Source organism: Pecten maximus, chromosome 11 (assembly GCF_902652985.1).
Source record: "Pecten maximus chromosome 11, xPecMax1.1, whole genome shotgun sequence".
NCBI classification, from domain to species: Eukaryota; Metazoa; Mollusca; class Bivalvia; order Pectinida; family Pectinidae; genus Pecten; species Pecten maximus.
This window is the reverse complement of record NC_047025.1, coordinates 29096588-29161324: the sequence shown is the minus strand read 5'-3', so window position 1 is coordinate 29161324 and position 64737 is coordinate 29096588. Positions and strand designations below refer to the sequence as shown.

The following is a 64737-nucleotide window of genomic DNA, read 5'->3' as shown; positions in this document are numbered from 1 at the left end:
CGAAAGACGATCGAGTGAATCCTGGAAAGGATGAGAGGAGATGGTGATCCATTAGATATCAAACCCACTAACAATTCAAGAGGTCGCAGGCTCAGAGACAAAGATTACAAATAACATTGGTTCAATAAGAAATTGGGAGCTAATTTTCTACACCAGATGATAAAGAAACTCGCATTTTCCAACTCATTTAAACAGGAATCGGCCCGCGGGACGTAACCATCTTCCTTCTCCTTGAAAGGTCGTTACGGGATTCACCCAGGCGACTAAATATCAATTTCTTTATCAACCTCCGTACATACAGACAATTTGATAATAGAAAACAATTTATACAAGCTTCTCGTCGACTTGTGGTTTTGTTCCACAGGACAAAGTCTACATTCAATAATATCCTGTAAATTACCGTTCTAATCAGAAGGTCTCCTCCCTGGGGACATTTAGGGGCTAGGGCGGTGATCGAAGTAATTGCCAGTGTTACCGGGGAGGGCCGTATGGAGAGGCCGGCGGGTGTACCAGGCAGGACAAATACTAATTCTTTTGTTAAAATAATCATAGTGACAGTGGTGTGGATCTTGACCGTGGCATCTTTACGACTTTCTTTTACGACGACAGAAAGTGCAAAAAAATCTGAATACCAAGTGGTAATGACCTTTATTTGGCTGGAATGACAAAACACACCCTGTGTTGTTATAACGTAATAGGGTACACTGGCCGTCGCTGGTGACTACTTAGCCACGTGTAACGCAGAGATACGGACGTCTGCAAGACTTGTATCATACAAAGGGTGCGAAAAAATGATGGCATCTAGTACGTTATTTGACCCTTGATTTATCCTGGATGACGACAAATTACAAACAATGATGAATGCAGCGGCACGAGGACCACAACATTATGAACACCATCACCGTTCCTATTTGTTTTCAAAGCTGAAGAAATATTTTTAAAGAACAACAAGAAAAGAAGTTGGGGAAATGTACTAAATAGCGCAAGCAGCATCAAATAACACATCATTTACTGACATCATACCCCTTTACACCATGGCATACAATCCCCTTAATGACGATAACGCAAAGTAGTGCCTAAAGATGCTACATCTCCGACAAACAATAACTATGTTGATTCGAAACAAGAATTGGCTGTAGTACAGTAAATATTTTTAGACAATACAAAATATTACATATTATACGTATTTACCATCCTCCAAAAATTTCAGCTTCTGATTTTATCTTTTAGAATTAAAGTGGATGAATAATAAATCGCATCCCGTTCTATCACGCAACTATAGATTTTATGTAACTTTCGGTCATATCAGCGGTCATCATCATAACGTTGGTATTATTTCGTCCATTTGTTGGTGTTCGATACGGTGGATGTTATTTTATACACTGCCTGGGATGTAGTATCTTTAATACAGTTCTGATCGCTTAACCCAATATGGAAATTGATGTTGAACGTTACGCTTAAGACATCTAAATATCAGTAAGAAAACATAATTTGTTTTTAAAGCGATGCATAAACGATACACATTGTGATCATGTAGTCTAGATGTTCTGTGTTCGACAGTAACATGACGAGTGTTAATATTTTTATAATTACAATTTGTTTTCAAATATTGAGTCCATAAGTGTCAAACAAAAGAATAAAACTGGCATCTCTGTCAGAATAGGATTAAAATGCAGAGAGTCGTAATCAATTAATGGTACTTCATGTCAAGTGAGAAAGAGTCAGCTAATTAACTAACCGGACCTCATACAGAGTCAATAACTGTACTCGTCAAGCTGAAACCAGTGTCATTAGGGGCTGGTTAATCGGTCGACAAAGGCCCGAGTAGTCGGTAAGGTCTGCCAATGTCAAACCAGAGTTGTTAAGAGGTTAACAATGGTAGAGTGAATGTGTACTTAGGCTATCGTTTACATCAGTTATTCTGTTCCACAATACAAATAAACGCTTCATTACATCCATGGCAGACACCTTTACAAACCTAATGTCCATTCTCCGGACACTGGTCAGTACAGTCCTGATAATCAATGGTCACCCTTGACCCAACCACGCGCGTGTTTGTCACTGGCAGACGATGCGTACATGACACACGCGCTATGCATGTTGCAACACTCCTAGAAAAGGTACATATTTCATTACTCTTTTCAGACCGAGTTGTTCCCAAGTGTAGTTAAAGGTCGTACACTTGGAATCAATACCTGTAGGACAATGGCTACGTTGGTTACGACCATCTACCCGGAACGTAAATCAGTTTCTGAAACAACGGATACCCCGTCCCGACAGTTATGACGCGTCTAATTAAAACTAGGGGTCTGCATGGAGGGCGGACTGGGACATATATCATCTACCACCATCGTCACTAATTGGACAGGTAAATGGAATCCAATTCAATCACAGGTCATTTCTAACAGTGAGATTTTTAAATTGAATGTTAAATTATATAATTACTTTCACTCGTGTCAGGGATATAAATTATATTCCCGTTGTCAATGTGAAAGTTTATAGGTTTGGTGTTCATGAAAAAAAGGAAAAGTATAAGGCCTATGACAAGTGATTATCAGACACTACTAATTAAGTAATAAAAATACACAAAATATAAATCAAACTTCTCAAAATGACATACGGCGATAAAAAAAGAGAGCTAGATATCGAGTCATGTGGTTGTCCTGAATAGAAATGATTGTATATATATATCTGATATGGCATTCCTATTTTAAAGTAGTTCTTTGAGGTCAAGACACAAGTGAAAATGTTGATTAGCTGCTACAATATTGTATAAAAATATTAACACTTCCTGAGATAATGTCGCAACCAATTGATAAAAACAAATGTTTTTTGTTAATTCGAAACACAATTGCATTGTTACGAATCCTAAATTAGCATTTAGTTATGATGCCAGGTAAATATACAAGGGCAATGAATACATTAGTAATTCCTATATAGAGTGTATAGATACATCATACAAAGGGATGTAGGGAAAGGAAAATCACGATCACAACACCAGACACGCCGTAACTTCCTGTGCATGTTCAAACAGACAATGATGTCTCACGTTTCCTGCTATCACTACCTCAGTAAAACACAAATCGCCTGAAGATTGCATCCAATCGAAAACTAATATGGCATCATGATAATAGACCAGGATTGTCAGAATCATTGCTTCAGAATAACACTGTTTTATGGCGGAGAATCCCTACAACCATGAAAGGTCTGGGGGGAAAGACAACAGGAAAAATTACTATGATAAATTGACGAAACCTAATTACTAAGGAAGTAATAAGGTCCATGACTGATTCCACATTTTCCTGCCGACTTTAGCAGGTCTTCTTTTGATTAATACGGTTAGTAACGAGAGAGAAGAAAACTTTCTCGTGCTTTCGTAAATCAGAAACGGGCGCTGATTATGCCACAGTAAAGACGGTGATTTAAAGGCATCAAGTGGAGGAATCGATTATCATCTCTTCTTAAAGAGTAAAAATGAAAACAAAGGAGTATTTATCAGGAATAATCAACAGAATACCTTAAATTATGACAATTCACAATGGTTTTTAAATTAATCTGCATTACTATTTTTTAAGTCAATTCATGCATTTACAAATGTATTATGATAGTTTATGCGATCAAACGTAAACAATTTTTTAAGTACACAATGAGATGTGATAGTGCTGTGGAATTAACTTAGTATACATTTCGTTATCAGTCCTAACAACTCACACACTAGCGACATGTATTACTGTGTTACTAAATATAACATGTTCATCTAAAAACGCAATTGATGCAGTGATGTTCTATTTATATTGATAAAATGCAGTATATTTGTAAAGGTAGCTGTAGTGTCTAGTTCAATTAAAAATTAATAGTATGTATTTGTAGGGTAACAACCAATAACCGTATGTAATACCGTACCAAGGTCAGTTAAATGTCTGTCGTTATCTTGCATTGCCGATGTTAATATATGCCGGCATCAAAACAATATTACCAAACCCATAATTTTGTAATTTGAATTAATGCAAATCACTTAAAATGTATGATGATTCCTTTCTGTTAGATCTGATTTTTTCTTATGTTAAAATCAATTGAAAATATAGAAGAAATTTAAGTTCGCGATACCCGTATTGTACATGCACTGTCGCTGGTAGGGATGTCTACTACTCACCTTGTGGAGTTGGACTTGTCTGTGGAGCCCAAGTCGACTTGCCAAATCCGTGATCTGTAAAAAATATTGATTATTAGCTAAGAGTTACTTTGGTGATAATGATTACCAGCAGTAATACTGTAGTTACAAAAATATGACTTCTACAATAAAGTTTACAAAACATGTTTGCCATTATAAGTGGGTATCTGTATGTGAACCTAAATTGCGTATCAGTTGAAGGCATCAGTCGATGATACCCAAAACTTCATCATCCTCAGATCTGGTAATATTGTTTATACATATGTAGGTCAATGATGCAATAACATCCATAATGGTTTGATATTTGTTTTGGAATTAAACTTTGTTTTATCAAATTAAGAAGTTTTACAGTTTGTATTATCGGCTTATCTAGGACGATTGCTTTTTTAGGTACAACACATACAATGATATGTTTTAACTGACAAAAATAGGTTTATTTCAGTTTTTCACTTACATTTTCCTCTAGACTAGGTATTTCCATGATTCACATACAACCCTTATCAAAATACCAAAAAAAATATACCGGACAGCATAACTGAAATTGTTGCGGTTAAAAAAGCTGCATCGGGACGAGCGCCATATCTATGTACATCTTTGAGTCATATCCAACTCTATGTATATATAATGTTCATTTAAACCTGATAGTTCTATTTGACCATAACTTTCCTTGATTGAAGCCTGTTACTCTCTACCGGAGGAGAGGGGATAATGGATGTACCAATTAAGTGTACGATGTCCTAAGTGATTAAGATTGAGTGTACGATGTATACTATTACTGTCCCCCTTACTGACATGTGCAGACCGACTCATGAATCGTTACACACTTTCGGTACATAAATCTTACTTCCTTATCAAAATATTTATAAACTACACATAAATAAAAATGACGGATTAATGTGACCTTAATTTTCATTGTTCTTTTCGATTAAAATCAGATCTGTCTGTAAAATTTACCTCGACTTCCTTTTCTTAAAATATGAAATACTTGCTGATGCTAATAAACAATTGATTTACTGTATCGTGTAAACTCTGAACAATCATAGAACAGTACATATTAATTATATTCCGTAAAAAACAAAGCATTTAAGCGTCGGAGCAGTGCCTTACAATACGGTATTTACTGGTGTTTCGAGCACATAATATTCATTTTGTTTTGTTGTTCATTAGAGGGTCAGTAACCAATCTGACAGGTAAAGGTGGGTTGTTAAACATTTTTTTGATACGAAAAGTTCTATGCTTATACATTTTAATAAGTGTTATTTTCAACATCAAAATAACTTTATCGTCGATGATATAAAGTTATTTTAAAATGCATGGATCAAAGGCCACTTAAAATGTATATGATATTTGAAATATATTTGACTGGGTTCCTTTTCTTTACAACAGTGTTCGATTAAAGTATATGCAATATGATGATTTTTATACAAATTCATTCTATAATAAATTGGTATACCATATCATATTTATGTATAATAGAATTTCTAACAAACTAAAAATTTTCAGCTTATAATTCAAAAAGTACATTAACGTTTTAATGCATAATGAAAAATACAGCGCGGATATAAATATATTGGTGACCAAACAGAAGTATAATATTTTCGCGTGTGTATTGACCGATTGTTAAAAGAGGAAATAGATAGGCACTTGTTTGAAATATCAAGTATAAGGATGTCGCCAAAAACAATTTTATAAGAAATACCGTGAGTTTTGTAATGGATATTGAGTGATCCACAAGTTCACACGTGATTGATGACGTGGATTGTTGGTACACAGGTGTTGACTGTGACAGATGACTCAAAATTTGTCGTAGCATTTACCTGAGAACATGAAACTAGAAAACCCCGCAAATGAACATTGTCTGAGGTAATCGGCTTGTTTCAACGCTTGCATGTGCATCTTGATGAGTGTCTGGTTACTAGGCTTGGATTGTTACAGTCTTGTCATCAACAGTAAATGTTTTCATCCGTCAACACAGCAGGTGATCTGTCACGCAATACTTTCTCCATGTAAAACCCCAATAATCCGCTTCACAAGTAATGACATAGATTTGTTCGCTTTGTGATTTTCAAAAAGAAATTAATTTCTTTCTCAAATCTTTCATTAAAACTACTGTTAACTCTTTTTCTTTAAATCACTGTAATGTGCAGTCAATCACATCCATAACGAATTAAATACTGATTGTTTTGGCACTAGGTTTAAGTTCGAATTAGCAATAAAACTTTCTCCTCCAGTTGACATGGCTAAGGCGTCATTCCTGTATAATGTTTTTAGCATAAAAAAACAAAAACTTGTCCGCTGATTTAAACAGCAAAATACTGATATTCCAGTTATTATATTATTTAAAGTTACAGGCATTAGACACAAAATCACAAATATCCTGGATAACTCCAAATACAATTTCACTAACTGCCGGTAGAATAATTATAATAATATCAATGTATTAAGTTTATCGTCAACAAAATCACTTGGAAAAGGCAGATGTCGACCTCTGTGACTGATAGGCTGCGAGACGACCAACATTCATGGTAAACGATGACATACAATGATAATGATGATTATAATTTGCGTTCCTGCTGTTTGCCATTTTAAGTTTTATATATTGCCTTACACTATAGCGCTGAGCTGTGATTTACGTGTACGAACCAATCAAATCGTTTAGCGGATATCAGCGATAGCCAATGTGTTCCTGTGTCACAAACTGCCTCTTTTCTTAGCGGCTGATCAATACCGGCTAAGTGCCGTAACATAATTCCGGGCTCGGCGCGCGAGTCTGTTGTTTACTTTGTCATACGTTAATACAGCGACTCGGAAACGCGGGGGGCTTCACACCCGTCGACAAAGCCGGGTGTAACGGAACATTGTAATGCCTTATTATGTACGTAATTGGTTATTTTGAAATCTACTCCCAGCTCACCTACATTTGTATAGACAGAGATGTAATACCTGCGTCTTACATCACACTTTTGCTGCCGATAATGGACAATTTGACACTTAAATGAAACCAATAGCATATTATCATGATGTAATCGTTTGTCTATTTACTATCTTACTCTCCCAATTTACTGATGGAAAACATATTGGCTTTTTTTTCTTGCTTTTTATTTAAATTTTATATTCAAATCGCCGTTTATTTGTTTCGTTCCATTACCTCTTTTAAATTCCGTTACACGTAGATTTCCCTTAGTTCCTAAGTGGTTTCATTATAAAACATTTTTGAAAATATATAACATGAGCTGTGTCAGAGATGTATCAAAAGGACATATAGACTTAATTCAGTCTATGGTAATATATATGCATTTTCTTTAATTTCTGTGAACCAGAAAGTAAAGTCTTCAGTCTATTTACCATAAGCATCAAACTAATTAATTTGATACCGAGCCCCTTAGCAGTTCGTTACCATTGTAAGTACCATATCGTTAGGTGCGTGGGATATAGGATAGTTATTTCGGAAATCAACATTAAATTACAATTCCTATTCCTTTATGATATATAAATCTGTGGACAATGACGTTTTATTGTTATAAAATAAAGGATAATACATTTCTGTATTTATATCTTATAACTGAACTTGTAAAAATGGTATTGTTACGTTTATCGATTACACGCATGTTAAAGTATACATATATGTTATATATAAAATATAGAAATGCACCATACCTATATTTATACGTATATAAGAATAAATTATCTTTAATTCAATGTAATTATTATAACAAAATATATACTACTAATGTAATGCTTTTTTTTATCTCTCTCTCTCTCTCTATATATATATATATATATCTGCCTCGTACATGATAATATATTTACTACAATGTAATGTATTTATCTATATATATATTTGTGATTTTTTTGTGTTTTGATAAAGGGGCGGATTGCCTCGAAAATTTAACAAACCTTATTGTTTACACTGTTTGAATTACTTCTTTGCCCCATATATCTATATATATATATATATACATATATATCTACCTCGTACATGATAATATATTTACTACAATGTAATGTATTTATCTATATATATTCATATCGCACATAAGAAAATATAGACTGAAATATAATATGTTTATGTACAGATACCTATATAATACATAATAATACATTTACTACAATTTAATAGGTGTATGTTCATATATCTATACCGTACATTAGAATAAATTTACCGCAATTAAGTGTATTTCTGTATAGGTATCTATATCGTACATGATAAAATATTTAATACAGTATAATTTGTTTATGGATAATTATCTATAGCGACATAAGAACACATTTATTGCAATACGATTTGTTTATTTACAGATATCTATATTGTACATTATAAAATATTTACTACAATATAATATGTTTATCTACAGATATTTCTATATCGTACATGATGATATATTTACTACAATGTAGTGTGTTTACTTGTATCTTTATCATACATAATTATATATAAAAATATATTTACTACAATATAATTTGTTTCTGGATAGATGTCTATATCATACATAAGGATATATTTACTACAATATAATATATTTATTTACAGATATCTATATCATACATTAGAAAATATTTACTACAATATACTATGTTTATGGATAGATACGAAATTTAGATATCAAAGAGAAGTATGATGTTAGTCCTACTGCAGCATTTGAAGAGGAATTCAGAAATCGGAGACACTCTTCCTTAGTATCACATATCCTATTGTATGTCATTTGATACATCTGCTATAAGATATATAAATTTGTAGGTAAACAATTTGTACCATAGCTTTTGAGTCTTCTCTAAGTTAACATTCATTTGGATTTTTTTAATTAACGTGTGGAAGTAGGAGCACTAGGCAGCAACTTCCAATGTGTGCAAATTAATAATCAGTCAATCTTAATAGTGTTCCCTTTTTACAATCCGGCTACACCCTACCAATAGACGACAACTATACTTTATTTCTGACCAATATCGCAATGAATCATCTTAAATCAATGAATTTGAAGGACTTAAAGACTTGGTAATTAATATAATACTACATTAAATATACAACTGTTTAGTTTGTTTAGTCCTTCTAAGACGCCTTAGTAATTATTGAAATGAAGTGCGGAATTTCAGAATGGAGGTCAGGAAAATAAAAATGGAACTAAACAAATGATTAAACGTAGAAGAGGAAAACACTAAACAGTTATTTCCTCAGTTGATCAATGTCATATATATAACAAAAGTTTACTAAGTGTCACTACAACATTTTATCACGTAGCACCCGCTGACATAGGACGATTGATAATATATAATTTAGCCTGGTAAATAGATAGTACGCATCATGTACAACCAAAAAACTGGCGTTATCACACTTCTTGACAATCAAACTGTGTTGTTGTTATCAATGTGCAAAAAAAAATTCGCCGAAGAAAATCTTTGTTTTGAGGGCCAAAGCCAAGTAACCTGACAAAAATGAACGGACAAAAGTATCAAACAGACACATCTCTAACATGCATTGAAGATCTAATTACTACAAATCGGAGACCCAATTACTACAGATTATCTGTTCTATCAATATCGTCCTTGGTGATTCAACCTGTACAAACTAAGCGTTCCAAGGACGATGATTGCTCCATTGATATTGAAAAAGATGAAACTGTGCGATCTTGTTATACAAACAGATTCCGATAAAATTATACTCCAACAGTGAAAAATCATCTCATTTATCGAAGTGTTGGATGTTTAATTAAAATCAAGCGACTGAAAGTTGAGGCGTAAATTAGGAACCGCATCAGATTATACAATGAACTGATTGTCTGTATGAGATTTAGATATAAAAGGTGTGGGAATCAGTGATCAGGATTTGATTATTACTTCACATCAAATAACCTACAAATCAGTAAAACGCTCACTCGACGTAGAATGAGAGGCAGTCTCTTTTGTCATCATCTGATTGATTTCTTCGTCAGGGAAAAATATGGAAGCTTTAAAGGACCTTAAACTACGTTCATGACATTGGTGACAATTGCCATAGCATTTCGCCATACTGGTAATTGCTAAATTAAGGGGCGTCTAATTTTCGCGGTTAATTATGTTCATTGTATACATGTACATGCTATCTTAGCGTAATGTCAATATAGTCATCATAATCTTTTGTAATTTCGGAGTTTGTATTTATTTAATTCAATTAAACGCTTGTTAGACTGCATTAATTGACAATATAAATATTATCTGTGTTACATATAAATAGAATGGCGCATCTGAAATAAATAAAATCTATAACAAGCGATCAACGGTTAGACTTACATTTATTTATGTTTAACTGTCTTTCATCAATAAATTCTTTATTTTTTCCCATTTCCCTGTATGTTCATATGAAATAATGGCGTCTTTAAATCAAATTCAATTATGGGATTGTTTCGCAAGCAAAATGACATTATAGTAACGCAATTGTTCTCAGTCGGAACCCTCGCTACGGTTGATTCATTTGCAGAGCATTGCAAAGCATTTCCGTGACATTGATGAAAATGGTGTAAAATATCGTCATTTGATCTACACTGCATCCCAACAATGGGGTAATGGTAAACTACAGTGTCAAACGCAAATATGCATTGATACAACTGACAATAAAAAAGTGTAGACAAAATCTATCTCAAACTCTATGGAATTATGTGAAAATATTATGAAAAGGAAATACGTTAACACACATCAATGACAAAGTTCAAAGACAACAACAGGTGTAACAGAATGCTAACGCTGTGCTAGGCTTGTTTTTACATGATATGATGGACTGGTGATGGTTGTAGAAAAGGAATCGTATGGAAATCTCCGCGATGTACTGATTTTTCCTACCAGAAACTGGCTATTTTACCATTGTTTCTTTATGGTATTTCTACTTCCTATTCCCATCAATCCCCAAGTGAATGGACAAACCAAATCTTACTCAAACATCGTCGTATTCAAGCTAATTTGAGAGCGCCAGTTACAGGAATACGTTGACACTGACAAGGCTCACGTGATCGTCTTAGTGTCGTGGTGACTAATTGGGTGATTACCAAGCTGCATCAATAACACAAGGTATCAAAGCGCGTAGAGCAAGGCAACAATGAATTAGTGTTAAAATTATATTTATCATCAACTAACGACAGTTAAAGGCTTACACTGTGGACTAATCTATATACTGTGTTGGTACTGCACCAAAACGTCGTAGAAAAGGTTAAACCGTACGGACACATTTCTTGTATGTACGACTTTAGGTCTGAAAGGCGGGGTGGTACTTGTGGGGAACCGTAGACAACGTGAATAGATAAAAGAACATTTGGTAGATAGGCAGAACTCATTGATTGTTTTACAATACGGTATTGTCTCCCTTTATTGGCGGCAGTAAACAGAAACCCGAGTACCTGTCCAAGGTTACGGTAAGCCAAACCGACTACATTAATGGGCGACTTTACTGTTTTATTATAATTAGCTATTTCACGCAACATTAAATTTCTAAAGCCGAAATTTGTCAATGAAAGGAAATAGAAAAGGCAAATATTTACTAATGTTTCCTGACTTGTATAATTTTGACGATATCTGGGTTGTGAAGGATAATGGCGGATGGCTTCATTAGCGTTGACTTGTTCATGGCTCACATCTGATTTTTGAACCCGTGAAATAGGCAGTATATATATACAATACGAATTAGGCGGTGTCAATCAGCCAGGTACTGCTCAATAACATCAGTGTCCTGTTAAAATCACATTATCTGAAAATCATTTTATTCAATTTACCTTCCAATACAAGTCAATTCAGTTGTAAAAGTCAATAATTAAACAAATGAAAAAAGTACGACAATATTGAATCTATATTATGTTTCTATTGTTACATTCCCTATCAATCGCTTTTTATCTATATTTGTATTATAAATTATGATATGATGATAAACATATTTAAGTGAGCAGAAATCAAAATTACTCTTGTCACAGTACAGCGTTTTAACGAATCAAATACATATCATTCTAGAATACGATGTTCCTTGGTGTATAAGTGCTCATATTTAAAGTCTTATCGATAAATCTATATTAAAAAAAAATAAATAAATAAATAAAAATAAAATTTATTGGTCATATGGAAAAACTACATGTGTCATTTCAAGCTCATTTTCGTTTTATGATTAAAACATGTACACACATATATCCACACTGACTTTCTTTTCTTTAATTTATTCTATCTCTTGTTCTTTCTTTCATAAATACAGTACATACCATTTTTTTAAAGCTACATTGTAGATCAGTTATATATCATCTTCAATATACTGTTGAATGGAAGGATTGTATGTATGATGTATGGAAAAATTGAAATGTAAATGTATTATGTACTGGTGAAAAATCTTTAAAAAAAAAAAAAAAAAAAAAGCATGTAAAAGTATTACAAAAGAATATTCAGAAATAAACGCCTGTATATCGATGTGATAGTCTCTTTCCCTTGCGTCTTAAGAGTGTGTTGATAACTATTTCATCGATCATTACCTATGTTTACAGAAACATGATCAGATTGTCAATTTACTACATATATATTTTACAGTAATTATCTACAAATATATTGTATATTTGTTTTATTTCATTCTTCAATGTATAACAGATAAAATTTATAATGCAATATAGAGATACTATTTAGAGATGGACGTTGAATGCCACTAAATATTTACCTAACACATGTTTTTTGTTTTTTGTTGTTTTTTTTTTACTAAAAACCAGTTTCCAGTTGAAAAAAACAACGTCCTAACGGGAAAGCAACACATGGCGCCGTGATTTCACTTAGTTCGTCTACAATCGAACTAAATTACAAATTAAAGAATGCTGATAAAAATTGCACCGTGCATCATTATACAAATTCTTCCCCGTATTAACAAGACAAAGTTGACCTCCATGGCGGACAGTTTAGATTTCAGATAAATCTTACATTGAGCTATACAAGCTCGATGACCTGTAGACTTTTAGGTAAAATTTTATTAAGATGCGGAAGGAAGGTGACCAGAAAATAGTTAGAAAACACGTATTTTACATTTGGTCGAAACAAAGGTAAAAACAATACTAACAATTGGAGATCAATTCTGTTATTGATAAGATTTGATGGTATACAACAGTCAGCAGTAAACACCGACACGAGATCGTACTGTAAACACTTAAATAATATCCTCATCTCCTACACACTGTTATTAAAACTACCATTATAACAATCACATTTCTTTTTATTCCGCGTCTCATTCGAGTGTCAGTCCCGTGCACGCTACTTTAACTACTAAATCTGCCACTCTGACTGTCCTTGATTCTGAAGAATTCAGATTGACTATTCGAGAAAATCAGTAAAGCAGAAAACTATCTCCAATTCGGCGAAATGACCATCGGTGTATCAAACCAAGTGCATGCATATGTAACTGGACACACACGTGTGGGTCAGTCTCGGTGCAGTGGCCACCTGCTTGACCGATCCTTTCGCATGGCTTTGAATCAACTTGGTTCACTTTTTTTGCTTTTCTTTTTCTAAGTGACTTATTTCCTCATAAAGGATACGGATCTGATTAAAAACTGTAAAGAAGGGATGATACAGTGACATGTGAATGGCGCGGACGACTTTCGTTTTCTCTTGACATCTAAACCAGCTTCCATTGTAGAAAAAGATATTGTTTTCTTTTAATGTAATTTCTATTAGTGTTCACACTCGAGACATCCATCCGGATAGCGGTTCCTTTATCAGTCGAGAATAAAACCAGCTGATATTATAGACGCATTCAATTGTGGCAATTCGTATTTCGCTTTGGATACACTTTCATATCAATTTATTTTTACAATTATATTTCTTTTTTAATATAAAGTCAATGTCGTAAATCATTTCTTATTTACATATCAAAACGGCCGTAATCGCTATTTCATTCTGCGATAACAGTTTGATAACCAGTTGTTTGGATTTCACAAACAATGCATTGTCTAAGTAAAGGCATTGAAACTAAAATGGTTGAAATGTTTTCCGTGGATTTGGTCTAGATTACTGGTATTGTATGGTGAACAAATCCAATCTGTGGAGGGTTAAACGTACTCTGGTGGATATATACAATGTATGATGAGTTACTAAATATATTAAATATGTTACTGATGAGTTGTAAACTTTTAATGAAATCTAGAAGTCTGACCTAATTTACTGTCACGTGATCCATTAATCTCCAAGTGAAGATTGGTCACTTGGTCAAGCTCAGGATTGCGACCACTAAGTACAACATATTCTGACCGTGTTTACATAAACCTGAATATGTAACGAATATATCCGCTCTCACAGAGTCACCCCGTAGTTAGTCAACAAATTCAGCTCCCCGAACGTCCGGATAATTCTTCAAAGACTGCGATGTAATTTCCTCATTTTGTCCGATAAACCAATAAATATTTGCAGAAATCTTTTCACACGAAACCCAGTCAATGTAATGTAGCAACCATGTGTTCCACTAACGTTTAATGTCCGTGTTTTCTAAGGTAATATATTATCAAACAATTTCCTGGTTTTTAAGATTTTTTGTTGATTTTTCTCATTGAGCTATTCGAAATAGTCTCGGCTAATATAGCAGTTTTAAGTAAATAATAGATTATAGAAATGTCAACAAAAGCAGAAAACACAAAAGATGTGTCGGAATGCTTATTTAAAGTTGACGGAGGGGGACCTCTGGCTGTTTACCTCAGCAAATACGACCACCAACGTGTACCAATACAACTACAATGCATTTCTTATCGAAGTGTCTGAAGGACAACGATGTCGGCTACTTGTGATGGCGGAAAACACTCATTACAGAAATGATCCCCTTTAACGGAGAATGTGTGAGAGAGATAATCGGCTCACCGGTGCTTAACGTAAATTTACAGCACTTCTGAGACTGAGTACATAAACAAAGGTCTCTGGTCAGTAAGTACACTTGTAAGGTATCATCGCTTACTGTCCAAACAGATCACAGACACTTGAGTATCTAAATGTTATAACGAGATGGATGACGTCAACTTCGCGTTTTAGTTGCCATTTGTGAAATTCATATAAAATTGTAGTAAAACTTGATACTGATTCTATTTATTTCCTTTATTCATGTATTAGAATTAAAAACAAAAGAGTAAAAAACCACACACACACACACAAAAAATTGGAAGTTATATTTCTCTTTATGACTTTGTTTTGACCAAAGTCTCATTTGAATGTGTTGTCATGAATGTATAAAAAAATATATTTTCTTCACTTTGCTATTGTTTTCAAAAGGTGCGCAATAGCTTGGTTTTATGCGCCCACCAAACTCTCTTGTAATGTACATGCACAGGCAAATATAGTAAGTGACTAAATGAAATTTAAAATCATTACAGTATCAAGCTGGGTTATAGTTCTAGTACTATCAAGCCGGGTTACCTATAGTTCTAGTACTATCAAGCCGGGTTATAATTCTAGTACTGACAAGCCGGGTTATAGTTCTAGTACTATCAGGCCGGGTTATAGTTCTAGTACTATCAAGCCGGGTTATAGTTCTAGTACTATCAGGCTGGGTTATAGTTCTAGTACTATCAAGCTGGGTTATAGTTCTAGTACTATCAAGCCGGGTTATAGTTCTAGTACTATCAAGCCGGGTTATAGTTCTAGTACTATCAGGCTGGGTTATAGTTCTAGTACTATCAAGCTGGGTTATAGTTCTAGTACTATCAAGCTGGGTTATAGTTCTAGTACTATCAGGCCGGGTTACCTATAGTTCTAGTACTATCAAGCCGGGTTATAATTCTAGTACTATCAGGTTGGGTTATAGTTCTAGTACTATCAAGCTGGGTTATAGTTCTAGTACTATCAAGCCGGGTTATAGTTCTAGTACTATCAAGCCGGGTTATAGTTCTAGTACTATCAAGCCGGGTTATAGTTCTAGTACTATCAGGCCGGGTTATAGTTCTAGTACTATCAGGCCGGGTTATAGTTCTAGTACTATCAGGCCGGGTTATAGTTCTAGTACTATCAAGCCAGGTTATAGTTCTAGTACTATCAGGCTGGGTTATAGTTCTAGTACTATCAAGCTGGGTTATAGTTCTAGTACTATCAGGCCGGGTTACCTATAGTTCTAGTACTATCAGGCCGGGTTACCTATAGTTCTAGTACTATCAAGCTGGGTTATAGTTCTAGTACTATCAGGCCGGGTTATAGTTCTAGTACTATCAGGCCGGGTTATAGTTCTAGTACTATCAGGCCGGGTTATAGTTCTAGTACTATCAAGCCGGGTTATAGTTCTAGTACTATCAGGTTGGGTTATAGTTCTAGTACTATCAGGCCGGGTTATAGTTCTAGTACTATCAAGCCAGGTTATAGTTCTAGTACTATCAGGTTGGGTTATAGTTCTAGTACTATCAGGTTGGGTTATAGTTCTAGTACTATCAGGCCGGGTTATAGTTCTAGTACTATCAAGCCGGGTTATAGTTCTAGTACTATCAAGCCGGGTTATAGTTCTAGTACTATCAGGCCGGGTTATAGTTCTAGTACTATCAGGCCGGGTTATAGTTCTAGTACTATCAAGCCGGGTTATAGTTCTAGTACTATCAGGTTGGGTTATAGTTCTAGTACTATCAGGTTGGGTTATAGTTCTAGTACTATCAAGCCGGGTTATAATTCTAGTACTATCAGGTTGGGTTATAGTTCTAGTACTATCAAGCTGGGTTATAGTTCTAGTACTATCAAGCTTGGTTATAGTTCTAGTACTATCAGGCTGGGTTATAGTTCTAGTACTATCAAGCTGGGTTATAGTTCTAGTACTATCAGGCCGGGTTACCTATAGTTCTAGTACTATCAGGTCGGGTTATAGTTCTAGTACTATCAGGTCGGGTTATAGTTCTAGTAACATCAAGCCATGTTTTGGTTCTAGTACAGTGTAAACATTTGTACATTTTGTATAAGTATTTAAGGGTTCGAGGAGTACTTATACTTTTGATATAAATATCATTAATCAACACATAGCTTATTTCACATGGATTACAAAAATATTACTTCTCATATTGTTCATCTGCTTCTTTATCATTGACCCCACGGCTGTAGGTTAAAAAATGTATATTGACCCCACGGCTGTAGGTTAAAAATGTATATTGACCCCACGGCTGTAGGTTAAAAAATGTATATTGACCCCACGGCTGTAGGTTAAAAAATGTATATTGACCCCACGGCTGTAGGTTAAAAAATGTATATTGACCCCACGGCTGTATGTTAAAAAATGTATATTGACCCCACGGCTGTAGGTTAAAAAATGTATACTGACCCCACGGCTGTAGGTTAAAAAATGTATATTGACCCCACGGCTGTAGGTTAAACAATTTATATTGACCCTATGGCTGTGGGTTAACATTTAAGGGTCATCTTTATAGCAGAATAATGTTGAATTTCAAACACGAATAAATAGTTTAAAATTTGCACAAAAATAGTCATGTAATATACCAAAATGTTTGTTTGGACAGTAGTGTCTTAAAATTACAATTAATTTGATGTAGATGCTAACAATTTCTTCTATAGAGTTACTTTGTGGTCAGTTGTAGCATGGAATAATTGTAAGCCACAAAAATAACCAAGCCTGAAAAATAGCCCAGCTGTCATGCTCACAGGTGTCTATAGCACAGGGTAGGAGCATTTGTTTGACCGGATTTGACTTTATGTACGTATAAACACATATTTAGTTTTGACCTTGAAATGCAAATGGCGGCTGTGGATGATATTACACAAATATGGCATAAAGGGAGGCATTTCAGCCATTAAAAATGCTCCTATATCATACATTTAAGACATCTGATTATAGTAAGAATGACCATTTTAAGACAAATTGTCAAACTGGTGAGTTTTGGGCCTTTTTCAGAAATATATATCTTTTACCCCAAACTCAACGGATGAACATTTTTTGCCTAAAAACAGTCTTCCTGCCATGTCTTGAGTTCTCTATAGTATCTAATATGAGCATTTTTGACGTTTGAAATACCTTCTTATATGCCATTATTGTCTGATCTTATTCACAACCGCCATTTGCATTTCAAGGTCTAAATAAAATCAGTGTTAATACATATCATAAAGTCCAATCTAGTCAAACCAATGCTCCTAGTTTGTGCTTTAGACCCTTGTGAGCAAAACGACATGACTGTTTTGCACAATAAATGAGATACGAATGAGTTAATTATGTCCCCCTGAAACATGCATTTTTCCCCATGTTTTGTTGAAATTTACGAACTACTGAACAAATTGAATGTCAACAGCAAGGCCCAAAGTTTGACATGATACATATCAAAATTTTATCAAGTTACTTCTATTAAATTGCACCCTAGTAGGGATGTATAGCCTTGTAAAATATCAACTGTTTTGGCTGGATTTGCTGTTTAGATGCCCCTTAACAGGAAAACTTACCCGAGTGAGATACGGCCACACAACTGCCCTCACTGCTATGGGCTAACATTTTACATTAACCCAACTGCTATCGGCTAAAATTTTATCATTGGCCCTAGCTGCTATCAGTGAACATTTTCCCGACTGTCATGGGCTGATATTTTTTTGTGTTGAACCCAATGCTTTGGGCTTACTTCACGTTAACTGCGCTACTTTGGACTAACTTTTTAACGTTTTACCCCACTGCTATCGGCTAATATTTTTATGTTGCCCCACTGTTATGGGGTAACATTTGTACGATAACCCTACTGCTTTGGTCTAACATTTGTACGATAACCCTACTGCTATGGCCTTACATTTTAACGTTGACCCCACAGCTATGAGTGAACCTTTTTTTTCATTGAGAGGATAACCTACCTGTGGGAGATCGGGCTACACAGCTGCCGCCACTGTTATGGGTGTAGGACACTGTGGATGCGGGGGTGTTACTGGTCACGGTGTCGTTGCTATATCCTGCACTGACTGCAACACCTAAGAAAAACATCAATCGTGTTAATTTCTTGGTTTATTGTGAGAGAGTTTCAAAAACGACAAGCGAGATAACTCTTGCAAAAGTCCAAGAAATCATTGAATTTCTCTCTTCAACGATCGTATTGTTTTAACTTGATATCTAATTCATTTATTTATGTTCGACATAAACTCAATTCGTGTAAAATTCTGTTGTTGGAGATTGGGCGTAATAGCTCTGGAAAGGGACGCTTACTGTCGTGGGTGTGAGGACCGGAGATACTTAATATAAAGCATGGTCACCTTAGTATAAGAACACTTACCAAGTTATTATCCCGGAAGTAGTTGAGGAATGATAGTCCCGGGGGAAAGTTACCGTCCCGGCAGTAATTAACATGTATAATAACCCCGGGGGATGGGATCTTACCGTCCTAGGGAGAAGGGACATTTACACCGTCCCGGATGTAGGGGCACTTACTGTCCGGATGTACATATATAATTGAGGTATGGTTATCCGGGGGAGGGGACACTAACTGTCCCGGGGGTAGTTGAGGTATGGTTATCACTGAGTAGGAGACACTTTCCGTTCCGGAGGTATTTATGAAGTTGAGGTATGGTTAACCGGGGGGAGGGGACACTTACATTCCCGGGGGTAGTGGATGTATGGTCACCCCCGGGGACACTTACCGTCCCGGAGGTAGTTGAGATGAGTAAGGAGACAGTCTGCCACACTCGTGTTCCATCCACAGATCTGTACAAATTGGGTGTGGTCATTTGTGAGGTTACACAGCTCCCTCCCGTCTATATGGGGGAACTTGCTGACGTCTAGGTCACGTAATTTGTATTCCCTAACAGCCCATTCCAGCCACTCGCGCACGTGAGATGTCGTCCAGTGGGTAGGATCTGCACGAATAGAGATGGAATAGATAAAATAAAGACTATACCGTATTTGTAAAAGTATCAGGCAAACTATGCATCAAGTTCCTATCAGTAGTGTGTATGTACATATACATATCACCATCCAATTTACATGTTAATACCCAGTGAGAATATGACCAGTAACACACCACATTTAATATTCCGAAAACAGAGAAAACGAAACTTTGCCATCAAAGTGAATAAATATCATTATGTAATTTTCGGAATGAACTTTGTAAACCGACATGTTTGAAATGTTCTTCGTTGTCCTCGCACATGTCGTGTAGGACAGCCATGTCATGTACAACCATGCATTGCCTATTATCTATCGTGAAACAAAAGGATTTTAAAACCTTGAATTTTCTATTTCTTTGGGCGACGAATTGGCTTAGTCCTAAGACAAATTGAACACCAATAGATATTTATCAGCTCTTTAAAGATAAAGATAACATATAAAGAATCGTTGTTGTACTACAGATGGCTAATGATCACATTACCTATATTCATAACGACACCATATTAATTACCATTTCCGGATACTAACAATCCTTTGACAGAAAGTAAGAAGAACATACATTGTAATTTGATAATAATTTGTGAAACATTTTTTGTTCTCTTTGTAACTAAATTTAACAATAATTTGTTGAAGAATGGCGACCGATCAATTTAATGTTGTGATTTTTGCTTGTTTGTTTAATGTTTTTTTTTCTCTCTCTCTCTATCTCTCTCTTCTGCTTTATCGGCGTAAACCGCTTGAGAAACCTCACTGTTGGCATGGGGGGAATTTGAAAACAACCTTAGTTGGAATATAAAAATGACAATCTTTGAAAACTCCTCATTGACTAAAAAAATATCGGTTTAATTTCAATAGCCGGTCTGACAGAGACAACATAGTCCACTCCCAGCGGGATACAGAACGAAAACAGCGATAAATACTCGACTCTATCACCAACCAACGGCCGAAACGAAATTCGGGACTCTGCTTTAGCTGGGAGGCGTATAATTACATCGTAGCAACCTTTTTTTATTTGAGCTGACACGTGACTGCTTGGTTTTTTGTTGACAAGCAATTAACATCTGCTGACCAAGTCAGTGGTCAAGAAAATTAACTCATTGTCCAGTTGACGGTCATCTCGGGAAAGCATGTGTCATAATTCACATGTCGAGTCCAGAGTAGCCAACAATAGGTGATGTCAGAGTTAGCAAACAGTCCTTGTGTTAACTAGAAAAACAGTGGCCGGAGACTTCTTGTCCGGTTACTTTAATTGATTGTCCGAGTATTTTACATACAAAGGTGACAGACTGGTGTGATACGTAACACATGGTCAGCGAGCTTAACAATAATCATTAGTCAACAACAGTCTCGCAAAAGAAAAAAATACCTTTTTACATCCTTGTAATTGGAAATAAAGATGGTCATGCCTCAAGTGGATTTTTTTTTACTATATTGTATATTGCGACACTTCGAAAAAAATACAACATATTACTCCTACTTACTAGTACAATGTATATATGATAATAATGTCTGAGGAAACAAGATTGGTGGTCCCATACCACGCTCGCCTCGGTGAAAAGAGAAAAAAAAATCAATCACACATTTCACAGTGATTATAACGTTAACGTAAAGTGTCACTGGGACAGACAGATACGGAGGACAAAGTGGGCATTACTGCTCACGGTACGTGCTCAACGTTTGGTTGATCTTCATATTATGTTGGTTTTTATTTAGTACACACTTAGTACACGTACTCTCGTCGGTACGGGAAGCTTACTTTGAGCTGGTGGAATATTCCCAGGCGCGGATACAGGAATTTTTTTTGGCGAGGGGTCTGGGGGACAAAATTTCAGAAAATGAAATGATTATAGCAAATTTTGCAATCTTTCGGGGATAAGATTTTCGATAAGCTATTAACACATGGTGTAGTATGTAGCTTAGGCTGACCACCAGACCCTAAGATGTTACTCAGAAATGCAAAAGAACGTCGTTCATACTGTTAAGAAAACTCATAGAATTATTTTTGTTTTTGTTGTTTTTTTAATTTGCTATACTGTTTGGACAGCCCATAGGATTATTGGTGTCTGTTTTCCATTTGCCATTTTAGAAACCCCATATATTTCTTTTTTTTAATTTGCCAAACATTTTAGAAAACCCACAGAGTTATTATCTTTATTTTAATTTGTAACACACTTTAGAAAACCTATTGACTTTTTAAACTTTACTACACTGTTTTGAAAACCAATGGACTTTTTTCTTAATTTCCTATCCTATCAAAAAAAACAGATCTATTTCTTTTAATTTGCTACACTGTTTAGAAAGCGGATTATTGGTGGGGTTTTTTTTTCAATTTGCCATACAGTTTTGAAAACCCGTAGAATTATTTTTTAAATTCCATACAGTTGCCATAACGTGTAGAAAACTCATAGAGTTATTGTTTAATTTTTTTCAGTTTGTAAAACTCCGTTTGTCCATATTCAAATAGAATAGTAACGAAGGCTGATGATTTAACAAAGTACGATAGGAAAAGTTCCTGAGAGTCCTCACAAATTGATGTAGGGGAGCTTACTCGTACTTTCTTGAGACTCGCTGTATCAGATAATTTGGAACGACATGCGACATTTTAATAAAGTTTTGTAAGAATACTTCCTGTTATTTCAAAATAATAATATTCCCACATATCAAACCAAACGTAACGTTAATTTAAGTTCTTGTCAACAAGATAATCTGAAAGCAATACTCGATACGCCATGGAATGCTCATTTTCTGTGCTTGGCCAAATACAAGTTTGTGTAGAAAATTACATCAAAATGTCATTTCGTTTACACTAAAACAACATATTTATACGACTGATACTGCTAAAGGCGCCAAAACAAGTGGCAGCTATTGTAGCAAGAAAATTTAAAACAAAGAAGTGTTACAGAGGAGACGAAGCTAGCTAGGCTTTAAGTGTTAAATCTTCGGCAAAGTGCTGCTATATACGGCGGTTCACTGTTGAGAGGCTTTAAGAGGAATTGTTCCGATTTCATATAGAGGTTTCAGTATCAGACCCAGTCACAATATACAGAAACTGATTTGGGTTGAAAGTATCACGTTGCCCTTCAGGGCCAATTTGCCGTAAAAGCTGTTAGCTTGCCTTCCAGGCCCAAGTTTTATTAATATTCCATAACTTTACGAAATTCCTTAACTTTAAAATTTTCACGTGAAATAGGACGGGGTTCACGCTGGACCCAAAAATCATTGGCCATTTTGACAAGATTTCAGAAATCGTATGGGCCAAAACATAGAAAATTTGTGAGTTTTGGTGGGTTAAATGGGTTTTTCTTTAATTAAAGGGATTTCCTTCAGTTAAAGGGATATTTCAGACAAGTTAGGATTTTATAGGATGCTTTTTATCAAAAAAGAACAAGTAAAAAAATCATCTACTTAAAATGGCCAAAAAGAAAAAAAAACGCATCAATTTACCATATAAACCAACATATACAATGTAATATCAAATTTGTGCCAATTCTTTATAGATATAATGTTACAGGTTTGCGTTATATTAGCTGAACAGTATGAAATATTTTGTACATCATAAAATCGACAGGAAATAAACTTGAGGAAACAATGAAATTGCAATCCCGGCACAATTTAAAAGCGAACAGCGTAACACTTGTGCATTTACCCAAACTTTGTATGGAATCTATGGACCCGTGCACTTCAGTTCCGGGTTCCCCAACGCGCTATGTTTATGCGGCCTAATTTCATATTAGCCGGGGTAACATAAATTTCGCTAGTCCAAAAGTGTGGAATACACCTTTAAGGAGCGTTGATGATCTCAGTTGACGCTATTACATGTCATTATACTTAACTGAAATCTAAAATATCCTTAATTAAATGTTAATTTCGCTGTGAGAATGTCCCCGATAGAGCACGTGTTTGGCCAATTGTACTTTGAAACACTTTCCAAGAGATATTCCGTCCCTCTCACACTGAGAACTGGCTCGTCATCAATGACCCCGTTCACTGAGTCGTCTTCTTTCGGATCTATTGACAATGGTGACTAAACCTGATTCATACCGAGTAGATTATAACACACTAATTGTTCTAGATCACCAGACATGTGAAGATGACGAGTGTCATGTCTGTCCCGTGGTCGAAGAGTGTTCATCCCTCCTCCCCGCAGATAAATAATTACACTGTAAAACGTGATCGAGTTCGTGAACTATAAATATGATATATGACATATACCATTCATACCTCCACACAATACCGGAAGTGTTTAATGTTATCCTGAATAATTACTGGCCTTCTACTGTTATCTTTAATCAATCAAAGATTCAAAATCAAACAATACTTTCAGTTCTAAGATACATTAAGTTAAAACATACAACCGTTCAATTAACGATAAAACAAATACTAAATGAACTTAAAACATATCTTATTTTAAAATAATGAGGTACAAGATATATTCCCTCAATGTAACCTTTTACAAAACTTGCGAAACAAGTTATATCAACTGATATATTCACTCTTGTTGGCCTGGATAGAAGCGCGAGAGGTCTAACTGTGGGAGAAGTACTCGGGGAAAACCTACGTGATCGGGCAGGTGACCCCATACCTTTTCACGTCCGATCGGGGAATCGAACCACGACCGCCTAGCTTGTGATACCAAGTGTGTTAATTACCTCTGTGCCACCCGACCACCCACATATCAAGTTCAAGTTCAATTTATTCCAAGGACCTATCGGCCATATCACTTTCTGTTCATCACCGATAGAATCTTACCGTACCGTCTTGGTAGAAGATGAGCGCCCTATCCATTACGACACCACATATAGAGATATATGGGAAGTCTTGAAGTATGCGGAGTAGACACTGCTATCATATAGTGTGCATTACGTATATATATCACATAATATGCACCGCACTCTATACTAAACGAAACATCATTATTGACAGGATATTGATTCTAATATATAACGCATGTTAATTTCGTCATAATTATCTAAACAACAGGCCTGGGAAGCTGCATGGGGTTTATACATAGCGTGTTACATTGCACAGAGCCGTGGTATTGTGATTAGAACAGGTACATAGATGTAACATAACATTACAGACTTTTAAAGTTAACAACTATCGGCGTACTTGTATTAAAAACATCCCAGTGTCATCGAAGTCCCTACACGTGGTCTCCTAGACATGTGTTCAAGGTCCGAGACGGAGCACCAGATTGAACGTAAAAGCTAATGAGCGGCGTACTACCGGGTCCCGGGTTTCTAATGACACAATTTGTAAAGTGGGTTAGAATGTCAGTAAGGGATTCATCGCTAGAGGAAATATAGAAGATAATTAGGGGAAATTGTTAAGAAGTTGATATCCACAGTCTACCCTTACCCCACTTACAGAACGGATGTCGTATTACTTTTGAAGTACCGTTACCAAAATCTCGACAATAGTTCAAATGTCTTTCTCAGCTTAACTTCAAACGATATTCACATGGCCAGTCTATATTAATGCATTAATGTAACAATATCAATACCTTATGTTAATGAGAGAAGAAAAAATGGAAAAAGACAAAAACATGAATGTAGAATTGTAATGGACGAGGATGGTGACCGTGGGCAGAATAATGTTTAGACGCTTAGTTAGTTATTACGACCCATCAACACCGTAAAGGTCATAAAGGGTGAGTAAAAATGGACAGAAAAAAACCATCAAACAAACGAAATATGTAACAATATATTGGTATAATCACGTTTATTATACATTTACGTTTTTTTCTCTATAGAAAAATAATGTGATAATTTGACTAGAGAGGATTGTGCATGTGTTCCAGGTCTATCACACCGTGTAACAGTTCGAAAAAAACTATCGCACCGCAAACTGTCACACGGCGAACTGTCACACCCCTGCTGTAACGTCGTCAGAACGTTTGAAAGACACAACGACATGCAAGCGCTTAATTGACACAGTTGTTTGTTTGAACCTATCTTCAATTGAATTGAACCTATCTCTAATTGAATTGAACCTATCTCTAATTGAATTGAACCTATCTCTAATTGAATTAAACCTATCTTCAAATACAACATATCCTTAATTAAATTAAACCTATCTTCAATTCAATTGGACCTATCTTTAAATCAATTGCACCTATCTTTAATTCAATTGAACCTATCTTTAATTCGTCTCTTTTCCCTTTTTTTCGTAGTTGAAGATAGGTTCAATTCAATTAGAGATAGGTTCAATTCAATTAGAGATAGGTACAATTCAATTAGAGATAGGTTCAAATCAATTGAAGATAGGTTCAATCAGTCTTATTTATACCTATCTTTAATAGAATTGTACCTATCTTCAATTGAATTAAACCTATCTTTAATTGAATTGTACCTATCTCTAATTGAATTGAACCTATCACTAACTGAATTAAACCTATCTTTAATTGAATTGAACCTATCTTCAATTATTTGTAGATAGGTTCAATTAATTGAATATATGTTAATTTGGCGTTCCATAATTTTTTTAGTTTATGTACTTCTTTTGTAAAAGAGGAAGAGAGAATCTACGTTCATTGAAAAAATCTGACTTTGATATTCGAGTTGACTCACAAGGAAAGAGGTACGTGGTAATGAAGACAGAGCATCAAACCAAAAATCACAGAGGGGATGATTTACAGAACGAGCATTTCAGCCAGGCTAGGATGTGAAATACCAGGTAATTTAATAACTTATTATTGATCGATTGAAATTTTTTTAAATGTTCTTCAAAATTAATGTTTCAACAGTTGTAAAATGTTAGATCTACTATTTGTTGTCAATTGTCATGTAGGTTTTTAATTAAGAATCCAATCAAATGTTATCGTAAATACAACATATATTCAACAACACGCCAAGTTGCATGTATTAAACAAATTGTTTTGTTTTAATGTATTCAGGCAATGAGAGATGCCCAGTGGCTACCTTTGAAAACTATTTAAGCAAGTTAAACCCTGAAATTGACGACTTTTGGCAAAGGCCGAAAAAAGATTCAACGGAATCGTCTGCTGTGTGGTATGATGCTGTGCCTTTAGGAAAGAACACTTTATGTTCAGTAATGTCCAAAATCAGTCATCAGGCATCGCTTTCCGAGAGTTACACTAACCACTGCATCAGAGCAACATGTATCACTAATCTAGACCAGCATGGAATTGAGTCACGTCATAAAATAGGAATCTCGGGTCATAAAAGTGAAGGGAGTTTGAAGTCCTACTCATCAAAACTCAGCGACAATAAAAAAAGAGACATTTCAAAAGTATTAGCTGAAAGTACTACTAAATCTATGAGCAGACAAAACACAGTACAGAACAATCCGGACGTTCAACACTTGTAAAATGTAAATGTCCGGGAATTTGATGTTTCTCATATTGACTTTCTGGATGATGATGCTGTAAATGATCTTCTGAGTAAAATAAATGAGGGTTCCTATGATATAACAGAAAATAATCAAAACTCAAAGTCAGCGTTTTGGGGTGGGTAGCGAATAACTACTTTTATATAGAGAAAAAAACGTAAAGGTATAATAAAACAGTTATCAAATGGGGTAGTTCGGGCAATAGTAATTTTGTCAGCCCCGAAGCAACAACTGTTGCACGAGGGCTTCTATCGCCCTCATACCCATTTGATAAGTGTATAATATAATTTAAAACGACAAATGTGGATATGGTTACTAATTTCTCCCATACCTCACAGGGTTATCCGGTGGTTGCTAGGGAAAAGATTATAAGACTCTATCATATGTGGTCATGTAGGATAGGGATATTCCACCCGAGGGGTCACAAAATGTGGTAAAACCCGAGGCTCCGCCGAGGGTTTTACCACATTTTGTGACCCAGAGGGTGAAATATCCCTATCCTACATGAACCACATATGATTGAGTATTTTTCTCTCATTCCCCAACCTAAAATATGCAAAAATAGGCACTATCTGTCGATAGCTTTCTCAGATAGACGCCATTTTTTCTCAATCCAAACTTTTTTTTTTCTACTGCATATAATAAAAAAAGAACAGCGCCAATCGATTTACCATACCCCATATATGCAAACTTCGTTTGCTGTTCTAAAAACGAAGGAAACCATTCATTTCCACAGTCTAACGTTGTTTCAGCAGCCCTGTCATTGCAAGCGAAGCCAAATCACTTGATGTCGGCCAAGCTAGTGTGTCCTTTCGCGTGAAAATATAGTTCCATGTTTTATTAATAAAAAAACAATAAAAGAACGTGTTTTTTTTACATAATTTATATCATATACAAATTTCGCATTAGATCTGGCCTAGCACATGGAGCAGACGATGTGTTTCAAATCTATAGATAGATCTACTTTCGGTTCGGCGACCTACTTTTGTATCATTGCGCGCGCGTGGCTATCCTACACCGGAAGCGAGGTAATACACACACAGCAAGCATGGGTGTATTTACCTGGACAGACCAGTATGATACCGGTATGGATGAGAGAAAAATCGATCTTACACAGGGTGGGTAAAGACAGCCGGCACGCGCTATATGACGCCGCTCACAATAACGTAACGTCATCATTTTACGTTGAGTAACCAAGTCGTAAATGATGACGTCATAAATTTTGACGCACATTCCAAGGAGCACCGAAGATGGCGCGATGAAAAACATTCATAAAAACTTACGTTTGGTTGCAAGTATGTGAGAAAAGGCAAGCCTCGTGCTGACTGGCCAAACTCTTACACGAGGGTTGAGATATCTGTGTCCACGGAACACACCCATGATAGATTCTATTAATATTGTGGTATAGACCAACAGGTTTTTAAAAGTTCAAAATTTGTAAATGTATATGTTAATAGTTTCGAAAACAAATTCTAGACTTTCTCTTGTAGGTTGTCGATCAATGCAATCCAATAACAAGATGCCCAGAGGGCCTGCATCACTTACCAGGATTTCATTTAAGCTACAGTGTATATTACAATTGTTTTCCAATTTGCTGCCTCTCCCAAAAATGGTTCAAAATTGGGACCAAATCCTGTCAGTATTCAAGAAGAAAGATTTCGGATTTTTTTTCTCAATATTTTCCCTATCGGGCCCCGCCCCTCCGGTCCCAAGGGACCCATACCCTCTGTTTCTCCTTTACCCAATTATGCCCCAGACCAAATATCACCAATATCCATCCATGCGTTCAGGAGGAGAAGTGATTTAAAAGAAATGTTGACGGACGACGGACGCTGCGCCATGGCATAAGCTCACAGGCTCTTTGGACCAGGCGAGAGTTTAATGGTAAATGGTTCATCGCATGCAATGCACTGAGGGTTGTCCTCATGCTTCAATTAGTATAAATGTGTTATATATGTATGACTCACCCAAAGATGAGTAAGGATAAGAGTTTTAAGTATGTATATTGAGTGACCGAAACAGGAAATAGAGAGTTAGCTTTCGATCAATTTTCGAGTTCAATCAGTGATATTTGCTAACATAGTAGTATATAGGTTTACACATTTAATAATCATGGCTTCATTTAACAGTGGTTACATGTTTTAATCAAGAGCATATCTTTAAAACTGTTAAATGATTTTGTATGATTTTCTGTTGTTTTTTTCAATGGTATAGATTGGGTTCGCCTCACGATTGTAGACAGCCATTTGCATTAATGACCAACGAAAGGAACAAAAGGCAAATGTACTGACCAAAGACAGGAATAAAACACAAATGTACTGACCAACGAAAGGAACAAAAGGCAAATGTACTGACCAACGAAAGGAACAATACACAAATGTACTAACCAAACAAAGGAACAAAACACAAATGTACTAACCAAACAAAGGAACAAACCACAAATGTACTAACCAAACAAAGGAACAAACCACAAATGTACTAACCAAAGAAAGCAACAATACACAAATGTACTAACCAAACAAAGGAACAAAACACAAATGTACTAACCAAAGAAAGCAACAATGCACAATGTACTAACCAAAGAAAGGAACAATACACAAATGTACTAACCAAACAAAGGAACAAACCACAAATGTACTGACCAAAGAAAGGAAAAAAACACAAATGTACTCACCAAAGAAAGCTACAAAACACAAATGTACTAACCAAAGAAAGCAACAATACACAAATGTACTGACCAAAGAAAGCAACAAAACACAAATGTATTAACCAAAGAAAGCAACAAAACACAAATGTACTAACCAAACAAAGGAACAAAACACAAATGTACTAACCAAAGAAAGCAACAATGCACAATGTACTAACCAAAGAAAGGAACAATACACAAATGTACTAACCAAACAAAGGAACAAAACACAAATGTACTAACCAAAGCAAGGAACAAAACACAAATGTACTGACCAAAGAAAGGAACAAAAGGCAAATGTATTAACCAACGAAAGGAACAAAACACAATGTACTAACCAAACAAAGGAACAAAACACAAATGTACTAACCAAACAAAGCAACACAACACAAATGTACTAACCAAAGAAAGCAACAAAACATAAATGTACTAACCAAACAAAGGAACAAAACATAAATGTACTAACCAAACAAAGGAACAAAACACAAATGTACTAACCAAAGAAAGCAACAAAACACAAATGTATTGACCAAACAAAGGAACAAAACACAAATGTACTAACCAAACAAAGGAACAAAACACAGTGTACTAACCAAACAAAGCAACAAAACACAAATGTTCTAACCAAACAAAGCAACAATACACAAATGTACTGACCAAAGACAGGAATAAAACACAAATGTACTGACCAAACAAAGGAACAATACACAAATGTACTGACCAAAGAAAGCAACACAACACAAATGTACTAACCAAAGAAAGCAACAATACACAAATGTACTGACCAAAGAAAGCAACAAAACACAAATGTACTAACCAAACAAAGGAACAAAACACAAATGTACTAACAAAAGAAAGCAACAATACACAATGTACTAACCAAAGGAAGCAACAAAACACAAATGTACTAACCAAACAAAGGAACAAAACACAAATGTACTAACCAAAGAAAGGAACAAAACACAAATGTACTAACCAAAGAAAGGAAAAAAACACAATGTACTAACCAAAGACAGGAACAATACACAAATGTACTGACCAAACAAAGGAACAAAACACAATGTACTAACCAAAGAAAGGAATAAAACACAAATGTTCTAACCAAAGAAAGCAACAATACACAAATGTACTGACCAAAGAAAGCAACAAAACACAAATGTATTAACCAAAGAAAGCAACAAAACACAAATGTACTAACCAAACAAAGGAACAAAACACAAATGTACTAACCAAAGAAAGCAACAATGCACAATGTACTAACCTAAGAAAGGAACAATACACAAATGTACTAACCAAACAAAGGAACAAAACACAAATGTACTAACCAAAGCAAGGAACAAAACACAAATGTACTGACCAAACAAAGGAACAAAAGGCAAATGTACTAACCAACGAAAGGAACAAAACACAATGTACTAACCAAACAAAGGAACAAAACACAAATGTACTAACCAAACAAAGCAACAAAACACAAATGTACTAACCAAAGAAAGCAACAAAACATAAATGTACTAACCAAAGAAAGGAACAAAACATAAATGTACTAACCAAACAAAGGAACAAAACACAAATGTACTAACTAAAGAAAGCAACAAAACACAAATGTACTAACCAAACAAAGGAACAAAACACAGTGTACTAACCAAACAAAGCAACAAAACACAAATGTTCTAACCAAACAAAGCAACAATACACAAATGTACTGACCAAAGACAGGAATACAACACAAATGTACTGACCAAACAAAGGAACAATACACAAATGTACTGACCAAAGAAAGCAACACAACACAAATGTACTAACCAAAGAAAGCAACAATACACAAATGTACTGACCAAAGAAAGCAACAAAACACAAATGTACTAACCAAACAAAGGAACAAAACACAAATGTACTAACCAAAGAAAGCAACAATACACAATGTACTAACCAAAGGAAGCAACAAAACACAAATGTACTAACCAAACAAAGCAACAAACGCAAATGTACTAACCAAAGAAAGGAACAAAACACAAATGTACTAACCAAAGAAAGGAAAAAAACACAATGTACTAACCAAAGACAGGAACAATACACAAATGTACTGACCAAACAAAGGAACAAAACACAATGTACTAACCAAAGAAAGGAATAAAACACAAATGTTCTAACCAAAGACAGGAATAAAACACAAATGTACTAACCAAAGAAAGGAATAAAACACAAATGTTCTAACCAAAGACAGGAATAAAACACAAATGTTCTAACCAAAGAAAGCAACAAAACACTATGTACTAACCAAAGAAAGGAACAAAACACAAATGGTCTGACCAAACAAAGGAACAATACACCATGTACTGACGAAGGGACGGACTATGATGACAGAATTGCCACAGCTTTTACCAGCAGATCAGTCGCCATTTTATCACGGGAGCGTGTTTTGTAATCAATAGACAGACACCCGAAATACATTTTAGACCTGAAGTGAATAATGCAACTGAAAACTGACATCAAAGAAATAGAATAACCTTGAGCAATTGTATATTGCTTGCTCCTCACGATAATGCTTCCAAGGAGAAATGAATAGTTGCATAAGCCGATATTGTTATCCGCATAAAAATTGAAATTTCCACTTGCGGGAAACCAAATTTCAAAATGATGAGCTCGAGTCAAGATTCGAGGACGAAACAGAAAATTTCTACTTCTATGGCATAACAGTATTGAAGAAAAGGAGGCTTCATTGACCTAAAAACAAATGCTTTGAGGTCAATGTGGACTATATTGCAAAATAATATCAATGCATAGCATTTTGATATAATGTATACCTCATTCTATGAACTTTGACCTCTTTTTGTAGTAGCTCATTCCAGCTTTTTTTAAGTTAACACATGTTAAACGTCTGATCAATGTTGGAACTGTTTCCATTTGCATACGACTATTTCTCTTTGTTTTATGACCTGGGTTACATTATAGGTCACAAAAGCTCTTGAAATGCTGGCACGTGAACGGATTCGTGATAATAGATTATAATCAGTAAGTTTACAAATAGTTGCTTACATAATCAGAATCAAACAGTAGTCAACACTGTGCTAATGGGGACAATTAAGTAGTATACATTAACTTTGGTTATGTAGTAGAGAAAGGCTAATTACAGCGTAGAGAACCCTTTACATATAAACTCTCGTATGATGTAATTTACAACATTCTTTTTTATTAATAAAATTGGTCTATTAATACGTCTCGAGAGCACGCGCAAGTCATTTATTCAAGTGATCAGTGTCATGTTTCACTACATACTAAATCAATTATTTCAATAGTTATGTGTGTGATTGGGTCTAGCGCCTATTTCCTGAACGTCTTACCAACATTAAAGAGTACACTCGGCTTCCATTTCTATTGGGTGCATTTCAAAACCCTAAACTGTACTCTCAGTGCCCACAACTTGACCAATAAACACAGCCAAAGTCAAATATAAAAACGAGGATAACGATATGGCACCAAGACAGAGTCATGGAAATTCAGAATTTCGGAAAGAACAAAGATAAATGTATTTAAATGTTTTAGCAAATAACAGTTTTCAGATTTAATTGAACAAAGCGTAAATTAAAGATTGCATATATCACTACTTAAACTGTAACGCTGTGTTCCGAAAAAAATGGTAATTACAAAGATAGAGATGACGATTCCTGACTGAAACGACAAGTTAACAAGCAAACCCTAACCCTACAATACAGTGATAAAACTGGTGCTCTGATTTAAACAGATGACAGTAACAGAGTCCGCTACAAAAAGAGAAACCTAAAATAACGCTGACAGTATCCCAATCTTTGTAAGGAAAAACACTTGAGATTGTCACGAAACAAGTAACGTGTTAGTGTAAAAAATATAACTAAAACTCCCCGGCAACGTGTTCTTTAAATGAAAATTATCATGACAAATTGTTTACATATTACCCCATTCCAATCAATTACATTTTAATGAATATAACATCTGACAATGTCGTTTTTTGCCCTATTTAGTTCCAATGTCATGAACATCATCATACCAAGGAATGCTATTTTGATGGCATATGGGCAAAATATGGTTTAAATTGTGAATATTTAACCATCTCATTTTTTGAAAGAAGTGAAACATTTTACATGTCATCCGTAGACAGCTAGGTTAAAGTTTTTTTGCTTTTTTTTTTATACAAAACAGTGTTGTGTCGATACTAATGAGGATATAGTATTGCCATTTCCCGCGAATCTGCTGTCTTTGACATCGGTAACTTTGCGGACATGCTGAACTTGACAATGACCTTTGACCCATTTAAAAAACGGATTGCGACCTATCAGCGGTCTTTTGACTTTTTTCTAAAATTATGTTCCTTTTTACTTAAAATAAATTAAAATTGACCTCTTCATATAGATAGAATACTAACCAATTGATAAGGAACATAGTTCGCAATTTAAGTACATGTGTATCTATTATTAGCATTATTTCTGAGCTAATTTCCCTGAACCAGGAAACAAACGCAGATCTATTTTGCTTTCATCAATGTCCCATTAGCTAGTAACGTATCCCCAGCCTAATATACTTAACAGGCATAAACCAGTTATATTTTCTTTCCTTGTTTGTCATGTCAACGTGTTTGGGATACACGTCTTTCAGAAAATTACACTATAAGATGACTCTTAACTTGGCCCCTCCTTTAATAAACAAAAAAGTTAACAGGGCACCAAAATGGCTCACCTGCATGTGTGAAAATATCTAAGCTCCTTATAAGGAATGATGATGGGGATTCCATCAGAACGTTTTCAGCGGAAATGTTTCAATATAATGAAAATAAATGCACAATTACAGAAGGGAAGTTCTGTACACATTTCAGCGAGACACAGCGCAAACTTTATGGTTGTTGTTTGATTTGGTTTTACGTCGTATCGACAGCTATGACCATTAAAGAATGGTCTCCTCAAGATAAAAGCTTGTGGTGATTGTGTATGTTTTGGGAGGCTGCATGTGATCGTGTTTGTCTGCCTGTGATATTGTGGAACTGATGCCGAATTTATAGTGCTACCTCAATGAAGTACTCCTGGATACACCACTGACAACGGACCAACTAGGCGTCCCACTTCTAAAATTCTGAAAGAGCTTAATAGAACTCCTAATTTTATAGATCATGATGTGTCTTGGCCAAGGGAAACATCCCAAAATCTTTCTCACGCTTGCGAACGCGCAAGTAAAGGCCAAAGGTCAAGTCGGCGTCAGTTCCGGGCTATCACAAGGTGGCAAACACGAATATACCGAGGCCTCCCAAAAGACGCACTAACAACACGCATGCAGCTCGCACACAGGAGGTGTCCTTGAATGACCATATATGCTGATAGGACGTTCAACCATGCAAAGCAAACCAACAACCTTAAATCTGAACGTAAAGCAGAGACCAGGGAGTCTCGGCCAGTACATAACTCACTACCTGAGTAATCACAGAGGCGAATGCATAACAAAGACCAAATCTGTCAATGTCAGGGGAGACATCAGGAAACAATACCAACGATGAAAAAGTAGAGGAAACACAAAATTCCAAATAATTATCCGCTCACATCAAATGGAACTCATTGGTTTTAATATGCATTGGGTTTACTGTCCTGACAACAATCAGGGTCATAATAGGACGCGGAGATACCAAGATAATTGACATCAGGTAAATTTTGGTATCATTAATGTCTCTTAATGAAAGGCATAGAAGAAAACCTCGATTTAATAGAGGGACGACTATAATCGCTCCCAGCAATCAAGGGGTAGTTACATATATCAGACCTTAGACTCTTGAATGTTCACCTACATCGCATATACTTGGATTTGTCTTTGGCTTAGTGAACGTTGGGAAATTTAAAAAAAATAAGAAATACATTATTTTCAAATTGTCTAAGATTTTTTTTATCTCGCACCAATCCACTGCAGACGTTAGTCAGAAAGTACGAAAAGGTTATTACGTATCTCCGCAATATCACCCACCAACACGTGTTAGATACACACGAGCAAAATAATTGACATGCAGATCTGAACATGACGAATAGTGACTCATCACAAAGCGGATGAAAGCTCGGATATCGGCTCCAGTCATGTACTTGCTTATCTCACACCAGCAGGATTTTCTCATAACAATAGTTTTTTTTTCTATTTTGATATGATGATTTGGATTCACTGTCATTTTGATATGTATACTTCATGATATGATTTGGTGTTCACTGTCATTTTCTATCCATACACATAATTATCTCTACGCTCATGATGATCATTTGTATGTTTTGAGTTGATCATGGTAAATGTGTTAGACGGTTAAATATTCCCTAAACAGGTTTAATCAGTGACTGTCATCTGGCCTTCGTTGGTATTCGGGACGTCAAAGACTTTACGCCTTTGATGAAAAATATAGTGAATGTGAAATAACAAATAAAAAGATATACTAATTAATAAATAAATAAATAAAAACAAAAAGTACATCACCGCTAATTCGTTGTTAATTTACACTTTAAAACATTTTGATTAAAAAAGTGTTTTAAAAGATAAAAACAAAAGCAATATCAAACAAAATTTCCTTCGATGAACACTGTTTTATAAAAAAAAATCTAGATAATTCACTGTTGCTGAGCGTTTTTGGAACATCCTTTGCCTTTACCCTTCTTTTAAAAGACATGTCAAAGTATTGAATATACGGTGGTACGTAAACAAACTTTGACCTCAATCAGAATTAAACATTTCTGAGAGAGCATTATTTTTCTTTGATGTAATGGAGGATTGTCACCAAAGATTGATCGGGAGATACATTATATTAAATACATATCTTAAAAAATTTAAGGCCTATTTTGATTTCTCGAATTCTAGTTTCCGCAATTTTATTTCCAAACATCAATGACAAGTCTTTAGGACGAAACAACTGTATGATGCATATTGTGTTTGTTATTGAATATATATATATCATTCATCAGATCCACGCCGGATCACCGTGAGATAAAGCAGTCCCGATAACAATGCTGTTATTACACGATTTTACTGACACAAACTTTAAAGATAATTGATATCCATCGCATTCCATTTCAATATTGAAGCTTTTATTGATGACAGTACTCGTGCTTGAAATCTTCAAATTATAAATTCAAGTTCAATTACATATATGTACGCGGATTCATACAGTTTGTTTATTTATGTTTTCATTTACTTTATTTCATGATTAGTTAATTGATTAATGAAGATTTCAACCATTGCAGTCCTGTGTTATTGTCTTGTTCTTTAATTTCTAACGTAGATTTAGCTCTATGAAATCCTAGATATAAAACGTTGATATTGTCATATACAGTTCAACATAAATATCTACATTATAAAATACAAATTGGATGCTTCAATTATACCTACAATAATGGATTGAGGAAGTTAAATATATATTTTAGATACATGACTTTTCCCAAAATGTGATGCAATATTTGAAAATTTGATACTTATCATTTACAACGACTATATAACAATATCAGATTCGAGGATTATCAAGAGATTATATTTGCAATATCAAAAGACATACGATATTAGATGAAGAAATATCTTTAAAAAAAAAGATAAACGGCATACTTTTAGTGCTGGTGGTTATAATGTAAAACTGCTGGTGAAATAAATTAACGAAGTAATGCGTTTCAGCACGGATACCAAAATTATATCAGTTTGAATCATTTTTGGTGATAATAAGACTGCATTTGAATCAGGAATATAATGTTATTGATGTGTAATTTGAATAGATACATCCACTTATTCAGGTTGCATTCAATCTTAACTTTGTTTGGTTTTTAACTGCATATCTGCATTTTGCATTTACCGCTACATTGACCAATCACATACTTCATCTTGACCAGTAACACCACCTGTCGCGTCATATCTGGGACCAAAACAATATTTTACGGCTATGCCGAAAAACAATCAAAACGACAAAGGACGGTAACATTCACCACACCTGTAATGTTTACATAAACCATAAACAACATACATTAAGAAATGCTCTATACTATTTGGTAGCGGACGTTTGAATAAGTCATTAATAAATATATTTACATACAATACATATATAATTAAATACAAAAGTTTATCCAAATTATATAAACAAATATGCGGTCGTTTAAATTAATACACATTTGTAATTGGATACCTAATGTTTGAGCAACCTATACCATATACAAGATATTAAAACAGATTTACATATAAAAATAAGATTACACATGAAATAAAATAAAAATCACATACAGGGTATCTGTTTAAATCATAATTACAATACTTGATACTTAGGCTTGGGTGATATTTCTGAAATTACATAGCGGACATGTACATAAATTATACCTACAATATTAATACTAGAGATTGAAATATGTTCTTAAATATTTGACAGAAACAGAAACATAAATTATATATAAACTATTGAATACTAGGTTTTGAATATAATATATCTACAATTAGATGAAACGCCCTGTTATAATAATATGTTATAATAATATTTGATACAGGACATTCATATAACTAATATCTACAAAACTACATACTAGGAGATTAAAAGAATATATCTTAAACAGATACAAGGCATTTATATTAATCCTGCCTACAATATCATATAAAGATTAGAAAATGCTTTTTTAACATATATCTGTAATATTAATTATATTTATACTTAAAAAAATTAGATGCAAAACTATTATATCTATTCTTTCTACAGCATAAGACGAAAGAAGTTTAAATTTATTCATATTTAAAACTAAATACATTTACAGTTTATCCCCAAAATTACATACTATACTATAAGTTTGAATACATGACATTGTATATTTCGAGAAAGTTAAGGGCATTTACACGAATTATATCTGCAATATTGAATACTAGAATTTTCAAAATTTTAGAAATAAGATATCAGATACTTAAATGAATTATATCTACGACAGGATGTTAACTTGAAGACATTGGTTACGTGGCATTTTCAGAAGGCATAGTTAAACGTTAGATATTATTATAATGTTTACATAAATAGCATCATCTACATGTAGCACTATCTGTATCGACTATAAAGTATTATGGGATTGCAATTTTACAATCTGGTAGTTGACATGAATTAAAATAAACTTTAATAACATACACCGCTACCTTCGTAATACAACATTTTATAGCGAACACCTTAGTTTGGTTTGGTTCGGTATTTATTTTAGACCCGTTATGCAGACTATAAACGACCTTATTTGTATATAATTTGTTTAACTAGTTCTTTTTCAACTTTGGTCAGTATTGAACGTTTTGACACCCAGTAGGTTTATATGAAGGTGAGAAATTATGAAGACAACGCTGTGTAGAATGGACAGGAAGGAAAAAGTATTACGGTCCATCAGGAAACCTATTAGTCCTCAAATCTCTATGGCTTTTTTTTTTTTATTACACATGTATATTTATTGTTATCAGACATATATTAAAATGTTAAGTGCTACATGCATCTACTTCCAGCACATAACCATATCAATATTTATGTAATAATCAATCATCTTTAATGTTGAATGCAAATGGTGCACGATTGGAAACATGTCAAAAACAATATCATTTACATAGAGTACCCACTAGTAAATAGAAATATATAAAAAAAAATTGAGTGGACAATTAAAAAATAGGAAACTTGATACACTTGAAAATGACGTAGATTTTGTACAATTGACGAACAATCAAAATAAAATATGCAAACAAACATACGATTTAATCAAAACAATCAATTTCCGACAGTCATCAACATAAAATATACCCACAACCAACAACATAAAATAAAACCACAACCAACAACACAAAATATACCCACAACCAACTAACATAAAGAGACCCACAACCCTCTAACAGAAAAGAGACCCACAACCAGCAACAGGTAAAGAGACCCACCAACCAACAACAGAAAAGAGACCCCCAACCAGAAACGTAACACAGAGGACCCACAACCAACAACCAGGAACAGTAAACACCAACAGACCCAATCAACACAAAAGGAGACCCACAACCAACAACAGAAAAGAGACCCTAACAACCAGCAACAGAACAAGGAGACCGACAACCAGGCCAACACGAAAAGTAGACCTCACACCCAGCAACAGGAATGAGACCCACAACCAACAACAGGAAAAGAGACCCAGGCAAACAAGAAACCGATAAAGAGACCCACAACCAACAACATAAAATAAAACCACAACCAACAACATAAAATATACCCACAACCAACAACATAAAATATATTCACAACCAACAACATATAATATACCGCCACCATCAACAAAAATATACCCAGGGACATTCACCATTAAATATACCCACAACCATCAACATAAAATATACCCACAACCATAAACATAAAATATACCCACAACCAACAACATAAATCATACCGCCAGCCATCAACATAATTTATACAGCCAGCCATCAACATAATTGATACAGTCAGTCATCAACATAATTGATACAGCCAGTCATCAACATAATTGATACAGCCAGCCATCAACATAATTGATACAGCCAGTCATCAACATAATTTATACTGCCAGTCATCAACATAAATTATACCGCCAGCCATCAACATAAAATATACCCACAACCAACAACATAAAATATACCCACAACCATCAACATAAAATATACCCACAACCAACAACATATAATATACCCACAACCATCAACATAAAATATACCCACAACCAACAACATAAATTATACCGCTAGCCAACAACATATAATATACCCACAACTAACAACATATAATATACCCACAACTAACAACATAAAATATACCCACAACCATCAACATAAAATATACCCACAACCAACAACATAAAATATACCCACAACTCACAATATATAATAAAACCACCACCAACAACATAAAATATACCCACAACCAACAACATAAAATATACCCACAACCAACAACATAAAATATACCCACAACCAACAACATAAAATATACCCACAACCAACAACATATAATATACCCACAACCAACAACATAAAATATACCCACAACTAACAATATATAATAAAACCACCACCAACAACATAAAAGAGACCCACCACAACAACAGAAAAGAGACCACAACCAACAACAGAAAAGATACCCACAACGCACAACAGAAAAGATACCCACAACCAACAACAGAAATAGACCCACAACCAACAACAGTAAAGAGACCCACACCAACAACAGGAAAAGAGACCGACAACCAGCAAAGGGAGAAGAGACCCACAACCAACAACATAAAATATACCCACAACCATCAAATTTATAATATACCCACAACCATCAAATTTATGATATACCCACAACCATCAAATTTATAATATACCCAATTAATACAAAATAATACAACCACTATACTTTCTACAATATTTTTAATTTTTCACCAAACTGTCTCCCAAAAATATCATTATGCATATATTTTGCAAATTAATTTTCAAATCAAAAATATAAATAATATATAAATAAATAATGACATCATTTTACCAAAATAACATGATAATGACTGGAGTAGGTTGTTTGGTATTTCATGGTTTGCAATAGTATCACCATATAAACAGATGCAACTGATCTCGGGAATGTACGTATTAATAGCTACATATCGAGGGTTTATTTTCACTGTTTGGCATATACAGTATCTTACAATTAAAGCCATATTAGAAGGTGTTATTTTATTTCGTGTTTTGTACCAGGATTTGTATAGAACTACACTTATACCCCACCGATAACAACTACATCCACGATAATGATTGAGGCATATACGGTATGATATAAAATACGTAATATCAGTCAACGATATGACACTTGTTATAAAGATACGCGTCATAAATTATTTTCTGATTAAGTGATGCCACAAAAAATAGTAGAAAGCGAGACGAATTTCATACATATTGGCAAAAATATTTCTTAACTTGTTACGAATTTTCTTAAAAGGCATAAATGATCGTATGATAAACATATTTGAAACAACTTTGAATTATAATACTGAATGATGTACTCACCTGCCGGAACAATGACTTTCTTAGATTGTTCCTGGTGGGGAACGTCATTTCCCGTGCTATCTGATCTCGACCTGGGACACGTGAGATTGAATGGTTCATTGTTCATGTTTTTGTTGGGAATATCGTAGGGTGAACATGTGCGCTGGTACTGGGAGGGGGAGGGAGGCTTGACCGGTTCCATAGGATACAGGTGCTGTTTCATAGTCTGGGTAGAGTATTTGTTATAAGCATTGTTATAAGTTGTAGTGGCTACAGCTTGCATAGCGGTTGTGTCGAAAGGGTTCAATTCGTCGATGTCAGAGACCCTTGGAAGCATCGGATCGCCAACAGCATTGGTTCTGTTGTCAGAGGCGATAGGGTATCCCGTACCAACCGCCACATTGTTTTTGGGAGTGGCAACTAAAGGAGGGCCAGGGGGTTCGAAAGCAGACCGGCCAGGGTCAAAGGTACCAATAGATGAATTGGTGTCAATGTATTGTGCATTAGCTAAAGGTTGACAGTACAAAGTTTCGGGGCTTGTAACAGAGTAGTTACCCCACTGTGTGGGGCAGGATACCACAGGGGTACACAGTGGAACATCCACTCCACCTACCACTGAATCGGTTACCAGGCCCGGTTCCAACTTCACATTGACTGACTGTTTCCCGGCTAGTTCTGGCAAATTTGGAATAGTGCCATTGGAATCCGAAAATGTAGATGAGTTGCTGTTTTGTATGTTAGATACTGCTGTTTCTATTATATCCGATTCCCGGTCTTCGGATGCACATGTGCTTGCGACGTCACAATTTTCTATGTCGACCGGCGTCAAAGAATGCTGGACCGGCGACGGTGGACTTTCACACACCGTGGGATCCTGAGGGGAAATAATTTATGTATATGTATTATCAACCCTAATTAAACAAATGAGGTTCAGGTTCATTAAATACAGATACAAAATTATTAATAGAATACCTACTTTGGTGAACACTTCAACTAGTTCATATTACGTTTTGTGTACAAGTTGATGTCTATGTAAGCACATGTTTTAATACACGTGTTCGTCATCTCTATTGACCCCCACTTACAAAAAGAACTTTATCATAGCACGAAGATAACTAGTCTATCATAAATATCATCACGGTGTCAAAATACTTTACTGAGTACATTAATTTTCTGTATTGAATGAGCCAACTTTCATCCCCTTGTGTAGCGTTATATTTTGCTGTTATTAATTAAATATTAAAAGATACGGTATAAATGTCAATATCCACTAACCGATACATAGCATAAGTAGTGCATCTTCAAACATAAAATGACGAATATCAAATTATTTACAAAAACAACAAAACTTAAAAACCACAAAGGACACAATGTGAAATCAATACTAAACAACTAATCTATAAACAGACGGATACGTACAAACCGTGCCGAGAAGTAAATAAAAATTGTTAAGGGTTTGCAGATTTCCGCCGTAGATCTCGAGCATAACTTAACATCAATTAAATAAGTCATACATAACTGTATATCAAAATCTTAAAATTGACCGGAATATGATTCTTTCTCTGTGCTTTAGATTTCTTTCATATACAAAGCACAAAACGGAGGTTTTCAACTCCATACTTCCTATACTGCTTTTCCTATACACTAGATCGTTCCTGTGTGGGGAAGTCGCTCAAGTAGTCAACAATCTAACATGACACGACCGGGCGACAGTGTCAACTACGATAGGTTCAATTACACACAGCAATGCAGGTGAAACACATGTCTTAGTAGAGGCATCGTAAAAAATGGTGTACTTACCATTCCAAAGAAATAGGAGAAAGTGCCGATGGAGGAATGAGGAAAACAAGGAAATTGTCCGTCTCTTGTATGTAAACTACTTGAGCGGTGTTTGACGTAGCATGTTTAGAGGTTATTTTATGAAAAACTACTAATACTAATACACCAAAGCGGTCGACATAGTCAGGGCTTCGGCGAAAGGAAACGGCGACTTATCAGCACAATGCATACGAAGGGAAACTCAAGTGGCTGACAGGAAACCATCTACGTATCTCGTGTAGATAGTCCTGTACTAGGCCTGCCCACTTGTTGACGTGTAAATGCATAGAGATTAAGGGGCTTTGTTGTGTGCGGGGAAACTATCACCCTGGTTTGTTAGACAATATATGATGGAGCTTGAAAATGTGTCCAAATACTGAAACACTTATGCATATACGTATATATACAACTCGGGCCCCGCCATTGGTCCTCGGCTCATTGTTGACGCGAGGTCCGTGCTAGGCTGTGCTTATGCGCTCAGACTCCGAGTCTTATCTCATGGGCACAACCGATTGCAGTATTTACTAACTGAAGTACCCTCTCGAGATTTTGAATTTTCAGTTGTGACGGTGTGGCAATGCAGGGATCATCTCTCTTCCTCCATTTACTCTATCCGCTCTGTACTGTCCTAAAACCCATCGTCATCCCTTAGTCATTGTGAGTTACTAGAATGAATTAAGGATTGTTTGCTACCAGTATTAATATCGAACAAGCAAATCCTGTTGATGAAACTGGGCGACCTGATCAATGTTAACATCATAGATAATATACATTACATTATCTGTTCATAGGATATTACACGATACTAAAAAAATATTGTATAGTTCATTGACATAGTGACGGCGGAGTTACCGTTATTAAACTGTTTATAAATCGTTACATTTAGAGAAATTACCTTTCCATTCAATTAATACACACACAATAGGTATACCTATACCTAGCTGTCCTCCCTCTTCAAGGGAAATACCGAGGGAACTAGCTGTTTGGATATGACAATTAAAACATGTTCGTTTTTTGACACTTTTATAATTACTTAACTATTTTTAGATGAGACACAATTGAAGTTTTAAAGATGGACCGCAAGATTTTTTTATATGTTTTCCCAACACTGAAGGAAGAATATAGAAGGATTCAGAACTATGTTGAAAGCCGGGTTCAGTCTAAAGAAATTTTATAATAAAATGATTACAAATATTTGTTTCTGTACAATATGAAATGTGGAACCACCATTAACTGATGCTGCATTATGTGTGTTGTTTTCAATATATCGAGGGGAAATGTGCATTTTTGGAATTTTTATGAAAGTAACCCTATTGAAAAAAAAAACTCTCCATACGGTTTATTCAAATAGTTTAAGCATAATTAAAGATGTTTAGAAAAATAAACCACACCCTCTTTAATATTATCTTTGACACTGAAGTTAACTCATAATGGTTTGTAATTTTTATGTTCCTTAAGGTAGGCACTATGGACAAATCATCCCCTAAAATCTATAATCTAAGCAAGTGGTCCATGCTAAGATATCGTTATTCTCTAAAGATAGATTGCTGTAAGGGGAGTCCGTAATGAATGTATGAAACTGAGTTCCAGGGATGAGGGATAGACATTCTGTAATAACAAACTTACAGATCTTTAGTAGAAAAGTGTTTTGTCGTTTAAGGATTCAACTTCCTCACAACAGTCAGGGTCACAAGCGGAAGGATGGAGACTCCAAGAAAGCAAAGCACAGAAAGACAAGGAAGCGAGGACAGATTGAAGATCACAAATGTTGCTATGGGAGCAAAGGATTCATTTTGATCTCTTTAATGTCCCTTTATAGTAGACACGGAAGAAAATCCCTGATTCTTCAGGGGGACGTCTTTAGTCGCCTTCCAAGGTTAACACACTATGGGATATAGCGGGCCATATTCTTGGGCTCTTCAATGTCAATTGAAAGCATTTTTAGGGGTTTAGGGTCCTCCAACAGTGAGGATGGAATTTCAAAATAGTTCAACTCGCGTGGTCAAGGTGTATATTCCATCAATCTTGAAACTTTGAGGTATTTCTTACGAATAGATTTGAAATCTGAGTATTCGATCATAAAATGTGCATCAGTGAGTGGGGAGTCGAATGCAAAGCACACGGATGTTTGTTTTTCTGTTTTAAATGGTATGAATGAGTAAGTTAAGTGTGACCAGCGCCAGTGGCCTACCTGCGACGTTTTCGCTTTGGACGGCTTGCACCAATATTTTACTTGATTTGGAATTGTTCATTGTTTGTTTCAAGAGACCATCGCAGCTGTCAATAGACATGTATGGCTGATTGAAATGCCGTTCTAGTGTCTGCATGTGGTATTGTCATTGTTATGAGATGCTTGATTAGGGTATTCTTGACTGCAGTGTTGGCGCTCTCATTTCTCGGATAGTGACATGTCCCGGTATCCAGAGGAAAGTTAGACGGCATTTCTTTGAAATTTAGCTGATAACTTCATTCTGTATATTCTTGAGATCACGGGATCATGTGAGTCAAATATATGTTCAAGACATTTTCAATTCTTCAGCAACATGTATTGGATTACCATTCAGACTGATGGACGAGTTTTGATCGTGTATTATTTAACATCCTATTAACATTTGAAGGTCATATAAGGACGGCCTCCCATGTGTGCGTAAAGCATGCTTGTAGAGTATGATTGTGTGTTTGGAGGCTGTGGTATGTTCATGTTTTTTTCTCCTTGTCATAGTGCGAATCTGATGTCGACTTGAGGGATAAATTATCATGCTTAATTGATCGATTGATAAGAGGTTTAAAGGCCCATCAACATATTTGGTCATATAGGGCCTAACAAAAAAAGTTCGTCTTTAGGTGTTTAAAGTCCCTAACAGCCAGGGTCATATGAGGACAGGTATCAAGGAGACACCTTTAGCCAGGGTCATATGAGGACATGTGTCAAGGTCACACCAACAGCCAGGGTCATATGAGGACAGGTATCAAGGTGACACCACAGCAAGGGTCATATGAGGACAGGTATCAAGGTGACACCACAACAAGGGTCATATGAGGACAGGTATCAAGGAGACACCAACAGACAGGGTCATATGAGGACAGGTATCAAGGAGACACCAACAGCCAGGGTCATATGAGGACGGGGGTCAAGGAGACACCAACAGCCAGGGTCATATGAGAACGGGTGTCAAGGAGACACCAACAGCCAGGGTCATATGAGGACAGGTGTCAAGGAGACACCAACAGCCAGGGTCATATGAGAACGGGTGTCAAGGAGACACCAACAGCCAAGGTCATATGAGGACGGGTTTCAAGGAGACAACAACAGCCAGGGTCATATGAGGGGTTCAAGGAGACACCAACAGCCAGGGTCATATGAGGGGGTCAAGGAGACACCAACAGCCAGGGTCATATGCGGGGTCAAGGAGACACCAACAGCTAGGGTCATATGAGGACAGGTGTCAAGGAGACACCAACAGCTAGGGTCATATGAGGACGGGGGTCAAGGAGACACATTTAGCAAGAAAACAAAGCACAGAAAGACAGATCAGGGAAGAAAGAAAGGAAAGATATCAAGTGTTGCAATATGGGGGGGGGGGGGGGGGGGGGGGGGGGGGCGGGATACTTATAATACCTATTTTGGTCTTTTCAGTGTTCCCTAAATAGAAGACATCGAAGAAAATATCCGATCCTTCAGAGGACAAACTTGTAGGTGCCTTCTTCGAGCGGATTTTATTCTAGGGCTTCCCCTTGTCTCCTGAATAGAAGACCCTGGCCGGGGACCCCAACAATAAGTCGCCTCTTACGACATGTAGTAAGATACAGCAGGCATATTCGTTTCCCGCTCCTGCACAGGTTTAGCAAAGAAGTAATATGGCATCAAAACAAAGAAGTATAATGACATCAAATAAGAACGTAACGTCTTTAAAAATGTTCACTTTTTAATGCGTTTGAATGGCAATCTTGATTGTATTATACAAATCACATTCTTTAAGATAAGACAGTATGGTGGACTTATCCACTTTCTAAAACTGGGCCCTCGCGTTATTGATGAACCGTCTGATCTTCTCCCTTTACAAGGTATTAGTGTGTAACAAATGTGAGAACCGGTCTAAGGTAGCAGTGTACAGTAAAGTGCCCAATTCTGAAAAATATGACACATGTTTTAGATATGTAAACATCGCCAGTTCACCCTACATATTACCTCTAATAAAGTATATATATATTTGTAATCTGTACAACATCTGCAATTTCAATACAGCTTAAAGGATAAGTAAATTAATTTTTTCTGTGATTTTTAGAGCTGTGAATACCATGGTAAAACTTTAAAATTGCTTAAAGATTGCAAAATATTATGATATTTGACCCAAAATGACACTATTCTCTACACAATTTTTTTTTCTGAAACCCATTTGAAATTAAGAAGACAGAATTAATCTTGTTTTGACATATGTTGTACATTAAGTTTTTCCGCTATCTTACCTTTACTGTGAGCTTCCATTTTTCGATGTAGGCAAAACTAAATTTCCTGTGTAAAGGACTCGCACAACTAAATAATTTACTATATGTTATAACTAGTGACCCCATCCCTTTATTCGATCGTTTGAAGTTCATGTTGATGTGAAATTGATATCAAATTAAGTTTGATTTTTTTTCTATCGGATAAATTTTGTAATTGTATAGATTTAATGCCATATAAGAGCACACGGGTACTCGAAAGACAGTAACCCTGACATTTACAGTACACTGGAGAACCCCCACCTGGGGAATTCCCGCCTTTTTACTCCTCGAATCCTACGTCATTCTATTTTCAGTAGGAGTGTATATTTTTGATTTTCCAAAAGTCAAGACCCTACTCTTTATTCTCGTTTACAGAAAGTACCCATTTCATATGTTATTTACTCAGGAAAACAGCTACAAACCTAAGAAACACATTTTCCGCAGGGACTTGGTTCAGCCAGCTGATTGGCTGATTTAGTTGTGCGAGTCCTAAACACACATTCGGAAAATCCGGAAATTTAAAATCCGGAACCAATTTATTTATTTTAGTTTTAACAAATATGAAGCCTGTATGTACTACTTCATACTAAATATACCAATAATAATGTACATTTACTTTTTTTCATTTTTTATGCATATCATAATACAGGAGTTATTTGCTTAACAAAAAAATCGCCGGCCATGCTGTCCTACTGTAGTGTGCTAAGACGGTCGAGGACGACCTTCTCTCTCCTGTCTGATCACTGCATCAAAAACAATATGGCAGAGTTTGGTTTGGTTTGTTTTTGTTTAACGTCCTATTAACAGCCAGGGTCATTTAAGGACGTGCCAGGTTTTGGAGGTGGAGGAAAGCCGGAAAACCCGCAGAAAAACCACCGGCCTACGGTCAGTACCTGGCAACTGCCCCACGTAGGTTTCGAACTCGCAACCCAGTGGTGGAGGGCTAGTGATAAAGTGTCGGTACACCTTAACCACTCGGCCACCGCGGCCCCATGGCAGAGAGTCAAAAATTGACCGTGACATTACCAACAAGACAATCATTACAATTACACCACAATATATACCTAAGGACAAAGAGGAATGTCAGTTAAGAAAAGAAAACACATCAGTTTGAATGTATGAGAACTATTAACAATGAACCAACAAGATGATTACACACGTCCCTTTATAAAACCCTATGAAGTGCACAATATAAACATTTATTTTTAACTGCACAAACTAGAGTCTTTGAAAAATGGAAGTTGCTAATCAAGCTAATCCCCACAGACAAAATTCATATGCAATGTAAATAGATTATTAAATTGTTATTAGAGAAATATCAATTGTCAATATTCAAGAAGGCAATTTCTGCCATTTTGTTTTTAAGAACGGTCTTAAAATTGAGTAGACACAACTAGAAATTGAAGAAAAAGTACATCTCACTTGAGAAATTTCATTCTAGTATTTTATCTAACAATCTTAAAATATCGAATTGTCGCATACTAATAAAACCAAAGATTGAAGACATTTTAAGCAGTTCTTTAAAATGTGGTAAGAAGAATAATTTATGGAAAGTTCAGCCAGCATTATACTAATATCATACATACGGTGTATAATATGACTGGATGTACATAATTGTATAAGTATTCAGTTCTCATGCTCTTGGACAGTGTATAAGATGATACCGGTACCTACTTAAATGAAACACTTTAGCAATATTTGTCAATACTGTTTGTGTTTCCAAATGATATTTTTTCTGTAAAACTTTCATTTTTCCAGACTTTAAATTTCTAAATCATGTTTTTCATTTTCATTTTTAATTTTGCACGGTAGCAAATTTGATTACAACTAGTTTTTCCTATTCCAACTGCTGCCCGCTGTCTCCAGTGTGATCAGCTCTAATTCCACCTTCTTCTCTCCTGTCTTCTTTTTGAATGATGGCTTCTTCAAATCTAAATGTAGAGATTGTTTTTGTAAACAAAACTCGCACTTACTTGACCTTTGATCTTGAGGTCAAGGTCACAATGATCTAATGATTGTGCACTGCACCGTCAACAATATGTTATACTATTCTTATTTGGTACTGGATCAGTTGATTGTAGACATCAAATGATGTAGACTTTGTAGTTTATCTCTTTCCTGCGACTCCAGATATGTTAAGAGTTATGCCCTTTAAAAAAAATCGCAGATTTCATCGTGAAAATCAATGAAAAGTTCCTAAATAAGTATTTCCTGACGTATTTCGTACTGATTTGTATTTTGGAAGATTATCTTGTTTATATGTTTTAGTTATTAAAGATTATTACAACAAAGAAAAGAACATTTGTTATAGTTATTTCTTTACCCGCATCCGTTACAATCGCAAAAGTCAATTATTAAATGTCCAAAAAAATCACTGTCGTAGTTCCTGTGAAACTTCACTAAAGTTGTAATTAGAAAAATACATATTAGTTTGTTCCTTTATCATTTATCAAAAGTGTCTCACGAGTTATGCTTGGTAAAAATTGCGTATTATTTCAAATAATAGATGTAAAATAACTTTTGCATTTTATCTTTAATGGCAATATTAAAGGCTAAGGTACAGCTTTTATTAGGTCATTTTTTCAAAAGCGGTTTAAAACAGGAACAACCTCCATCTATCTAACGACAGAACAGATTTCATTTCGATTCCTGATATATTGATATCTATATATGAAATAGGGTGTCCATCGATTGTATAAAGTATGTTTAATCAGATCATGATCCTCCACTGTTCTGTATCCGAGACAATGATCTGGCATATGCTATGAACTTGCAATACAATGTTCGGACAAACCTAAAACGAGTATGCATGGGCGTGGAGCAGAGGTTTGGAGACACCGTCCTACCGGAAACTAGCTCACATTAGAAACCTTCAAAATCTACGGATGTCCGTAGAGAAGAACTATCAGCGATATTCTTCCAGCGTTGCTGAAATAGTTCGCAAAACGTATATAGGTATCAACGAGATCCTGTTTAACAACTTACGCGTGGAGCATAATTATGCTGAACGGAATTGCTGACCAGAGCAAAGTGTATGATGTTCTCACAAATCGACCACAGACTCTAGGCGAGGCGGTCAACCTGCTAACTTGGCATTATTCGTGTAAGATGGGGAAAACAGCAGAAGGGAAACACTATACGGAACATTTGCAGACGATACCTGTCAAATAGAGACTTTTGGAGAGGATACCTGTCAATTAGAGACTTTTGGTGAGGATACCTGTCAATTAGAGACATTTGGAGAGGATACCTGTCTATTAGAGACTTTTGGAGAGGATACCTGTCAAAAAGAAGTCATTTGGAGAGGATACCTGTCTATTAGAGACATTTGGAGAGGATACTTGTCAATTAGAGATATTTGGAGAGGATACCTGTCAAAAAGAAGTCATTTGGAGAGGTTACCTGTCTATTAGAGACATTTGGATATCTGTCAATTAGAGACTTTTGGAGAGGATACCTGTCTATTAGAGACTTTTGGAGAGGATACCTGTCAAAAAAAAGACATTTGGAGAGGATACCTGTCTATTAGAGACATTTGGAGAGGACACTTGTCAATTAGAGATATTTGGAGAGGATACTTGTCAATTAGAGACATTTGGAGAGGATACTTGTCAATTAGAAACATTTGGAGAGGATACTTGTCAATTAGAGACATTTGGAGAGGATACCTGTCTATTAGAGACATTTGGAGAGGATACTTGTCAATTAGAGATATTTGGAGAGGATACTTGTCAATTAGAGACATTTGGAGAGGATACTTGTCAATTAGATATATTTGGAGAGGATACTTGTCAATTAGAGATATTTGGAGAGGATACCTGTCAATTAGAGACATTTGGAGAGGATACCTGTCAAATAGAAGACATTTGGAGAGGATACTTGTCAATTAGAGATATTTGGAGAGGATACCTGTCAATTAGAAGACATTTAGAGAGGATACCTGTCAAATAGAAGACATTTGGAGAGGATACCGGTCAATGAGAAGACATTTGGAGAGGATACCGGTCAATGAGAAGACATTTGGAAAGGTTACCTGTCAAATAGAAGACATTTAGAGAGGAAACCTGTCAGTAAGAAGACATTTGGCTAGGATACCTGTCAATTAGAAGACATTTGGAGAGGATACCTGTCAAATAGAAGACATTTGGAGAGGATACCTGTCAAATAGAAGACTATGCGATTGTCGGGACTGCAGAGGATGGACAAGAAATCCACATGGAACTAATAGGAACAAAGGCATTGGTATTGGATAGGGTCCGAGCTGCAACAATACAGCCGTTTATCTTAGGAAAGGGAATAGTAGTAGATTGAACGACATTTTTTTCGTGTTATTGTTATGACGGTTGCTAAGACCGTGCCACGAACTGTCTGACACTTTCGCGCGAAACTCCGACGTCACTTCCAGGCTAAAACTTGACAAAAAATGCAATTTTAGTATTATTATTATTGTGTGCTTTAACAGATAAAATTAAAAAAAAAAACATGGTTTAAATATAAGGAATTATTATTAATTCAACAACATTCATGAGGTCATAACAACATTTGCTGCCTGGATATATTTACAGAATATGTGAAGAAGCCAATGTAATATGACCTTATGAATGTTGAAAAATAAATTTCATTCCAGAAATGTTTAGTATTTTTTGTTGTTGTTGTTGTTGTTACCATTGTGGCACTTGAATTGCGCAACAGGGTTTTTAGTTGTTTTTTTCCTTCCTTTTTTTCTCCAATGGTGCAAAACAGCAGACAGCGTAGGGGAAGCAACTCTTATAGCATGTTTATTAGAATAAGTGTTAAAGTATTCGTTAGGAATTATGAGACAGAACTGAGATTAGTTAACTAGGATTAATGTGTGGAGTACGGAAGGTATATGATAGAATCCTTGGATAGATTTCGAAATAGAAATTCGATAGGATAATCGTGGAGTACGCATTGTACAAACGAAACGAAAGGTATAACTATTAGTAGGGTATGGTACAAGTGGAGTACGCATTGTACAATCGAAAGGTATAACTATTAGTAGGGTAGGGTACAAGTGGAGTACGCATTGTACAATCGAAAGGTATAACTATTAGTAGGGTAGGGTACAAGTGGAGTACGCATTGTACAATCGAAAGGTATAACTATTAGTGGGGTAGGGTACAAGTGGAGTACGCATTGTACAATCGAAAGGTATAACTATTAGTGGGGTAGGGTACAAGTGGAGTACGCATTGTACAATCGAAAGGTATAACTATTAGTGGGGTAGGGTACAAGTGGAGTACGCATTGTACAATCGAAAGGTATAACTATTAGTGGGGTAGGGTACAAGTGGAGTACGCATTGTACAATCGAAAGGTATAACTATTAGTAGGGTAGGGTACAAGTGGAGTACGCATTGTACACACGAATCGAAAGGTATAACTATTAGTGGGGTAGGGTACAAGTGGAGTACGCATTGTACAATCGAAAGGTATAACTATTAGTAGGGTAGGGTACAAGTGGAGTACGCATTGTACAATCGAAAGGTATAACTATTAGTGGGGTAGGGTACAAGTGGAGTACGCATTGTACACACGAATCGAAAGGTATAACTATTAGTGGGGTAGGGTACAAGTGGAGTACGCATTGTACAATCGAAAGGTATAACTATTAGTAGGGTAGGGTACAAGTGGAGTACGCATTGTACACACGAATCGAAAGGTATAACTATTAGTGGGGTAGGGTACAAGTGGAGTACGCATTGTACAATCGAAAGGTATAACTATTAGTGGGGTAGGGTACAAGTGGAGTACGCATTGTACAAACGAATTGATAGATATAACTATTAGTGGGGTAGGGTACAAGTGGAGTACGCATTGTACAAACGAATCGAAAGGTATAACTATTAGTAGGGTAGGGTACAAGTGGAGTACGCATTGTACACACGAATCGAAAGGTATAACTATTAGTAGGGTAGGGTACAAGTGGAGTACGCATTGTACAAACGAATCGAAAGGTATAACTATTAGTGGGGTAGGGTACAAGTGCATTGTTAGGAATTTGTGTAAACAGTAGATTAGTTACTGTGGTTTAGTGTAGGATAAGCCTATTAGCAGTTTGTTAGATTTGTCATAGTGGTATGTTTTATAAGTACCAACTATATTTTATAATTCATTAATAGCCATTCTATTCCACATGGTGTAAATTGAGAGGATAATAATACCAGGGTATTGTCAGTTTTATTTTATACATTGATATTTTGGGATTCGATCCTAAATAAACCAAATCATTTAACGAAGTTGGCTATCTTGCAATCCACCTCGCAAAACTACAAAAGTGCTAAACAAATACAAAAATAAATATAAACCGTGTGAAAAAAGCTATTTAACAATTAGTGTTTGAAATAAACCACAATTCTTACCAGGCGATATTAAAATCGTATACTTGGACTGAGTATCCACCGAGTTAACTCCACGCCGCCTTTACTGTTTGGGGTCTACATGCCTAGTGATTCCGATGTTATGTGCACAATCATACATTCCACTATCGAGGTTCAACCCACTTTTGAAACCTTACTGGAACAGTGACGTGAAAGCAGCACATAAAACTGCTCGTAAAAATAGAAGGAGTCGGCTGATCGGAAACCGCGCGGCTTTCAATATTCCTCTTATCGACAGTATGAAACTGCAAAACGTGCTGTTAAAATACCCAGTGCTTCGCTTATGAGGATTGTGAAAGTAGAACATTTTTTGCCAGCTTTGAAACAATTCGAAGGGCCCACTCGTAGTAATTGTTTTCTATTGAAAATTGGCAGTGAAACGCCTAGGTCTCTAAATGATATTACGGAAGCTTTCAATAAATATTTTCAAATCATTTACATGGCAAATGCCCGTCGAGCGGTCCCAATGGACGTAGAACCAACGGACGGCCCGACCGAAGTTCTTTATACAGCTGAACTGAACAGAAAGCCAGGAAAGGCTCCAGGAATAGATGGGATTCAAAATGAGCACTTAGGATACGAAGGTCGAACCCTAATAATATGCATACAGAAGCTTTATACCAAGTGCATAGAGCTCGAGCACGTACCCTCAGTTTGGAAAAGAGGCATCATTCTTCCAATCTTCAAAGGTGGGAATAAGCCCCGTGGCGACCCCGCCAGCTAGAGACCTATTACTCTTCTCTGTTGTATTTATAAACTTTTCGAAAAAGGTTATCAGCGTTAGAATACAGGAATCGCTAGACACTTCCATTACCCCGTTCCCAAACACACAACAAAACGGCTTCCGAAAGACTCTAGGATGTGCGACGGTCACGTTTTCTCTGCAAAAGCCTATCTACCATGATCTTGAACTAAATAGCAAGGTCTTCATAGCCCTTCTTGATATATAAAAAAAGGCTTTGCACGCTGACCTTCTGCATAGAATCCATGACATCGGCGTTACAGGTAATGTCTTCCAACACCTTTCGCGACTCTGGAAGATCTGGAACCGTTAATACCAAAAGATACCTCCCAGATATCATCGAAAGTGCTCCATAGATACAACCTATTGCTGTACCTTGATACTTATCTTCAGACATATGCACCCCCCCCCCCCCCCCCCCCCCCCCCCCCCCCCCCCCCCCCCAAAAAAAAAATCACAAACGTTATGTGGTACGCTGCAAATTCACCATCAGTCACTCATGTCATTTCTCGCTATGCTCCATGTTGACCATTTCCGCAACTCATGACTGCACTCTGTGCTTTGTGCAGCCAGCCCTTTAGTGATGCCATAGTTCATGGCTGCTCCAACTGCACGTATTCCAGTTATATCCGTTAACTTTTCTTTCAGAAAGTCCTGTCTGAGTTTGGCCCGTGTTTCCGGTTGGTATTTTTTATCTGCCGCTTCAACAGATTGCTCTTCCTGTCCAATACCTTGGAGTTTTCCCAGTCGAGCACATGGTGTTTTCTCTGTGTGGCGTGGTCTGCAACTGCATTTGATTTTTTTGCAACCAATCCATAGCATTTTCCCCGAAGTATGAATATGATAAAGTTTGACCAATCCGTAACATAAACAATATGTTTATCCCTTCATTTTCCAAAAAGTATAGGCCCGTGGACATAAACTGTATATATATGGCGTTATCTGATCTTCCTGGGGAGCAGAGTATTTCTGACTAGGTAGAGATATGTCGATATCGGCAAATTATCACGGCAGATTTCGCCTCGATTACGATTTCAACAATTCGTCCAACTTCACGATGAATTAACAAGTATTTTGGAACTGAACGATAACAGAACAAAAAACACCCAAAACAAAACAAAAACAATATAATTTGAAATTGGTATTTTGGTATTTTTTCCGAGTTCAGTGCGGTACTTATGGTCACAATGCTGTGTACAAACAATGGATCTGGAAGCTTGAAGTTTAGACTTACTTTATTCGCTCATCCTGGTCCGCCATCTTGAAAAGATCATTCCCTACCAAGTTATCGACAGTGTACTTGTCCTGAACGACTGGATAGATTTCGATTGAATTTGGTCTTAAGCATTATTGGGCAAAGGAAATCAAATATTGCATAAAGGAGAATCGCTAATTTGTTAATGAATAAAGGTCATGAGAATGTGGTCCCTATGGCAATGTTGTCAAATATGTATACGGGGTTAAATTGAACATCGAGTTTTAATTAGATCGACGTAGGTCTGTCCTTTAACTGGATTTTATTATCTCGGGAGGTGATATTTTATGTGCGTATCATATCGCATAAATAGTGTGGGTACCGTATCACCCACTAAAGTATATTGAAGTAGATCAGCTATCTACGGTGTTTACAGTAGATTCTATAGTCAAGGACTTGCTCCCATTATCACGATTTCTATGACATATGTTGACTTCTGATGGAAGATGCGGGTTAATGAAGACAAGTTTTTTAGTCAACACTGTTTTGAAATCGTGTACGATCTAAAGTCAGACATGTTCGATGCCTGCTGACATACTTAGTGGTTCCATTGCCACCACCCTAGTTCTCATTTTGAAAATGTGACTTATCCCGGATTTAATCTATATATTTCCATGGCGGGTGTGGTCGTGACCTAGATTTGTATGGCAGTGTGGTCGTGACCTAGATTTGTATGTTGGGTGTCGTTGTGACCTAGATTTGTATGTTGGGTGTCGTCGTGACCTAGATTTGTATGGCAGTGTGGTCGTGACCTAGATTTGTATGGCAGTGTGGTCGTGACCTAGATTTGTATGTTGGGTGTCGTTGTGACCTAGATTTGTATGTTGGGTGTCGTCGTGACCTAGATTTGTATGGCAGTGTCGTCGTGACCTAGATTTGTATGGCGGGTGTCGTCGTGACCTAGATTTGTATGTCGGGTGTCGCCGTGACCTAGATTTGTATGGCGGATGGCATCGGGACCTAGGTTTGTATGGCGGGTGTCGTGACCTAGATTTGCATGGCGGGTGTCGACGTTACCTAGATTTGTATGGCGGGTGTCGTCGTGTCCTAGATTTGCATGGCGGGTGTCGTCGTGACCTAGATTTGCATGGCGGGTGTAGTCGTGACCTAGATTTGTTTGGCGGGAGTCGTCGTGACCTAGATTTGCATGGCGGGTGTCGTAGTGACCTAAATTCGTGTTATACATATGTGGACCATACATTTGTGTGATACATACGTGGACCATACATTCGTGTTATACATATATGGACCATACATGTACATTCGTGGTATACATATGTGGACCATACATTCGTGTTATACATATGTTGACCATACATTCGTGTTATACATATGTGGACCATACATTCGTGTTATACATATGTGGACCATACATTCGTGTTATACATATGTGGACCATACATTCGTGTTATACATATATGGACCATACATTCGTGCTATACATATGTGGACCATACATTCGTGTTATACATATATGGACCATACATTCGTGTTATACATATGTGGACCATACATTCGTGTTATACATATGTGGACCATACATTCGTGTTATACATATGTGGACCATACATTCGTGTTATACATATGTGGACCATACATTCGTGTTATACATATGTGGACCATACATTCGTGTTATACATATGTGGACAATACATTCGTGTTATACATATGTGGACCATACATTCGTGTTATACATATGTGGACCATACATTCGTGTTATACATATATGGACCATACATTCGTGTTATACATACATATGTGGACCATACATTCGTGTTATAAATACATATGTGGACCATACATTCGTGTTATACATATGTGGACCATACATTCGTGTTATAAATACATATGTGGACCATACATTCGTGTTATACATATGTGGACCATACATTCGTGTTATACATATGTGGACCATACATTCGTGTTTTACATATGTGGACCATACATTCGTGTTATACATATGTGGACCATACATTCGTGTTATAAATATATGGACAATACATTCGTGTTATACATATGTGGACCATACATTCGTGTTATACATATGTGGACCATACATTCGTGTTATACATATATGGACCATACATTCGTGTTATAAATACATATGTGGACCATACATTCGTGTTATACATATATATATGGACCATACATTCGTGTTATAAATACATATGTGGACCATACATTCGTGTTATACATATGTGGACCATACATTCGTGTTATACATATATGGACCATGATAAATACATTATATGTGGGGATTTCAATCTTGTTATAAATCCAGAGCTAGACTATGACAACTATAAAAATGTAAATAACCAGAAAGCAAGAGAAAAAGTTATGGAAATTATTGAAAGTTACTCTCTTGTTGATATTTATAGAGAACTACATTCAGAAACTAGAAGGTATACCTGGAGAAAGAAAACCCCACTAAAACAGGCCCGATTAGATTTTATTTGATATCGGACAATTTGTTACCAAGTGTAACTAATGCAACTATTGAAGCAGGATATAGGTCTGATCACTCATTCCCGTTGCTTAATTTAAAACTTGATGAATTCAAAAGAGGAAAGGGACTGTGGAAATTCAATTCTTCTCTGCTCTATAATGAAGAATATCTTCAGTTAGTTAAAAATGTTATTCTAGATACAAAAAGGCAATACTGTCTTCCAGTTTATAACAGAAATGATATAATAAATATTCCAGATACAGAGATTGAATTTGTAATTGATGATCAACTTTTTCTTGAAACATTGCTTATGGAAATTAGGGGGAAAAGCATATCATACTCATCTTTTAGAAGGAAACAGCAGAATAGAAATGAGGACATTCTTAAGAAAACAATACAAAGCATGGAAGAGCAAGAACAGGTAGACATTGAAGAATTAGAGGGTAAGAAAAAAGAGTTAGAAAGCATAAGAGTTGAAAAAATTAAAGGAAGTCTTATAAGATCTAGGGCAAGATGGCAGGAAGAAGGTGAAAAGCCAACAAAATATTTTTTTAATCTGGAGAATAGGAATTTTACCTCTAAGATAATACCAAAGATAGAGAAAGAGTATAATGTTATGATAACACAGCAAGATGATATTCTTGATGAGATTCGCTCTTTTTATGAAAAATTGTATGATGACAGTTATGAAATAGATGATATTGAGTTAACAGAATTCTTAGATAAGTTTGAAGTTCCAAAATTAGATTTAAATGAAGCTGAACATCTAGAAGGGTTAATTTCTGTAGAAGAGGCAGCAAAAACTTTAAAAAACATGAAAAATAATAAGAGTCCAGGTACAGATGGTTTTACAGTTGAATTTTTTAAATGCTTTTGGAAACAGTTAGGAGTTTTCATTGTTAGATCAATTAATTTTGGATATAATAAAGGTTTGCTATCTGTAACACAAAGACAAGGAATCATTACCTGTATTCCCAAGGGAGATAAGCCTAGGCACTTCTTAAAAAAATTGGCGACCCATTACATTATTGAATATAATTTATAAAATAGCTTCAGGGTGTATAGCAGGAAGAATTAGAAAAGTTTTAGATAAAATAATTGGTGAAGATCAGACAGGATTTCTTTCGGGTCGCTATATTGGAGAAAATACGAGACTTGTTTATGATATCATGCAGTATGCTGAAGAAAAAGACATTCCAGGTATGTTACTAATGATAGATTTTGAGAAGGCGTTTGATTCAATTTCTTGGAAATTTATTGACAAAGTTTTGAATTATTTTAATTTTGGTCCAGAAATTAGAAATTGGGTTAAGTTATTTCACACTGATGTTAAAGCAACTGTAAATCAGGGGGGTAATCTATCTGCATTTTTTCATATTAAAAGAGGCTGTCGTCAGGGTGACCCAATCGCCCCCTATATTTTCATTCTGTGTGTTGAAATACTTGGTATTAGGTTTAGAAATAATAATAAGATAAAGGGTATTGAGTTAGATAGTTGTCCCATTCTCATTTCTCAGTATGCTGATGACACCACTCTTATACTGGATGGATCCGAAAGGTCTTTAAAAGAATCTATTATTGAGTTGAATACATTTGCAAATATCTCTGGTTTGAAACTTAATGTTGATAAAACGCAGGTTGTCTGGATAGGGAGTAAAATTTATAGTAATGATATTTTTTTGCCAGAATTAAACTTACAATGGGGAAGGCATAGATTTACACTGCTAGGAATTGATTTTAGTGTGAACCTTCATGAGATTCCCAAGTTAAATTTTGATAAAAAGTTAATTAAACTGAAAATGCTTATTAAGACATGGACTAGAAGATCACTTACACCTCTTGGGAGAATAACTTTGATAAAATCTCTTTTATTATCACAGTTTAATCATCTGTTTATTTCCTTGCCAAACCCTGATGAATTAATTCTGCAGGAGCTTAACTCAATTCTTTTCGCATTTTTATGGAACAGTAGGGCTGACAAAATAAAGAGAGATGTCGCAACCCAGAATTATTATGAAGGGGGTCTTAAAATGGTAAATGTAAGATTGTTTATAGACTCATTGAAATTAGGTTGGGTGAGAAGGTTATATAAGAAAACATGCAAGTGGCAAGCTATTTTTAAGACACACTCAGACTTACATAAGCTATCTAATTGTGGCAGTGGTTATATTCAGGAATGTCAGAATAAATGTAAAAACAAGTTTTGGAAGGATGTGTTTAAAGCATGGATACGGTTCAATAATTCGGATATGGTAAGGGAAAAACAGGAAAGCCTCATACTGACCATGCCATTATGGTATAATAGAAATTTAGTTATTGGGAAAAAAACGATTTTTTACAAAGTTTGGTACAATAGAGGAGTAACAATAGTTAATGATCTGGTAAAAAATCACAGTACGAGCACTTTCTACTCATTTCAAGAATTTACTGAGATCTACCAAATAAACACTAACTTTCTCCAATATCAGGGTGTGATTGCTGCTGTCAGAACATACTTAGCAAAGATGAACTTTGAAAAACAGTTAATAGTCTACCCAATCATTCCTAATAATATATTACTACTCCTGAAAAGTGTGAAAGGGACTAAGGATCTATATAATCTGATGGTTAAACATAGTATTATTTCTAGAGGTAGGAGAAAATGGGAGGAAGTTTTTGAAGATGGTGAATTGAATTGGTCAGACATTTATGGAACTCCTTTTAGGGTTACAAAAAACACAAAACTACAATGGTTTCAATACAGAATAGTTCAACATATACTAACAACAAATGCTCTCATGTTTAAAATAGGCCTGGTGAATAGTCCAATATGTAATCTATGTAATTTAGAGCGAGAAACGATTATTCATATTTTATGGGAATGTCGAGAAACACAAAGATTTTTGCAAAGTGTAGAAACACTACTTGATGCTCTCTTTATTCCTTTCCAATTTAACAAAAAAAGTTTCCTTTTTGGTGTTTTTGTAAAAAATATGAATATTACAACAAATAGACTGGATAATGAAATTTTGATTATGATTAAGTTTTATATATACAAGACAAGGTGTCTACATAAAACATTAAGTCCACATGCTCTGATTAATTCTATTAAAGATTTCTATATCATTCAAAAATATATTGCTAATAGCCAAGGTGACCAGGTACAGCAGAACTTTGACAAAGAATGGAGAAAGTGGGGAAAATTATTAGAATTGGCGGACAGTTTTTTCTGAATTGATATATGGTGTCCAGTGTATTATATCCTATTCTTTTTTTTTTTTTTATGTTTCTCTACTTACTTTCCCTGGAGACCCTAGATTCAATTGATATAGCTATGTAAGATAGATTATTTTTTACGGTTTTATTTGACTAGCCCGGTCTCTCTCTCTCCCCCCCCCCCCCCCCCCCCCCCCCCCCCCCCCCCCGCTCTCTCTCTCTCTCTCTCTCTCTCGTTTTTTTTTTTTTTTTTGTGGAATGGATGTGATGATTTTTGTGAGGGTATGGAGAATGTGTGTATGTTGATGATATACTGTCATAATGTAAACGTGTGGATGATGATGATTTTGTTATTTTACTAATTATATATATATATGTAATGATGACGATATCATTATGAATATATATGAGGAAAATGATAATAAGGATATAGGATGATGTTGATGATATCATAACAAATATATATGATTATGTTGCATGATGATGATGATGATGATGATGATGTATGTGTGATGATGATAGTGTTTTTGGTCACTATTTCTGAGATAGTTAGTGTATGTAACTGAATATTGTATAGCATGAAATGAAAATGGTGATATATCGAGTGATGATGATGATGATTATCACTATGTGAGATAATTATTGCATGTAATTTATTGTATAGTATATATATGTTGATTGTGATATATTGAGTGGATGATGATGATGATGATGATGATGATCAATGATGATGATGATGATGATGATCACTATGTGAGATAATTATTGTAACTTGTATTGTTACTTATTGTATAGTATATATATATGTCGATTGTGATATATTGAGTGGATGATGATGATGATGATGATGATGATGATCGATGATGATCACTATGTGAGATAATTATTGTAACTTGTAACTTATTGTATAGTATATATATATGTTGATTGTGATATATTGAGTGGATGATGATGATGATGATGATGATCGATGATGATGATGATGATGATGATGATGATGATGATGATGATCGTGATGATGTACACTGTAGGTATAGGTGTGGTCACTACATTGTATGTTAAATATTTAAGAATTAATGTGTGTAAAGGAATTGAATGTGTAGCATGAAAAGGATGATATAATGAACTATGATGATGATATCGATGATAATGATGATATCATATATGTGATGTGATTATGATCTTATGTGCGAGTGTAAGTGTATGTGTTATATTTATGTTTTTACTATGCTGAAAAAAACTTGAAAAATAAAATAAATACAAAAAAAAAAAAAATATGGACCATACATTCGTGTTTTACATATGTGGACCATACATTCGTGTTATACATATGTGGACCATACATTCGTGTTATACATATATGGACCATACATTCGTGTTATACATATGTGGACCATACATTCGTGTTATACATATATGAACCATACATTCGTGTTATAAATACATATTTGAACCATACATTCGTGTTATACATATGTGCACCCTATTGGTTGGAAATCTGTGCCAGGTTCCTCTGGTTCACTAAAAAACGTCGAAATATTTGCAAACAACGTATAAATATGACGTCACTTATAAGACTATAATTAATGTATGGAGTCATTCTCGACAGCTAAAAGGCCACAAGGCCGCATAGCTGACGTTAAACCCGTTAAATGAAATAAATAAATATAGAGTCCTGTTTTTTTTTTTTAACAATTTCTGTTTTTTATTGGATGATTTCACTTCCAATTCGTTATAAAAAAATATATCCCCGTTCGGTCCTATTAAACTCGTGAATGTTCGTTATCGATTGTCATTATATTATCCCATTACTTTGGTTCGAAAACCTACAGTCCACTGTGCTACGGACGCAATCACTATTTCTGAGATAGTTAGTGTATGTAACTGAATATTGTATAGCATGAAATGAAAATGGTGATATATCGAGTGATGATGATGATGATTATCACTATGTGAGATAATTATTGCATGTAATTTATTGTATAGTATATATATGTTGATTGTGATATATTGAGTGGATGATGATGATGATGATGATGATGATCAATGATGATGATGATGATGATGATCACTATGTGAGATAATTATTGTAACTTGTATTGTAACTTATTGTATAGTATATATATATGTCGATTGTGATATATTGAGTGGATGATGATGATGATGATGATGATGATGATGATGATCGATGATGATCACTATGTGAGATAATTATTGTAACTTGTAACTTATTGTATAGTATATATATATGTTGATTGTGATATATTGAGTGGATGATGATGATGATGATCGATGATGATGATGATGATGATTATCATGATGATGATCGTGATGATGTACACTGTAGGTATAGGTGTGGTCACTACATTGTATGTTAAATATTTAAGAAT

At 35.5% G+C, this 64737-nt stretch overlaps 1 protein-coding gene across 2 annotated transcripts; it reads right to left on the bottom strand.

Annotated features, from left to right (window-relative positions):
* Nucleotides 1-4153: 4153 nt before the first annotated feature.
* Nucleotides 4154-43941, bottom strand: LOC117337914 (retroviral integration site protein Fli-1 homolog; the record flags this gene model as incomplete). 2 transcript variants are annotated; one of them, XM_033899057.1, is given in 5 exon segments in its annotated part: nucleotides 4154-4207; nucleotides 18944-19057; nucleotides 19721-19936; nucleotides 42028-42880; nucleotides 43807-43941. In XM_033899057.1, coding segments are annotated over 5 exon segments (1240 nt in total), but the record flags the coding sequence as incomplete, so codon positions are not given.
* Between the last annotated feature and the right edge of the window lie 20796 nt (nucleotides 43942-64737).